Source organism: Perna viridis, chromosome 8 (assembly GCF_037379345.1).
Source record: "Perna viridis isolate PV_CMFRI_1.1 ecotype Kerala chromosome 8, ASM3737934v1, whole genome shotgun sequence".
Lineage (NCBI taxonomy): Eukaryota > Metazoa > Mollusca > Bivalvia > Mytilida > Mytilidae > Perna > Perna viridis.
Window position 1 is genome coordinate 42,420,021 of NC_142452.1, and position 69,761 is coordinate 42,489,781.

General features: G+C 34.0%; 4 protein-coding genes across 5 annotated transcripts; 3 read left to right on the forward strand and 1 right to left on the reverse strand.

The window, feature by feature from the left end:
• Positions 1 to 5,499: 5,499 nt before the first annotated feature.
• Positions 5,500 to 24,342, forward strand: LOC148610586 (uncharacterized). Of its 2 annotated transcripts, XM_088595760.1 has the most exons (12): positions 5,500 to 5,768; positions 6,144 to 6,265; positions 8,371 to 8,423; positions 9,747 to 9,810; positions 10,837 to 10,916; positions 14,491 to 14,547; positions 15,343 to 15,424; positions 15,926 to 16,050; positions 17,288 to 17,348; positions 19,490 to 19,726; positions 19,867 to 19,920; positions 20,476 to 24,342. In XM_088595760.1, the coding sequence occupies exons 1-12, from the start codon at positions 5,740 to 5,742 to the stop codon at positions 20,619 to 20,621; spliced, it is 1,110 nt and encodes a 369-aa protein (XP_088451886.1). In that variant the 5' UTR covers positions 5,500 to 5,739; the 3' UTR covers positions 20,622 to 24,342. The 2 variants fall into 2 exon arrangements, with proteins under 2 accessions (XP_088451886.1, XP_088451885.1); XM_088595759.1 differs by lacking the exon at positions 19,867 to 19,920.
• Positions 24,343 to 25,231: 889 nt separating this feature from the next.
• LOC148610587 (E3 ubiquitin-protein ligase TRIM56-like) lies at positions 25,232 to 31,187 on the reverse strand. The gene is made up of 3 exons (XM_088595761.1): positions 29,535 to 31,187; positions 27,668 to 27,742; positions 25,232 to 25,505 (listed from the first exon to the last, which is right to left on the reverse strand). The coding sequence occupies exon 1, from the start codon at positions 31,137 to 31,139 to the stop codon at positions 29,628 to 29,630; it is 1,512 nt and encodes a 503-aa protein (XP_088451887.1). The 5' UTR covers positions 31,140 to 31,187; the 3' UTR covers positions 25,232 to 25,505; positions 27,668 to 27,742; positions 29,535 to 29,627.
• Positions 31,188 to 38,681: 7,494 nt separating this feature from the next.
• On the forward strand, positions 38,682 to 39,622 carry LOC148610588 (heat shock protein beta-1-like). Its single transcript, XM_088595763.1, has one exon. It carries the CDS (start codon positions 38,728 to 38,730, stop codon positions 39,244 to 39,246), a length of 519 nt encoding a protein of 172 aa, XP_088451889.1. The 5' UTR covers positions 38,682 to 38,727; the 3' UTR covers positions 39,247 to 39,622.
• Positions 39,623 to 44,036: 4,414 nt separating this feature from the next.
• LOC148610589 (uncharacterized) lies at positions 44,037 to 55,364 on the forward strand. Its single transcript, XM_088595764.1, has 12 exons — positions 44,037 to 44,183; positions 45,923 to 46,038; positions 46,803 to 46,935; positions 48,763 to 48,892; positions 50,520 to 50,735; positions 51,390 to 51,508; positions 51,790 to 51,922; positions 52,390 to 52,445; positions 52,740 to 52,942; positions 53,392 to 53,562; positions 53,845 to 53,982; positions 55,079 to 55,364. The coding sequence occupies exons 1-12, from the start codon at positions 44,101 to 44,103 to the stop codon at positions 55,240 to 55,242; spliced, it is 1,662 nt and encodes a 553-aa protein (XP_088451890.1). The 5' UTR covers positions 44,037 to 44,100; the 3' UTR covers positions 55,243 to 55,364.
• Positions 55,365 to 69,761: the final 14,397 nt, after the last annotated feature.

The following is a 69,761-nucleotide window of genomic DNA, read 5'->3' on the forward strand; positions in this document are numbered from 1 at the left end:
GTTTCGAGGTAGTTAGCTCGCATCTATTACAGGAGGCCGTGAGTTCGATCCCCAGCCAAGGAGTGGTGTACTTATGCGTTGAAGAGTTTGAGATGAAGTTCTAATACATTGTGTTGACTTATCATGTTTCTTTTTTTTCTACATTTTTTGGCATTTCACATGCAGGTAAAAAATAACTCATCTGTTTCTTTTTTTTTTTTGCTGTTGCTACAATCACACTCGACCTTAGTTGTCTTACTTATATAAAGTTTTGGATTCAAGAAATTAGGATAGTTCAATTTGCATAAAATTAGTCTTGATTTTAATCTTCAATGAGCTTATAGTTTCAGGTACTAACATGTTTTGGCGTTACAAATTGTAATACTTCTTAATTAATACATCCAACTGACATTCAAACAAGTTAATTTTGACTAGTATTGAAATAAACTGACACTCAAATACTCTATAAGATAGTTCGTTTTACTACCAAACAAGGCGCATTCAATCTGACTGCAAACAAGGCGCATTCAATCTGACTGCAAACAAGTTCCCATAACCCGTTCATAAATACTGATTTAGATATATCTTATTGAACCCTACATTTTGATCGTTATTGAAATAATGTCTAATAATACAGAATCTATCATTTAGTCATCTAGCGAAGAAGTATTTGTTTTACAATGAGCATGAACTGTATCATTACAGATTAATAGGTTCTTACACGAGTCTCTATTTAAGATCTTGAATTTCTTCCATGAGTGCGCTCCACTTGTCAAAAGATGAAATTTATTACACTCGTGCAAGAAATCCCAGATCTTCAATAGAGTTGGTCTTCCCTTTATTGATGACCACTACCTAATAAACTGCCTCTGGTAGTTATTTAACTGGACAAATGACCAGCAGAATGAACTTTCTATCATTTCATGGAAAACTACATGTTGGATAAAAAGATTAAATCTTTATGCCAATCGTTCAACCAAAGCATTGCCTTTAAATCGAGAGGAGATCAACTGTATCCCCAAAGTTAACTATCTTACTCGCTGTAAATCTGACTGAGACCTGAAAGTGACTGATATGTTAATCAATGCTCTTTTTTTAATGACAGAGTATTCTAAATTCAACTGAACTTTTCTGGATAAGCTTGTTTCATTTCCTTGGGAATTTTGAAAGAGTGTAATGTGACATTCAGTTCAAAGTAAAGTACTCGGTCTTGAAAGTATTATATACTTGTACGATATAAGATTCATCGTGGTTTTAATTTGGTTGTGATGTTTTTATTTGGAAAAATCCTTGCTGGTTGTAAAGCAAACGTTACTGGCATATATCATGGAGAGTGCCAATTTCCTGTGCGAAGGCATATTTTCCGTGACCAAAACTACTTGCACCTCGCCAATGCTCAGAATTAAACCTTGACTTTTTTTTATGTATAACGGCAGTTGGAATTGCAATCAAAATTCATTTTGTTCTTGCTTGCTTTAAAATTTCGAAAAAAAAATATCATTAGGGTCTTGCTCGAGGAGGAAAGAGTTTTAAATAGAAACATATCTGTTTTGGTTTATATTATTGGGTTTGTTTTGATTGAAGTAGATATCCCTTTTAGTAAGAACTTTTGAAAACACAGTGCATTGTGAAACGCCAAGGGAGCGTGCTAGTTTCGTTTTAAAGTTTAGTTGCGCTTTTCATGACATATTGCTATACCTGACCTTTTCATTTGAATGAGTCGTAATCAGCTTAGCGTTTTGAATTAATATAGTTACTTTTAGTTCTATTTCCGAGAATTAATAATGAGCTGAAACGTGATTGTCAATGGAGGATCCAGAGGGGGTGCAGATGATTGGCATCCCCTTTTTATTGGTAAATTTGTCATTTTCATATGTAAAATGGACAAAAAATCGCATATAATGTCCTAGCACCCCCTTTTTGAGGAACCTCGGCTGGCACCCCTTCTTTTCAAAGTGTCTGGATCCGACCCTGTGATGCTCCTGAAGCGCGTTTTAGATGGATACATGCTATTACATGTAAAAATGTATAACCAAGATGGGTGGTCCTTTTTATATTAAAGCCGTCCTTAATAAATGCTCTTTTAATCATGCAAATCTGCATCAATGCAATGTTTAATGATGTTTCCTTAATGTAGTAAGTTATACAGACGTTTGTTTTGCCTACTTGGGCGCTGCGCATGCCTTTGCTGGCTGTATTGTTTTACAGTTTTCATGTTAAATGTATGTTCGTCATACATGTATAACAATGTGTGTCATCTAAACTTGTATCCTGCTATGTACTACAGTCTATTGAAACACGTAGTACTATAATAAAGAACCGTCAAACGTTAGTATAACGTGTATAACAATGTGTGTCATCTAAACTTGTATCCTGCTATGTACTACAGTCTATTGAAACACGTAGTACTATAATAAAGAACCGTCAAACGTTAGTTCCACGTATGATACCTAGGATAAAAGAGAAAAAAAGGTCTTCGTATATAGTAAAGAAGAGTAATAGTAATAATACCGCCGATATTCACTAACGGCACATGCAGCATGTTCGACATGGTCATGGATGCTAACACTGCCGCAATATGTCATACATGCTTCATGTCCGAAATAAGCAATCGCGGATTAAATTATCAAACCGAAAGGCTTTAGGTCTCAGTATCGTATTAATTTTCCCATAGACTTCTATAGTGAAGTGCATATTTTTAGGATTTTTAAAAAAATATGTAAATTGATTCAATAAAACTTTCACTTATGTAGCATTTCTAAGGACATGTGAAAAAATAATTTCCCTTAAAGAAAATAGGGTGAGTCCACGAAGATTGGACAGAAAAGTAGTCTTGAACTATAAATAGCCATTTTCCCTACTTTCACTTTCGTTTTGCACTCACCAAACCAACCTTTTCAGTGGAACATTTTTATGATATTATGTTAGATTTTCTTTTAAAAAAGTTCTTCATCTTACAGTGTGATGTTTGCTCTATTTTGTAAGTCAAAGTTCATGTCTTTTGACAAAACATTAGTTTGTAGAGAGGCAAAAAGAAAATGCACTATATTTTTATGGCATCCATGTTTTGACGTACACCCGCTCAGGGATATGCAATACGATACTGGTACCTTTAAGTCATACCAATATGAAGAACATTGAATTTCGGTTATCGCCCTTTTGACGCTAATTAACCTTGCTAGTTGAAAATAATAAAAGAGACTTACCAATTGGGCATCAAACACACTTAGATTCCATTCATTCAACACACATGTAACAGCAGAAAAGCGTCAAATCACAAGAAATAATCCAGTTCAAATTGAATATTACGAATGCAATTCCAAGAGGAAAAATTTCAACATACTCAATAAAGGATATCAATTTTAGAACGTATTATGAATAAAAATACGAAATAATGCAATAAAATACAGTAATAAAACGTCTTTTCCGTTACCATGGAAACTTTCCAGTAATTAGGAAGCGGTTGACAAAAGATTTATATGGATAAATTAGGGATCGTATACCGTTCCAGTGAGACCATTAGAAATCCATCTTGCATTATTTAAGCGAAGTGATGATTTTATTTATTCCAAAACATATCAATCAAGGCGATTAATGCCAAAGGCAGTATGGATCGATAAAGCCGGGTTCATTGGATACTTTTCAGTTCTAATTATGGGTTATATGAGGAGAAAATAGTTTTAGTCGCATTCATAATTGTCTGGTTCTGTTCCGACACTTATACTTAGACGTAATCAGAAGACAGGAAGCGTAAAATTCGATTCTACGACCGTGTCATTTCTCGGAGGACCAATGTTTCAAGTGCACATACGAGTGATTTATCAGTTGTACAATGTAAATATTGTGCCATGATTGTATATAAATAGCTCAGAATATGGGAACTTTTTAGTAGACTGAAGCAAACCAATGGACGTCGGTGGCGGAGCCTAGCCTTCGGGATACCCGACCGAAGAAATCGGTCAGAGTATGTCCTACTAACGGCTATAGGCTCCGGACTATACTCCCAGACCCCACGTAGGTTCGAGAGCGTTTTCTCACTCTTACATTTTGAGAGTACGTATACCTTACAAACAGAATTCCGTATATAAGGGGCGGTCGTGCGAAATTCTCAAGCCGGACCGTAAAAAAACCAATCATATTCATAACGTTCTCGAGTTATAAAAAGTAGACCACTTGCATTGTTGGTACACGTCTAGTAAGAAATGCATGATCCACAAGATGTGGTTCCTTATTTTACAGAAGCACATGCCAGTGGCTGAGTACCCAAATTTTATTATTATTATACCAGTCGAAGCTAGTCGTCAATACCGCCCACGCTTTTAAGATATAACTGACATCACCATCATCGCGTGTACATTCATAACTATGAATAGACTGTAAACCCCGGACTTACCACCCCCTCCCCCCCCCCGGGCATATAACACCTTTCCCTATTGCTATACTTGCAAAAATATGGAAAGATTTTTAGGATGTCAGTCATATCAAGTAAATGGTCAATTCGTGTTATAAAATATTTTATTTTTTGTTTGTTTTCCGTTCGTGTTTCAACTTTGTTTTTTTTTATTTGTGGTCCCATCCAAAATGATCTTATTGTCGAGCTTCTATTGTTTGTGAAATTCTGTGTGTATTTGCAAAAAGATATGTTTTTTTTTTTTAATTGTAGGGGGTGTCCTGCATATAACATGATTTCCAAACGAAAAATTACTAGAACACCAACAAATTAAACCAGTCCCCCCCCCCCAAAAAAAATAATAATAATAATGAAACGCTGAAAAGATGAATGTTCAATTGTTAATTTGAAGCTCTAGCTTTCCGAATTCAAGAAAATAAAAATTATCTCCTAGGCGCATAGGTAAAGGATATATCTACCCTTGCAAAAATATATACACTGTTTATACATTTCCCCAAATATACTTTTTCAAGAACATTGCCGATCTGTTCTCGAGTGATATTAGCTGAAATAAATCGATTTAGGTGTATCTCAGCCAGTAATTCAATGAAAAGCTCTAATCGTGGGAAATTTTCACTGGTTTTATAGATGTGTATTGAATGAGTAATCTCGTAATCAGATTTTGAAATAAAGGCTTTACGAATTATCTGATCTATAATTAGTGAGGCTTATTTAAATGATTATTGTTTTAAACATATACCACCTGAATCATACTATGATTCGCATTTTTGTCTTTTTTAAAATACAAAGACCTTTTTTATTTCATTATTTGAGTTGGCACGCATTCATATATGCCCTTATTCATATTCAAATTATTTAAAGTCCCGCCTGATTTTCTATTTATTGAGTCTTTATCCCGCTTTTTCTTTTTTTGCATACAATTAAAATTGAAGGAGTAAATAAATTAATCGTATCCGAAACAGAAATAGTGAAATTCAAACAAGGTAATTAATATGTATCATTTAAAAATTAAAAAAAATGGTATGATTTTTTTCTGAATCATAATTAGATTTTCAATTTGGCGGGAAATTCTAGTTATCTCCCCAAATTAAGCTCCGCCCACAGACAGGTGCGTGAAATGGTAAATAAACAACCCGCCAAATGACTTCAGACCAAACGATGTCTTGGAATTGTTTATAATGCCCTTATAACGGTGTGGAATACTATTAAAATGATAGTTTTTAAAGTGACTTCTCAAATATTGCAAATGTACAGAGTTCGAATTTGAAATTGTTGTGTACTCAATTTGTCATCATACGGCGGTTGTTTTCAAATTTGAAATTGATATCTGTGACTGTGGAAAAACAAGGATGGAAAAGGCATCTCGAGCAATAAGAAGGTAAGTACATACGTACATCCGTATTATCATCCATATTCAACAAATATTCTTTTTAAAAACTTTTAGAAAAATATTAACAACAAAAAAATGCACTGTCGAACAAAACAAAGCATCAAAGGGGAGATAACTACAATTCCAGCATCAACTGCAAACACATATGATAAAAATTCGATGCCCTAGAATTGTGTAATTATTTTAATATTTTCTTAAAACAGATTGTTTGCAGGCTCCCTCGGTAAATAAAAACTTGACTTTTTACATCTTAAATTACATTGTACCAACATAAAGTATCTAGTTCATTACAAGACTGAACTGCACTTGCAATAATAACGAGAATACATTGTGTATTGTAAATGCAAAATGATTTCGTTTCAGAAGTGGAACCAAGTTACTTTCTAGCTTAGGTGATGGGACTAACTCTGATATGAATGTAATGATATCTGAAGTGAAGAATCTTAGAAATTCAATAAAATCCGAAGTCAATGCAGAGACCTCTGGTGAGTACAACATACAATGTTCAAATAATGTACATGTTTGTATTGTTATACAATGTACATGTACTTTTATATTTCAGTACCCTTGTTTAAGGGGTTTAATAAGCAAAGCCAATAACTCTTTGATGGGGTGTATATGTACATGTACAAATGTATACATTTTATTGGAATCACTTTGTCCATCAGCTTTTCATTCCATCTGTCATTCCTTTTATCCATCTATCCAAATTCCATCGTAATTTTCAACCCTGATGGGTAGATTTGATTTCAAATTTGGTGTGTGACTTTATGTACCATTTTTCTCAGCAACTATAGATCAGAGCCATTAGATATTTGGTATGCAACTGCAGTATGGGGTCCCATATTATATTATGCAATTTCACACTTCTACTTTCTGTTTACTGAATTAATATATTTTTCTATGGCAACTCAGCCATTTCTGTCCTTGACCTATTTTCTATCTTACAGATTTTGTACATGTACAATTATGCATGTACTTGTACAAATGTATAATATTTAAAATGCATTTCATATAAAGTGAGGAAATGACTTCTATTCATAAATGTACAACAAATGTACATGTACAAAATGTTTGTGTATATTTGTACATGTACATGTACTAATATTTAATATTACATTGTTGTCATTGCCATTTGGTAAAATTCATAAAAACTTCTTTTATTTTCTTGTTAGATGTACTTTTACATGTACAATGTTTATATGCAATGTACATGTACAAAATACTCAGTACTCCAACCAAAAATCCAGAATACCAGATACATTGTACAAAAATGTAAACAATATTTGTTCTCAGGAAAATTACAAGGTTTAAGATTAAATGATTTAAACTCATTATTTGAATTGTAATGTACAGAATGGAAGAAGATTTTAAAGAGCCCTATGGATACACATTAAAATATGATTATAGATTTAACTGTACCTTGCCGTTATCCAAAGTTTACCATTTTATGACCCATTTTCTTTGACACTTTTCTTTGTACATGTACATTTCATACAGTTTACACATGTGCAATGTACATGTCATTTCACTGCAGTGAAACCTGTGTAAACTTAATCCTGAATCAGCTGGTACTCTGTTTTAGAATCAAAACAGATATCCTTTGAAATAAATTTAAGTCAGTTTCTGTCAATTTTACTCTGTTTAATTAGAACACCTGCCTATACCCAAACAAAACTTTCTCTGCAAAAGGGCCAATTTGGCTTTTATACAATTTATTTTCCTGAAGACCCATTTACATGTTTACAGTAGTGGGGAGAGAATTTTTTCAAATGTGCCATTGTCAGCGTTTATTACAAGTATTCAAGATGTTTAAATAGGTCATTTATTAACTTTAAAACTTAGAAATTCTAAGTAAAATCCTGTTACTTTAATTGGTCATTTTCAGCTTCAGCAGGCATATGGCCCCTGCCTTTCTTTATTACTGCATGTTATAGCAGTTTTTAATGTACTACCCCTTTTAGTGAAGAATTGAGGGAACTAAATGAACATATTTGTACTTGTACTGTACAAGTGTACATGTACATGTATATAACATAGATGAACATGTACATTTTGTGTTAATACACATACATGCACAAGTATTTTTTATAGATACTAGTCATGTTTTTGGAATACTTAAGTGTCAGTCTTTGTAAGAATCAGGCAGTGGGTGAAACATGGTATGATAAAACTCATCATTTTGATAGTTTAATTTGACTATTTGCACAATCAGAATCTAGGAAAAAAAACAAGATTTTCCATATCATGTTGCTGCATTGAGATATACGTTGTAATTTCATTGAAATGCACTGTAAATGAACATTGAAAGGGCAGATAACTCTGTCAAAAACCTAATTTTTCTATCATTCTATTGAAAAGTTTCTGAGCAAAGCCAGTGATGCAGAGATCAAATAAAGGAATTTTCGGAAAGAGAAAGTATCCTTGAGTGATATTTTATTGTCAGATCGGTGGTGTTTTCACATGCATGTTTCTGATTTTTCCCATTTTGCCTGATCCTTACAAAAACATCTACTTAATAAGAAGCACATGAACAAGACATGTACATGTACATACATTGTAGATGTCTTTCAACTTTTACTTGTTGTAGCCTCTCAAGATTTAATGAGATGGTCAGCTAATGAAGAAAATAGAGCCATACAGGTAATATTACTTACAAGTCACGACAATGCTTTTGCACCATTTAGTATTTCTTTCGGGTCAAAAAAACTTTCATTTGCACCAAAAAGAAATTATTTCATTTGCGCCAATCATAGGTGAATTGGATATAAAGTACATGTAGTGATACTTTTTACGGTGTACATGTATATCATTTCACTTTTTGTCAGCATTATCTCTGACCCTTGCTCACCACAGGTACATGTACATTTTGTAGGTGAATGTTGATTTTCAGCAGGGTACAAATGGAAGTCATTTACTGATAAAATGGTTAAAACACTAGAATTCCATTACAATATGAAACAGTCGATTACATGTACATGTACAAAAAATGTAAGTCTTCTTAAAATCATCATAAATATTTTATACATGTACATGTTTGTATATTATAAACCAGCAATCAATCAACAGATGATTCTACCGAAGACTGTAGTACTAGTATTACCATATGGCGGGTGTAAAATTTGGCAGTTTTGAGGCAAAAAAGTATATCAAAAATTTTGCTGATTCTAATTTTGGCTGATACTAAGTGGAGCACTAAGTACATGTACTTCAGCTCAGAGTAAATAATTTGCGGAATTTATTTTGGTGTTTTTAGACAGATCACTAAAGTATGCCAAAATTAGCACCCCACAAAAATTACCCACTGTACATCTGAGGCTAATAGTTTTGTATGAGTACAAACTGTTAAAACTATCTACATAAAACTTTTACCTAACGTTTACCTAGAAAATAGAAAAAATGAAGTAATTAGTCTTTGGGGCAAATGAAATAATGAATATTTTTTTTAAAATGGCCCAAAAACATGACACCGATCACTAAGTGTACATGTAATTGTGAATAAGTGCTATTATGTATCACTCCATGATTTTTATAAGCTCATCTTTTAATTAAGTTTTAATGTTACACAATTATCTACCAGTATTTATCTGCTGTACTGGTAGTATGATAAATCCAACATGCTTTTAGATGTTTTGATACATGTACATGTATGTTTATTTTGCTGCAAAATTTGTCTTTCTGTATTTTTTGTTTTTTTACCTGTCACTATCCCATTATGGGACTGTAAACATTGCAAAAATGAGAGTCAAGGTTGTATTATGTATTGACATGTAAGTACAGCTATTTTTTTTTAATTTGAAATACTGCTCCTAAAAAATAACAAAAAATATCAATACATGTATCAATAATCAGTTTTTCATTTTAGGGCAATGAAATCATTATATAAATGTACAAAATTGCACAAAATATACATTTGTACTACCGATTATGTACATTGTGTACTAAATTTTACATGTACTTTCACAGGATGTATGTAACCATGTATCAGAATTGCAGATACAGTGGACTGAAGTTCAGAGGGAATTTAATGGTAAGATGAAGATTTTAGTACTAGGTACATGTACATGTACATTGGTGTATTTTGGGTTATTTTTATATGATTACTTTTTTGCCAAGAATTATGTGGCTGTAGATGGCATTGAAAATCTACAAATGTAGCTTACCAAAATCTTTGAAAAATGTAAACCAGGTTTAGAAACAGTTGATGTTTGAATATGATGTACAAAATGTACATGTACATGCATATTGCAATTAGTGTTCAGGTATTACATGTATATGTACATGTATGACTTTCTTTTACCTTAAAAAATTGAAATGTAGGGAATACATGTACATGTATTATGGCATTTGTATTTGTGATGACCAAATCAAACTTTACAGTAAAATTTAATGTGTCTTTGAATATATACATGTATATAGAGTTTAGATCATTTTAAAACTTGGAAAATGCTACATAAATTTTCACTGAAATCAGAATTGTAAATTGTTGTGCATGCTTTACCAAAGTAGATTTAGTGTAAGTCTTTGTAAGAATCGGGCAAAATGGGAAAAATCAGAAACATGCATGTCAAAACATCACTGATCTGACAATCAAATATCACTCAGGGATACTTTCTCTTTCCAAAAATACCTTTATTTGATCTCTGCATCACTGGCTTTGCTCAGAAATTTTTCAATAGAATGATAGAAAAATTAGGTTTTTGACAGAGTTATCTGCCCTTGAAATGCTCATTTAAAGTACATTTCAATGAAATTATAACTTAATATACCAAAATGATATGGAAAATATTGTCTTTTTTCTTTGATCCTGATGGTGCAGATAATCAAATTACACTATCATTGCCTCATTCTTACAGGGACTGACACTTAAAATTACCATTTCAGTGATTTTGATTAGAAGAGGGCATGCCCTATTTATCAAATTAGAGTTATAGAAATTTGTTTTTGTAAAAAATGGGTAAAAATAAATTTCATGGCAGTGACATTTTTAGTAATTTAGTATACGTGTTCCTTATTTGTGCACATACATGTACATGTACTCTTGTTTGTGTTACAGATCATTTGAAGGACTACATGAAAATGCTAGACTTAGTAGTAGAAGGAGAGAAACATGTCAAAGAGGCCAAAAATAATTTGGTAAGATTCTTATTGGTCTTGGAGGGCACAGAATTATATGGAGCAAAATTAAAATGGGGCCAAATTTGTTACTTACTACACCCCCTACTTTAGGTAACAGCACTAAAATTGAAATCATTCAAAATTATTGATAGTACAATGTATAATTTTATAAAGTACATATTATGAAAAAAAATACTGCATTTTATCAAAAATAACATTTAAAATGGTAGTGTTTACAAGGGGAGATAATTTGTATAGAATGTTTTGTGAAAAATTAAAATTTTGACTATACATGTACATGTATAACAACCCCCTTTGTTGTCCATCCCTCTATTTGACATTCTGTCCAGATTTTTTCACAATTATCTTTGCGGTCAGTGGATGGATTGATTTCTAATATGGTACATGTACATGGCAATTTTTAATATCTAATTTCAATTAGGTACATGACTGGGAGTATACATGTACAAATGCTCCTACTTTGTCAATGAGTAATCAAGGGAACCAAGGTTATAGTGGTAATCAAAAGAATGAAATCCAGGGACAAAGACCAGACATGGGAAGCAGACATACACAATAAAGAACATAGAGTAACTAAAATTGTACTTACAAAGTAACAAAAGCAAATGAGCAACTCTGACTCCACTAAAAACTGGGAGCATGGACCAGTCCGGGGTAGAAGAAAGAGGAAAGGAAAACTATGACATGTTGAACTGATCGGTTTTTGTGGCAATATGTGCAACTTTATATTAATCTTAAGGAGGTAGACCTAGGATAAAGGAAAAAACTCTTGAAATCAGTGTTATGTTTGTATCATATTCAATTTCACCAAAGTCTATCAAGCTTTCATTTGAAATAGAATGAAATCAATCCAAGTTACTTTGATGCTTAGATTGATGTAAAATGCTGAATACAAACGTTCCAATGACCTGTAAGAGTTGTGTCCTTTTCCTTAGGTCTACCTCCTTAAAAGCTTCATAATCATGCATACCAATTATTGAAATTTGAAGAGTGTGGAAAGGACAGTTTTCTCTAATTTATGGATCAAAATATTTCTTTTCTGTAAAATTAATATGTGTATCATGGGGAGAGGGGAATTACCCCTTTCCAAATTTTAAATGTTTGACATTATATTTAGATGGCTTTTGACAGCCGCCCGCTCTTTTTCCAATTTATTTTGTAGTTTTTAAATAAGCATGTACTGATGTTTTATTCAAGAAACTGTAAGAGAAATCTTTAAATTAGACTTATTCCCTTAAACTATCTGAAAATAATGGTAGTACCAAATAAAAATTATCTTAATCTATTAATTTACAACAAAATACTTGAAATCCAAGTCTATTTTTCTACTGTATTTGTTATCAAAACAAAAACTTTAAACCACACCAGTACCAATTAGCCTTTTTGTGTTTTGACATCCTACAGCTTATGAAAAGACATCACAAAAGAGTGCCCAGTTTGATAGAATTTAAGTAGTAGTCTTTGTAAGAGTCATGCAAATTCTGTAATATGTGATACCTCTTAAAAAAGGCTACACATTAATATTTTTGTTATTAAGTTGCTTTGTAGGTCTTTATGATGAAATGTATAAATTATTCATTCCAATCTGTTTGTTGTTGGGAGATAATCCGCATTGAAAATTAGGAAGTTTCTATAATTGTGTTTTAGTGTCTCTTTCGGAGTTGTCTCCCTTAATTTTGAATTCTACAGTACATTCTGTATAATTCTATCTCCTAAGAACAAGAGTTTTATGTAAAGCCACATGTTAATTTTTAATTACTACATGTATATCATTTTAAACGAAATATCAAAAATAAAAATATGTAAGCTTTCCAACTATGAATCACATTTTGCATGATTCTTATGTGGAGTGATACTTTAAAACCCATTTCCTCTCAGATACAGAATGTATAGGTATTTAAACCCATTTGCTAGCGGATATTGTTATCAATCGAATATCCGGCTGTTTAATGTTTTTCTGGTACAATGTATTCAACAATTGATATTTTTGTTTTGTTCTGCCCCAATAATTAAGTTTGAATATCTTGTGACTTTGTACATAGAAAATGTATACAAAACAAAAAATCTTGAATTCTGATAAAAATTGTAATTTGTTTCATGTCTTCCATTTTTTGTTTTTGATGAAAAACAATAAATTTTGAAAGAGTTCAGTCTTATTTGGGTTTTTTATTATCCATATCTTTTCTACCCTTTTTTAAAGATTTTAACAGGGATTTTAGAAATTCTTTTCATTTGCTTATTTTGAATTACATGTACATGTATAATGTATAAATATCTTTGCTATGTAAGGGTATAAAAATGAAATTTGAAGTTTGCACCTTCAAAATATATTGGAGTGTGTGTTAATAGGGGATTTTATAATATCATAAAAAAGCAATAAGGGATGAATACTTCACTCCAAGGCGAATGTTTAAAAACTAAAAATAAAAAAAAACCTTAAGTTTTTGATATTTCAGTTTTGCAAAAAAATAGTTTACTGATGTATATGTATATATATTGTGCTAGAATTAGGAAAAGATTTTCAAGTGTAAAGAAATATTTCATGATCAATTGCCAAATGCATATATGATTTAAATTTACTGAAAAAAGAAAAGTATTTTGGAATTTCTTGCATTAATGCAAGTATTTGTTTAGACCAAATGTATGATACTATATATTAATGCACAAATGTCACATGTTAATGACTTTGTGCTAAATAAGTAGAGTTTATGTCAGAGTGCCAATCCTATCAAATTGTTGCAATTTGGACTTTCCCAATTAACCCAAGGGCCATTTAATTTAATCTTAATCTTTTTACTCTAATTAATTAAAATAAAATGTTACATTTAGACTTATTCAATAGCGATAAAAATAGGATATTTAAACAATGCACATTTGAATTGGGAAATTTTCAAAACATTGGCATGATTTTTTTTCTTCACTATTATAATTATGTCAATAGGGAAAAGTCAAGGTATTTCTAAACTAGGTTTCAAAATATTGTGAAATACCACATACATTGTACTAAAATAAATCTGACCAAAATTTTAAAGGAATGTGATATACATTGTACAAGTACATATATCTGCTGACTTTTCAAATCATAGTAAATAAAACTGTAGAGCAGATTTTTCAACATTTTTTTGCTATTGCATTTTAGAGAAAAAAAATCTTTTGAAAGTGCATGTGTACATGGTATTTATATAAGTGCAGTTAAATAAATTGAATGAAAAATTATTAGATGCTTGATAAGAATCCTGCTATGTCCGAAGATTTTAAAAAAGGTGGGGGGTCTCAAAGTTTACTCTAAGACTTAACAGGTATATAGAAAGAAATTTCTGCAGAAGTGCTAAAACACAATATTGGCTTGACAAAAGTTTACAACCCATGTCGCCAATATAGCCTGCAAAAAATGTAATGAAAACATGTGTTTTTTCACCTATTTCCAGCTTGGGTGACAACAACTTCATGTTTAAAGACAGTTGAAGTTGGCACACAGATTTCTTGTTAGTTTCAGAATAGTGTGACTAAGATTGACAAATACTTTTGATTAAAAATTGAACTACAATTTCTTTATCATTTGTCATTGCAGGAAAATTGTGAACAGAAAGAAAAAGAATGCCAGAAAAAGCTGAAGAAAACCTGCAAGGTCTGATGAACTACATGTATATTTTGTGTATTATTCTGTGATGTAAACTTTTTATATAGACAAAATTTTCAGACAAAAAATCATAATAAGAAACCCTTTTTGTGTAAAATGTGTCAACCAGATTTGTGATAAATACACTGTAGGTACATTATGTGTAGGTAAAACTACTTATATTAAGTACATGTATGTACATTTTGCATATGTACATGTAAGTATGCAGCTGTTTGAAGTAATACATGTAGTTTTTCTAACACTTACATTTTTGCAAAAAGTTTATCTAAAATATACAAAATAAGCAAATCTGAAAAAAATATAATGACTTGTAATAAAATGCAGTATATGTGTATGTGGTATTTACACCCCCACATAGGTCTTGGTATTTAGGGGATAGAATGAAGACTGATAAAATGCAGTGTATGTGTATGTGGTATTTACACCTTCCACCCCCCCACCATAGATCTTGGTATTTAAGGGATATAATGAAGACTGATATGAGGTGTATGTGTACCCAGTATATGGTATTTAGTATAATTTACATCCCCTCTTCACCCACAGATCTTGGTATTTAGGGGATAGAATGAAGACTGGTTGGCTTGGAATAGGAAAATGTGTTATGGAGAGGTGACATGCCTACTGGCCTGCAGGCTTTTGGTTTGTTAATCTTTGTCATTCTGAAATGCATGAAATAACTGCCATGGGATATTAAACCATCAATCAATTGATCTAGGAGAATGCAAACTGAAGAGTTAAACTTGGACTGGAATGCTAGTTAAAATTTTTGCTTTGTTATTACAGAGAGGTTCTGTAGAAGAGAGGATGGAATTGGAGAACAAATTGACGAAGTCACAGAGGTCAAAAGATGTGGCTTTACTTGAAGGTAATAAGTCTTGTGCAAAGTCCTTTAATGAAAAAAAATGTATGATATTGCTTTCATACTGAGAAAAAAATGGTCCTATGGACAACATTCAAAATACATTTGTACATGTACATGTATTTTGTCCTGTTCTGTCTTTTTTTAAGGGATGCAGGTAATATTTTTCATTATTCAGAGCACTTAAACATCATTGATTAAATTAAAAAAAAAAACATTCTCTGACCTTATTAAAAATATCAAAAATGAAAGGGTTTGTTACATTGTATGTTAAATTGCACAGATAAAGCATAACGGTCTAATTCATAGCAAATTTTATTTCACTTTGGATGCTGCATCATCATTTCATAAAAAAAACTAATGCCATCACCTAATTAACTAAAATAGAAATTTTAATTCTTGTTGGGTGCACATTTACCTTCAGTTTTAAATGAACAGTGAGGTTTCAGAAACATTGAAAGTAATCCTGCAGAACAATACCTTTGTACCTTTGTATTTTTTCTCCAGTTTGTGAAAAGTTGAGAGAGAATGAAGCTGTGAAGATGATCAGATTAAAGGAAGGGCTGACCAAGCTTTCTGAGGCTTACATGACCATGGGAAAGAAATGTTTTATATTATTTGAAGCTCAGAGGGTAAGGATGTCATGTAGTTCAATAATTAGGACATAGTTTTTGTCTGGCAATTAGTTAAGAAAACATTGATGAAATATGGTGGGCTAAAAAAGATTTTTTCCGTCCCTACAAGTCCTACTGCAATTCTACATGTACATGTACATGTATAGTATTTGAGTCAACTGCAGGAATTGTATTGCTGATTGCTATTTGAATTGAACTGGTACCCTTTTTAATAACTGTGACGAAAAAGAACTCCCATTTGTTCAGTGATAATTAAGTGAGACACTTTGGTATACTGCAGGGCAGAATTCTACCTGAAAAGCTACAGTGCACCCTTGATATATCACCACTTTTGGGACCAGGCCAAATTTTTGTGATATGCAAAAATGGCGATAGATCGAGGAAATATTTATATAGAAACTATCGTTATTTTGGAAAAGTGTGGCATTGGTGAGGGACCACCATGATAAAGGGGTGGTATAACAAGAATGCACGATATTTAAATTGCACAGAAACCTACTAGATTTGTTTTGAAAGTGGTACAAGTTCATGTTGAATTGCAATAATAAGCTACTCATAAATAGTGTTGTAAATGTTTATACATTGGTAAATTTAAGGCAGCTAGCTTTTATGTATATGCAACTTAGGCAAATATTTATGTCATGCATTTACAATAAGAAACACATCTATATAATGTTGTAACAATAATTTCTGACGTCTATATGTCATTATATATTTTTTTGTTCACCTTATACTGATAAACTGTAAAGTTTAAAGTTAATAAAGAATTAAATTATGTAGGAAGTGCATCAGATAATCTGAATAATATGGTATATTAATTTGTACCGATTTTTATGAAACATATTACAAAGCAGATCAGACATCATTTTCTTAATTTTAAAACAGAATTCCCCATATTCATATCTAAATTTTATTGTGCTGTTTCTTAATATATAATATGTTTACATGTATACTTCCAATCTCATCACTTTCCACTATTTTATTGGCTTCTTAAAAATCATGTCTGGTTAATGCTACTTTTAAAGTAATTTCACAATCTAATTCATGTGTGAGTTTTATGAGGTTGCTCAGATTTACTTAGTTTCTAGTTAGAAAGGAAATTACCTATTAATTTTTATGACGGAAATATCTAATTTGGGAATTCAATAATCTACCAACTAACGTTTTTATACTAAACAATGAAAATTGGTACCCGCAAACAAAAGTACTTTTACTGTTACTGATATCTTTTCAGGATGTGGCAAATCTGATTCCTGATGTACATGGTCTGCCTTTAGAAGAGATTAAGTATACAGGTATGCACATACCCCAAGTTAAGTAAGGAGGGAGACCTAGGATGAGGGACATAACTCTTGAAATCAGTGATATGTTAGTATCATATTCATTTCACCAAAACCTATCAAGCTTTCATTTGAAACAGAATGAAGTCAGTCCAAGTTCAGACCCATCGAAACCTGCCGGACCGTCGGACCTGTCCGGTAAAATTGTCCCGGGTCCAGTAAATACACGTTGCTTGTCAGCCCGGGTGTCCGATGTTTTTTTCTTACGTTAAAGAAGATTTTCTCAAAACTGAAGTGGTTTTTGTGAATAATAAAACTAGAACGTTTTAATAATTACGTGAATTAGTCTACAGTCTAGCGAGATAGTATAATAATATATAACTTCCGGTTCATTCGCTACACATCATTTCGTCCTTTGTTATATCGTCCCTTCTTTTTTCTCGCGTGTCGATAAATTGTTCAGAGTTTTTTCGGTCAGACAAATTGTCGTTCGGTCAGACAAGTCATCACCTTGTGTCTGACGGAATGTCAGATGTGCTTAAAAAAATTTCGATGGGTCTGCAAGTTACTGTGATGCTTACATGAGATTGATGTAAAATGCTGAATACAAACGTTCCAACGATTTGTGAGAGTTGTGTTTTCATTGATTTCAAGAGTTATGTCCCTTACTCTAGGTTTTGTTTGTTTGTTTGTTGGGGTTTAACGTCCGAGCAGCAATATTTCAGCTATATTCAGACGATGAACATGATATGGATGATAAAATGAACATGAAATGATGAAATGAAAAAGGGATGGGACACAAGGACAATGGGGTCGACAAATTTTGATTGCCACTGGAAATAGGGAGAGGTGGGTAGGGTCGGGCATTTTAACCTCCTGTGGCGGAGCCCTATGGTTCCTACTCCGGAAGAATACCACTGAAGGGTTCTTTAACGTGCGAGAAACATGGCATCTTTCCCAACACGGTGCACCACTTTGGTTTGCAGTCAGGTTTTCTGTATTATAGCCTGACAACCCCAGCATGTAACACACCAGGGGTACCCCATTCCACTACCTGGAGCACACATCCCAGTTGCTCTGTGGGCAAAGCGCCCTAGCCCCCGGCTAGGGTTCTGAGCACTATTTAGTCGCCTTTTACGACAAGCTTAGCGCTGCTGCAGGCCTATTCTTTTAACACCCGGACTTGCACGGGGCCCTTACTCTAGGTCTGCCTTCTTAAAACACAACGATTTTTTCAATGGTAGATGATGTTTAGTTGTAATACAAGGGTGAAAAATGCATTAAGACTAATAAGGAGAGACTTGACAGGAATTCTTGTTAAGACAGGTTCCTAGTTTATTGAGTTCTGGTGTACCTAAGAACTGTGAAGAGTTCATTGAGTACTGGTGTACCTAAGAATTGTGAAGAGGTTGATAAGTCCATACTTCTTGTGACCCTGCCACACGAAGTGGAGAGTTATTATGTGATACCTGCATAAAAGTTGCATGTCCGTCTGTCTGGTCCCTTGTTGGTTTCCAGAGAATAACTTGAGAACAATGAATTCTTTTAAAACTCCACCTTGTTGTTTAATACCATAAAAACAGGGTAAGTTTAATGATTTTCAGCAAAATGAAAAATGCAGTTTTCAAGTTAGGCCAATTTGAACATTTTGCCATCCCCCTTCTTTCACCATTAAAGGGCAAGGTATCAATTTATATATTCCATTAATACCTTATTTTTGTCAACTTTCTTATATATTGGTATTAACACCAAAAAATTATGTGTCTACTTCCTGCTACCCTACCTACTCTAGTTTTGTGTGCCTACCCTTAACATTTTATAGCCATTTTGGCGCTGTTAAAGTTTAGAATGTTTTTACCATTGACTCAATGTGAAATATTTTTGAAAAGTAAAATAATTTTCCAACAAACATGTACCTACCCTATTTTTTTCTTGCTGGTAGCAGGAAACAAGTGTAATTTTTTTTGGCCTAAATGCATACAATATTTCCATTTAATGATTTTAGAAGCACTCAGAGTAATGAAGGTGGTTGGGAAAGAAGAGAAAAAATGAATAGTTACTTGTATATAGTTACCTGTATTGGAAAACAAATGCTGTGAAATACATGTATTTTCAAAAGATTTCAGGTAAAATAATGATCTCATATTTTATTCAAGGTGCTAACCAATCCCAAGTGTTTGTACAGAAAGCTAAGGAGAAGATTCAGAACTGTAGAATCAAGCCATTGAAGAGAGCTCAAAGTCCACACAGAACAAGAGAGCATAGGCAGACCTCATATCACACACCAAACCATTCACCAAATCAGACACCTACCAAATCCATGTATTATACACCTAAACAGTCCCCCAGTGAAGCATCACTAACTGATTCCCCTAGCAAATCATCTATGTCAGGTAAGCTCTTTGATATATTTCAATCCGTTAATTATACCCCCGAACAGTCCCCCAGTAAAGCATCACTGATTCCCCTAGCAAATCATATATGTCACGTAAGCTCTCTGATATATTTCAATCCATTAATTTTACCCCCGAACAGTCCCCCAGTAAAGCATCACTAACTGATTCCCCTAGCAAATCATCTATGTCAGGTAAGCTGTCTGATATATTTCAAAACACTATCCTTTAATAGAAGGAAAAAGCACCAGTAATATTGACTAGCTTGTTGCAGTTCATGGTCATACCAATTACTTCATTTTTTTAGTATATTTTCTGCCTTTCATTAAATGTACATTTATAGGAGAAATTGTGAGAGCTGGCAGCTTCACTAACTGACTATAAAACCGACCATTACAAGGATAACATGGCTTCCTCCTATTTGTTGGTATTATACACATATTGCCTGCATGTTAGGTTGATATGCGAGGTTTTCACATGAAAAAAGAACTGTCTGTTTGATGGGATATAGAATTTCTATAAATAGCAAGTTAACCAATAAAAGTTAGGCCGAAAAGTTTTCATTCTCGGGTTTTACATGAAAAAAATGATTATACACATAGTCATATAGCACAAAGGCTTTGTTTGATGGGTAAATTTTTATAAAGCTATATTTTTTTATCTGATGGAACACTTTTATTACCAACAATGCTCAATTATTTAGATGGATGTTTACAATTTCACATGTAACCTCTTGTTTATGATTCCAGAAACAGATAATGAACCACCACCATACCACACTGTGTATCCAAGTATCTATCCCAGTCTGCACTTCTTCAGTAACCATAGCTACCACCAAGACCAATCAGATCATAGTAATTCTTCATCTCCTGAAACAAGTGTCTGCAGAAAGTAAACAAATCAGGGTTCATTTCACCATGGTGCTACATGTATATTTCTTTGTTCTTGAAAGCACATACTCTTTTAAGGCCAAGATGAAAAATATATTTGTATCTAATACATACAGCTGACTCTTCTGAAATAACCAGATCGAAATCTCTTTATTTTATTGCCAACAAATTTGTAAAAGGACATAGTGATTATAATTACTGTCTGTCTGTAAATATCACCTTTTCATAAACATATTTAAGTCAACATTCTTCAACAGACTAACTGGGACCAAACTTGGTTATCTAGAACTTCTTTGATATTCAAAGTCAAAGGTCAAGGCCCTTTTTCAAATAAAAATGTCAATTAATCTTATCAATTTTACATTCTTAATTTGTATTTCACACTTCATGTGAAACAATAGGATTTTGAAGGTTGGTCCTATTTATAGCAATCAGCTAATGTTATGATGTAACAAAGGTTGCTTTTGATGAAATCCAATGTTAGCTGTTAAGTAGCTGTCTTTGTAAGAATCATGCAAAATCTGAAAAAAGTGATACACCCCTAAAAAGGCTACATATTTTTATTTTTGTAATCAAGTTGTTTTATGGGTCTATATTACGAAATTTGTAATTATTCATTCAAATCTGCCTGCTCTTAGGAGATAATCAACATTGAATATCCAATAGATTCTATTGTATTTGAGTGGCATTCACAGAGTTATCTCCCTTAATTTAGAATTATACAGTGCATTCTATACATTTTTTATCTCCTATGAGCACATGTTATATGAAAAACCAAATGTTAATTTTTGTTTACTAAAGCATTTTAAACAAAATATTTTCATGCACATTTTTGTTGCAGTTTTGTCAAGGTGACAATTTTTCATTTAAAAGCATGCTTTTTGATATTGTTTAATTATATTAATTATAATTCGTTTTGTACAACGTGTCTAGATGATACAATTTATGTGTAGTTACACTGTAACTCTAGAATCAGATATTATTTATTTAACCCAGTTGTGTGTTGAAGATGACACACACTTTTTATTTGCATGTGTATTTCTCTATTCTTTCTTTGTGAAGAAGTCTGATAAAAATTAGACCTTCTTTAAACCTTTTTTCAGAAACTGTATGTTGATCCTAACAATACTCAATTTTATTTTCTGTTCAGATGACTATTTCAGGAACCTGGGTTTTAAATGATACCGGTAGTAACTCCACAATCATGTTAGCCTAAATCTAATGGGCTGATAGGAAAGGTCATTTCAACAGAAGGTTGAGTGAAGTGTTGTAAGATCCTGCATCCAAGGACTGAATTAAACAATTAATAGGTCTTGTTAAAACCATGTCTACTGTAAACCAACTAATTTTTGCAATGATTTATAATACCCCCTCTGCAATGTGGAGGTGTAAAGTGATGGCAGTGTCTGTCCTTCCTTCCATTACACTGGGGACCCATCTCTTATCCCTTACTCCTTCTACACCACTAAATGGAATTAAATGAAACTTTCACAGATTCTTTATTACATGTTCCCATTATGTACCTCCTATTTTAGATTTTGATCCGAATCAGTTTTGGGGTTTCACATATTAAAACATGGACTTTGTCATTTGTGAATATGGGGACATCAGAGGACCCATCTTTTATCTGTTACTCCTCCTATACCACGGAATGGAATTGAATGAAACTCACAGAATCTTTATTACATGTTCCCATTGTGCATCTCCTATTTCAGTTCAAATCAATGTGGCAGTTAAAAGTTGTATGTTATCAAATGGGGGAGTGGGGGTATCTAGTTTTTCCTAGTCTCTTTCGCACAGAATGTATATTTGAAAGAATGTTAGATGCAAAATTAGATTGAATTCCTTTATCTGTTACTCCTCCTATACCACTGAATGGAATTGAATGAAACTCACAGAATCTTTATTACATGTTCCCATTGTGCATCTCCTATTTCAGTTCAAATCAATGTGGCAGTTAAAAGTTGTATGTTATCAAATGGGGGAGTGGGGGTATCTAGTTTTTCCTAGTCTCTTCCGCACAGAATGTATATTTGAAAGAATGTTAGATGCAAAATTAGATTGAATTCCTTAATCACGAGATAAGTGATTCTGCAGAAATTAACTGGTTTATGGTATTGTGTTTTATGATGTTATTTTGTCTTAGATGTAGGTGTCTTTTAGAGTAAGACATGTGTTTTGTTTAGATGGACATTTGTCTTTAAGAGCAAGACATGTGTCTGTAGAAGACATGTTTCTGGTTGAGTAAAACATGCCTTGTAGGGTAAGACATGTGTCTTATGGAGTTAGACATGAGTCTTGTAGGGTAAGACATGATTCTTGAAGATTGAGACTTCAAAATTGTTTAGAGTGCACATATTTTTTTTGCTTGCATGTATGTTTCTGTCAACACTTTCAGTATTATTTTAATTTTGTAGTTTTCCTTTAAACTTATTATCGATAACATGTAAACTTACATGTTGATACATTTTTTTATGATTATTTATTTTTCTTTTAGATGTGAGTACACACCTCACTAGCTTATGTATTCCCAAATGCTTTTTTGCTATAGACAATTGTACTTTTTTGTATTCTTCAATTGATGATATAAATCATTCCAAAGCCTTTCAGGAGGTAGACCTAGGCTAAGGGGCTTAACTCTTACAAATTATTTGAACATTTGTGTAAAACATTTTACATCAATCTCATATAAACATGAAAGTAATTTGGATTGATTTCATTCAGTTTCAAATGGAAGCTTGATAGGCATTAGGGAAATTGAATATGATACAAACATTTCACTGATTTCAAGAGTTATGTCCCTTAGCCTAGGTCTACCTCAAGTATACCCCTTCCAAGGAAGTTGCAGAAGTTGCAATGTTTTTGACTCTACTGTCTGTCAGTGTGTACACCTGTCAGCATGCTCTTGACAATTTGATAGTGCCCTCATTTTTTGACACATTTCCTTCAAACTTAAATTAAGTTTTGGTAACCCAAAAAATTTGGATAGGAATGATATGTAAAAAAATTCTTTTTAGGGGCCATTCTAATGGTCTGAATGTCTAATATGAAAGTATATGCTGTATATGATCATTTCATTTGAAAGGTATTACATGTGTATTGCACACAACTTGAAATTTTGCATTACTCTTACAAGTACAATCTCACTGAAATTCTTTAACTAGTGAGTACTAATTGATAGAATCCATTTCCCCATACTGTTTTTCTTCAAAAGTAATTTACTAATACATGCATTGAAAAAAATTGTTTAGTTTTAAGGAATCAATTAGTTTTTATTAGAAATGTTGAAATGTCCCTTTAAAAAAAATCATCAAGTTTTTTATTACTGTTCTGAATTTTTATCAATGCCAATAATTATCTTTTAACTACCTCAAGGTTGAGAACAATAATATTTCAAGAAAAAATATTTATTAAGTCTAGAAATGATTTAGAACTTAATATGAAATTTGATTTGTTAAAACAATTTATATTCAGCAAAAGATTTGTTTGTTTCACACTAGCCAGAAAAAGGGAAATAATCATTTCCTAATAAGCCTAGATTGATAGAGTGACCTCCCTTTTAATGTAGTAGCAAATTTAGTTGTTCTTTTCATGCTAGTCATTTTTGTTTTTCTCTTTTCTTGATGTAAATAATTTCTAAGAATATCTTTTATATGAACTTTAAGTAGACAGTTTTTTTTTGATAGATTTATCCTCTTACCTTCTTATTAAATACTTCTTTTAAAATGTTTGTTATTTATTTCTGCCAGACATTTTTATATCTTATTTATTCCAATAAGACACGCCATTTGACTTTTTGTAGGAGATAAAAAAAATACTTTGATTTTTTTTTTTTGGATGCAGTGATAGGGTGAGGACTGGTTGACTCGAAGTTGAATTAAATGTAATTGTAATGATATGGCTACCCACTGGCTGTTGCTCCTGTGATCTGTTTCTCCTTTGAGCTAATATTTGGGGATGTGTTTGTGTAATATTTTTTACTTTTTAACCCGGCTGCAATTTTTACACCTGTCCCAAGTCAAGAATTTTTGGCCTATATGTTTTGTTTCATTTTCACTTTCAGTTTACTTTTTATGTTGCTGGAGTAAATACAGGCAACTATTTCACTGTACCTGTATAAAATGTTGTTTTAGGGACAGGTGCAGTCTGCTCTGTGGTGTGAGGGTTTCCTTCTTCTAGAGTGGGTGCAATGTTAATATCTTTTGTGGTAAAATTAGCGAGAAATTAAAGTTTCAACCTAAAACCACCTAAATCTACCCCTGACAATCCATGCTTTGCAAATTGTAGGAGGGTGGGCACGCCCAACACACCCCGCCTGAAACCGTCCGTGTTCGGCTTACCAAGGTCCTAAATTCAATTTAAAAAGTGCATGTCTGGGTTATGGCAGTTCTCGGATTTTTCAGGGTCCGGTTTAGACAGGTTTTACTGTATAACATAGTACAATACCGCACATGTCTTAGAATATTACGAACAGGTAAGTTCTGAGAGGGAAAAAGGTATTTGTTTTGCATTAAACTATTCAGAGGGAAAAAATCATTTCTCTGTCCTTTCTTCCTCGTTCTAAACAAGGATACCACCACGTACCCTACCAACAAATAACGAACAAGACTTTAGCCCAAGTGTTCAACTGAGCAATAAAATAAATATTTGCCCAATTACATGTTTATTGATAGACATTGAGATGGCATTAAAAACCCTTGGAAAACAAATGCAGGGCAACATAGAACAGATTTTTGATCTGAACAAAAACAATGGATATTATGATGATTTCAAACTCGACTTGGATGTAACCATGGTCTGCTGAGTTACAAACTTCTCATCATTCTCCATCATGGATATTGTCAGTGATTTTGAAACAGATGGCGAATAGGCAAAGACAGCAGAGCTCGCTGAAATGGAAGAAAATTTCGGTAAGAGCAAATTAATCAAATGATTTTTCAGTGTAATTTTGTGCCTCCCTTTAGAATATTAGCTGCTACATGTATTTAGAAAGGCAAAGCAAAACTATGTTATTCTATGGTAAAAATTAGAAACTATTTCCCTATCAAAGAAATATTTGTTTTTAAAATTTTGAGTTGAATGCCATGTGAAAGCTTTACATTAATGCATTTGGCATTTTCCAAAGTGCATTCCATTCCTAAAATGGTTTTTCAAATGACTCGCACAAGTTGTTCGCTCTCCTGTTCAGAGGTACATGTATATTCGCTATTTCAGAACTTTTACTCCTCTGCCACAGTACGTCGAAAATTGCTTGGGATGTATAATGAGTAGCGTCCATGCCATATGAGTATTTGACAAGAGTTCGTTAGCTAGCGGAGTGATACATGTAGTAAATCAGGAAGCAGTTATCTTGTCTGTAGTAGAGATTAGGCATTGTATGACGTCGCTTACAAGCGCACTTCAACCACGCGTGTAGTTATTGATGGAGCGTTGAGTGTCTCTATCATTTTGTTAATTATTTTTGTTTGTTTTTGTTTAATTATTTACTTGACTCTGTCTATATGCAGTTAAGTTTGTACTTTGATTACATCACAGCATATAAAAAGCCCATACTTAAGATTTGATTTTTGAAAGTAACCACATAATCCTGACGAATTAAATCGCTGTGTTTCAGAATCAGACATTAAGTAGCTGTCTTTGTAAGAATCATGCAAAATCTGAAAAATGTGATACACCCAATATTATTCATTCAAATATGCCTGCTCTTAGGAGATAATCAACATTGAAAATCAGTAGATTCTATTGTATTTGAGCGTCATTTACAGAGTTATCTTCCTTAATTTTGAACTCTACAGTGCATTCTATACAATTTTTATCTCCTAAGAGCACGCGTTATATGACAAACCACATGTTAATTTCTGTTTACTATGGCATTTCAAACAAAATATAAAAAATAAGAATATGTAGGCTTTTTACCCATGAATCACATTTTGCATGATTCTTAGCTGGAATACTACTTAATACTGACGATATTTATAAGAAACAACAGTAAGACTAAATTAGTGCTCCACGGGTGGATCAAGGGTTTAAGGTTGGGGGAGGGCATAAATTTGTTTGTTTGTGGGGGTTTATCGCCCGAGCAGCAATATTTCAGCTGTATTCAGGCGATGAACATGAAGTGGATGATAAAATGAACATGAAATGATGATGAAACGAAAAACGGGATGGGACACAAGGATAATGGGGGTCGAGAAATTTTTGATTGCCACTTGAAATAGGGAGAGGTAGGTAGGGTCGGGCAAATTAGCCTCCTGTGGCGGAGCCCTATGGTTCCTTCTCCGGGAGAATACCACAGTAGGGGTTCTTTAACGTGCGAGGAACGTGGCATCTTTCCAAACACGGTGCACCACTATGGTTTGCGGTCAGGTTTTCCGTATTATAGCCTGACAACCCCAGCATGTAACACACCAGGGGTATCCCATTCCACCACCTGGGGCACACAACCCATGTGCTCTATGGGCAGAGCGCCCTACCCCCGGCTAGGGTTCTGAGCACTATTGAGTTGCCTTTTACGACAAACTTAGCGCTGCTGCAGGCCTATTCTTTTGACACCCGGACCTGCACGGGTCGGGAGGGCGTAAATAGAATTAAATCAAATTGGTGGGGTGGGTCAAGATTTCATGTCAAAACATAGTTTCGAATTTTAATGGGCGACGTCCCCTCCTCCCTCTCTGGATCCACCACTGCTCCATCTTGGCATATAAAGCAGCAAACAAAAATCATGACTATACGACAAGATTTTATTAATTCAAAGACATTTTACAAAAAGCAGTTCGTGATTAAACGATTTTAAGAAAAGTACTAGTTTTATTGTTATTGCAATGCTAGAAATGAAGAGTTGCAGAAATTGAAGTAGCAGACGATCAATTTATGTCAATACAATTTTTCATTCTATGACTTGTTTGGTGCTTAAATTTGTTCCTGTTTTGCTTGTTATTTTCGTTTTTAATATAAAAAAAAATAATCTTTCAAGTTGAAGTAAAAGGTAGAACACAACTTGCTTGAAAGAAATTGAGAGAAATTAGTTACGAATGGACATTCTATAACCCACCTAGCGATTCGTCATTGCAATGCATTACTCTGTCTCATCAACAAAAACAAACAAAAACTCTTGACAGCTTCATATCTACAAAAGAATTTATGTTTGACAATAGGCATTCCATCATAAATTACTGTAATTAAGACGATGTTGAATGCTTAGTCATGCTTGCCAGAAACCTGTAGAATCCGTACAAAGAAGTTAAAATTGCTACATTGCTATTACCATGATTATATAACCGCTGGAATATTACAGAAAAATGTTTTCTCGTTGAGAACATCAATGCCGGGAAGTTTTTAAAAGAATTAATTCTGGGTTGATGGTAAACAGTATTATCTATATCCACCTACATGAAGTGTCGAATCAGAAAATTCTATTAAGAGTATCAATTTTTTATACAATGGAACAAAATGAAATCTTCTTGACCACAGAAATGAGTCAATCGGAACACCTCAGCCTTTCTAGTTCACCGTTGAACGACAGAAATATTCTCCTGCTTTCTAGTTACACAAATGAAAAACCTCGGAGGCACTAGTCAGATGGATCTGTCCGGAATTTGACCGATCCTATTCTAAAATTATATTTAAACTGGTCGAATTTTTTACCATTGTATTTTTTAGCTCCTCGCTTCGCTCCAAAATTCTTGGAAGAGTTATTGTTCTTTATTTCTAGTGATATCCAACTAAAATTTTTAGCGCCACTTGGGGGATATAACTACTTTGATTCGCGTATGACTACAATTCTGGCAATTTTTTTCAAAAAGAAATTCTCCTTTTTGCATCCGAGGTTATTTTTTAGTGTAGCGGAAACGGCCGAGTAGTTCCGATTGAGGCTGCATGTCCAACACCTTTTGGCAAAAGAAAGGGCTAATTTTAGGGCTGATTGGCCAAAATCAGGAATTTTACGACACAAAAGTAACTAACACTGATCTTTCTTTCATGTCTTTTGTGAATTATAGACAGAAGAACATGTGATTACCTGCGATGAGGAAAACGTTTATAGACAATTAGGATGCACTCTCTTAATTACAAAACAAGAAGTCATTGAAACAAAAACTGCACGAATAATTTTCGAAACTCCCAAGACAGCAGTAAAGTAACATAAAAATTGAAGAATCACTTGAAAAATAATTTTTTTTCTCGAAATTCCATTTGAATTTCAAGTGTTTTAAGGAATTTTGGCTAAACTGACAACAAATAAGGAATTTTCAGGCCGCTAGGCAGCCTGATATTTGACCCGGGAACCTTGCAAAACTCGACATTTTAATACTGAACGCTTCTTTCTAAAACAATAGATACAAATAGAAGACTTAACCAATAAACCTAACATCTTAATGTTACGTCCATGTTCTTGTATTTACTATGCTTTTAACACAAAACTAGAAATAAAAAATAAATCCAGAGAGAAGGTTCGATGGGTTGGAAACTCCATTTAGTTGGAAGTTTGTTCATTTTGTGCGAAAAAGTTGGGAAGGGAGGTGATAGCCAGGAATCTCCCATTTTACTAATTTCTGAATCAGACCCCCAATTATAACTTCTTGATAAGTTAGCAAGTATAAGCAAGTGAGTTTATTGTATAGACTTGTGTTTATCATAATGCAGTAGATTCAATGATACAATTAGATAATAATCCTCGCACATGCAAACGACCCGATATACCTATACATCATCTTGTTGAATTATTTTCAAGTTTACTTGAAATACACGTTCAAGACTGTCAACAAAATAAATGATTTCTATTAAACATCTAATGGAACATAAATACAGCTAGATAAATGTCGTCTATCAAAGTATATTATCAACAATTTTAGATCACTTAAAGTATCTTTATAGAAAAATGAAAATATAGAAAGTTCTACGTAAAGAGTGGCAAATCATACCTAGCAAATAATATACATGTATAGTCTACATCCTCTCCCAAACATAGTATAATGGCAATTTAACAGGTTAGTCACAACACACTCGAAAAGACATTAAACGTCAGCTATATTGTTTACGGTTCTAACGTTGTGCAAACGCCTTTCTTTGCGTTTCCTTTTTTCTTCTCTTTTCTTCCTATTTGATTCACTCTTTGTCATCTTTCGCATGACGTTGATTCCATGAAATTGTCTAGAACCATCGTCGACGTCGTCGCATTCAGAGGAAAGTTGATCTAATGGGTTATTTTCAATAAATTTACTGCCATCTCTATCTGTATCAGCTATCACGGTATCATCTTTTCTCTGTTCCAGACTACTTTTTGCCATTGATACAAAGTACTCGCTCAGTTTATCTACACTCTCAGACAGTTCACGTTTTGTACTATCTTTCCAGTTCATGAATGAAGATTTCTTTATTTCATAACATCTTCCCTTTTCATGTTTAATTTCCATGATAGGTTTCGATAGAGAAATTTCAAAATTAATGCTCATGTCGTCTTCAGATGATAATGCCTTCAAGTCTGTCTTGTATCGTTCGAAGGAATTTTGCGTCTTGAGAAGGTTGATGAAGTTGGAACGGGCACCTATCTTTTGCAAGGCGATTGCTAGTTTTTCCTTTACCTCTGCGTTACTATCATGTAATGCTTTCACAACTGTTATTTGCTTCTTTATCGGTTGCATCATAGATTCACAAACAGCAGAGAAGTCAACTTTTATTTGTGACTTCAAATCTTCTAATTTCTTTATCACTCTATTAATGTCTCCTTCTACAGTCGAAAGCATATTCGATGCCTTTTCTTCTAGTTCAGTTTTCTGTGTTTCTCGCTTCTCTATTATCTTTAATAGCAATTCGCTAATGCGTCGAAGACTGTCACCGATAAATTGAACCTGTGACCCCTCTGCAAATGCTGACGTCAGCACGTCTAACGTCGCTTTGTGTGAACAGTTAGGGTGGTTATATACAAGACAAGAAACACAACAAAGCTGAGAATGTTCAAAACAAAATGCCTCATAAAATCTGTCCTTATGAATTGTACAGGGCTCTAAGTTAACTTCTCTCTGCACTAGCCCTTCTTTACATTCTGGAAGAAACAGTATTCCTGACAAATCAGAAACCTGGTGTTGGTCTGCATCTTTCATACGCTTATGAAAGTTTTTCAAGCAGAAATCGCACAAAAGTTCAGAACAATTGCTGCACCAGTGCGAAGCTTTCACGTCATCTCCAAAACGATCACAAGGATCACAACTGTATGTAATCTTGTTTTTGGAACCGTTACTTTTCATCATAGTCGAAATGATTTGATTTTTAGGAAATTCTGAGACCCATCGTCCAAGAGAAGTTTTAGGTTTTGGCACGGGAAAGCTCTCCCTACACACGGGACAACAAAAAGTCGAATCACCCGTCTCTGCACTCACAACTGTACTTTCAATGTATGTCTTCAAACAGGTTTCACAATACGTGTGTTTACATGGAATATACCTCGGACTCTTAAGTTCTTCCAAACATATCGGGCAGTCAAATATAGTCGCAGGTTTTGCTACATTTTCGCTTGTTGATGTTGCCATTTTTTGCTACTTTCACTTTTGGTGAGACAAGGGAAATAACTTGAAATTGTATTCTATCGGTACATCCTGAATCAATGATATAAAATTATAATGTAACCATAGGCAGATCAAAAAAGGGTAAGGAGCCCAGTCCCCATACGCCCAAATATTTTGGTTTTCTGTATATGAAAATACTTGACCCTCCTATTTTCGGATTTTCTGGAAACCCCAGTCAATATCCTAGGGCTACGCGGCCTTACGGCTAGTTGTCTTGCGTATTTATTTGAAGTGTCTAACGGAAGATTTCAGATCCAGGATACCTACCACTGCTGGTAAAACATTATACAAGTTAAATGTAATCGAGTAAGAAGTAATTAAAAAAAACCTGCTGACTTTTGCATTTAAGTGCCCTTCCGAGTGAAGAGTTTTTCTTGGGGATTTATCTTGCCCTAGATCATACGTGTATTTAAGAATTGGCTATGAGAAAAGTAGCTGAATAATAGTACTGAATAAGGGCGTGTCAATATTTTTTATCCGTTGAGATATTACAAAACTGTTTTAACCGATGAGATTACAGTATTTATCTCAAATTAATTTATGTACATTTAAGCTGCTACATTTATTATGTGTCAAATGGAGAATTGCCGAAAAAAAATGTAAAATTGTATAAAAAAGGGAAGTCCGCTTTTCCTGAATAACTTCATCGCATCGTTTTATATTTATCTTCTCTCGTCGGGTTTCTAGTTCTTCGTTACGCAAACCCCTTCCTTCCAAAGCGCTGCCGCTTATCGCAAATGCAATTCATCTTCGAGTCCACAAAAATGGACACGGAGTACAAAAACCAATCCAGAGGAAAAATGGTGAGTGTTTTCCGAGTAAGCCTCACACCATTTCCTTGTTTAAAGATTTCTCATAAGCAAATGATTCGAATATTGAAATAAGTCTTGTGAATAAAGAGAATTTCTAGTTCAAAGTAACAAATTTCATTTTTTCCATCTTTCTTTGTCGTTGGGTTCTGAACATATGTCCATACATTACTCTACAGGAAGACATGGATTTCATATGTTTCTGTTGTGATGAAACGAATATATAATGACTTTGAAATTAAAGTTGAACATTGCATGTCCGAATACTTCAAAATTCATTGCATGAATGTATGAATACATTTAAGCTGTATATGCCCAAACTAAATACTTCAATAATTTTCATATCATTTGCATAATGTATCTCGTTCGTGTAAAAAGAATTAATTATAGACCCTTTTGTGGTAAGTTGATGAGCATGCTCAGTAGACTTCCACGAGGTAGGGCTTGGGCAGAACAAAAGAATTTTCCTGGCGGAAATGAATATTGAGCATGCCCTGTGCATGCTTATCTACTATCCATCAGTTAGCACAAAAGGGTCTATTCAGTCTATTTTATTATGGACACCCTCTGCTTATCTCTTTACCAGTATTGCCTTCTAAACTGTCAAAAAAGTCAAAAAGTCTGTAATTCAGTTGAGTGAATATTTTTATAGTGAGAAGGATAACAGTGATTTATAACTATCCTGTATATACACAAACCTGCGACCAAATACTCCAGTAGAATGAACATAGTTTACACAGTTACACATATAATTCGTCTTTTCGTTGTTAAATTGTGTGCAGTGTGGAAAAAAATGAGCAAAATAATATCATTTAAACATCCATTTAGAAATTACTGGATTGGACCCCTTCCTCTTAAAAAATCTGCATGGATCCGCCATTGTCGTACATTTCATTTACACGGTAAAAATCTACTTACCGATGGTATGTACCATCCCCATAGTGAATAGATTGGCTAAAAGAGTTCACATGTTAAGCAAAACTAGAATTATTGGTAAAAACACCGCTTTCGCCCGAAAGGTCTTAATGATAAAAGCATTTTTTAAATAGAAATCTCCACACGCATTTAAATAGACTATATGTATGCAACACATGTAGGCAAGTTTAATATCTTGATATTCCAAAAAAAAATAAAACAACACCAAAATACTTACACATGTATTACACATTTAGGATATTCGTCGAAAATTAATCGAAAATCATTTCAAATTTGAATTAGATGTTTCGTTAAATCTCGTTTCATACACCAATAATTTTGCATATACAGTTAAGTGAAAGTGCGAATTAAATATGCAATACATATACATATTGACAGATATGTCAAAATTTACAAACTTAAGGAACAGTCAGACCGCGAAGGTTTCCCGAGGTAATCCTACTCTTTCGAATGGGGTAAAAAATATATTGATATTTTCGGCAATGTTCATGTATTGTTTCTATTCCGCAACCACATTTTCTAAATAAAACATGCGAATTTGTCTAAAATAATTGATTTTTTTTCAATCTTTTGAGCGCGGCGGTCGGCGAGTGCAACTTCATACTTGTTACCTGTTTCCTGTTCTCTAAACTCCACAAGAATCCAAACAAACAACGTTTCATAGCTGAATCTGCAAAATGTACCACCAAACCTCTTTCAAAACTTTTAACTTCTATTCTCACAACTGTCAAAGAGGGTCTGCAGTTCTACCACATTTGTTACTCCCGTAGTGGTATTAATTTTCAATGTGGATCCTGAAAAGTATACCGTTTGGCTAGATCCTTTAATCTCAGTTTCCGCTATAAAGATGACGTATTATCTTTAAACAATCCTTATTTTAGGGATTTGAATAATCGCATCTACCACAAAGAACTTGAGATGAAGGATACTACAGACCCTGTGAAGTCAGCCTCATATCTTGACCTACACTTAGAAATCGATAGCAAAGGGAAACTATTGACCAAACTTTACGACAAACGTGATGACTTTTCAGAATTGTCAACTTTCCTTTCATCTGTGGCAACGTCCCTTCAGCACCTGCTTTATGGAATGTTCATATCGCAACTCATACGTTATGCCAGAGCTTGCCGAAATCACGCAGAATTTTTGTATCGCGCTAGAATTCTAACAAATAGGTTTCTGGAAAATGGTTATGTTGCTACAAGATTGAAATCATCACTACAGAAGTTTTATGGTCGTCATCATAAACTCGTGGATCGATATGGTGTATCCATCTGCCCCATGAAAACTGGTTTATTCAACGCGTCATAGTTTTCCTTTCCTACTTTGTCTACCCAGGACTTGACTTTTTATGGGCAGCTCGGCGGGTGTTTCTAGAAAAGCAGAGGACGCTTACTCTACCGATTCACCTGGTCCATGCTCCCAGTTTTTAGTGGAGTCCGAGTTGCTTATTTGCTTTTGTTACTTTGTATGTATGATTTTAGTTACTTAATGTTGTGGCATGTCTGGTCTTTATCCCTGGATTACATTCTTTTGATTACCGCATAACCTTGGTTTCCTTGATTATTCTTTGACATTGATGATAACTGAAAAGGTAACCGGGAGACGATATTGTGCATGTAGTGGAGGGATTAAGCTTGAAGTTATTCGACACCCTTTAATTGTATAACAGAAAGCTTAGCTGCAGGATAAAAACAAATTGTATGCATTTAAACATTTAATTACAGGTCTATGATCAAGTTACAATTGAAAAACTGAAAAGCATAAATGATCGACATGATTTGCGTCTGATTTTGTTTCTGAAAAAACAAAAGAATGTTTTAAGTAATTAATGAGAATCTTTGAATTCTTATTTACTGTAGAATACATCAAATAAAGACTAATTAGTCAATATAATTAAACTTGAACTGTAAATTATGGTCCACGACTTTTTGTGTTAAGTATAAAAAATTATTGTTAAGCCGCAGTTTCATGTTAATAAATAATTTTAAAAATCTTATTTTTTCCTCGGTTTTCTATTAAAGAGTGTAAACTGGCAGCTTTAAAAAGGTGCTTATTATATCTGAATACATATACCTATAATTATAGCTGTATTTAGCAAAACATAATTATACGTTTGCACTTTCAAGTTCCGCAAAATTCAATCAATGTCGTTGACAGTTCTTTCCTCTTTTTTTCCACAATCTCTGTTTGTTCTTACTCTTTGACGACTTCCGTTCAATCGGTTCTAGTATTTCATCACTATCACCGCAAAATTCCTCGTTATATTGTCCGGTGTGTTCTTCGTAAGGTTCCAAGAAGTCGCTTTGTGTTTCGTCGTCTTGACAACAGGGAAAACCGAGTGTTTTATTGTCCTCTGATTCTTGGTCGGAAAGGTAGCTTCTACCGATGATCTCATTGTCCATAGTGTAAAATCCGAACTTTTCACCTTCCAAACTGTTCCGCCGTATTTCATCGTCTGCTGTATCCGTATCATCTAAGAAAACATTGTCACCACTCACTATTCCATCGTCGCATTTAATCATTGAGACAAAGTAGTTATTTAATACATTAAATTCCTTTGTGATATGTTGTTTTGAGATATCTTCCCAAATGTTCTTTAATGGAACTTTGCTTACATCAAAACAGTGACCCCTTCCTCTTACATATTCAATAAGGTCTGGTGCTAGAGAGATGGTAAGGTCAATCCCAATAGCTTCCTCTTGAGTTACCTTTTTAAATGTTGTTTGATAATTTTCGAAGGATTTCTGTGTCTTCAGAAGAGCAAACCATTGGAGACGCGCGTCTTTCTGTTGCTTGACAACTGCTAATTCCTCCCTTTCCTTAGTTATACAACCATGCAATGCTTCTAAATATGCTACATTTTGTTTAAAAGGCGTTGTGGCAGAATCGCACACCTCTGAAACCTTACGTTTTATATTTGACTTCATATCAATTAATCTGGTTATTGCCAAGTCAATGTCTTTTCTGCTTCCGAAACTTTTCGCGTAGCCTCCTTCTCGATCACAACTATCTGATTCTTCTCTATTTCAATCGTCCTTAAAAGCAACTCTCCGATGCGTGTAAGGTGGCCATAAGCAACGTTGACATGTCTGTCTACGGAAAATGCGTTTGTAACTTCGTCCAATGTTCGTATGTCAGAACAATTGCGGTGGTTGTAAACCAAACAGAAAACACAACAAAATTCAAAGTGGCTGAAGCAAAATGCCTCGTAATTTTTATTTTTGTGTTTTTGACAAGGTTCCAAGAAATCACTCTTTGTGCCTTCTTTGAAATCTTGAAAACTGAATGTTTCCGATATATCAATAATCGTATGACCATCTACATTTTTTACACGTTTGTGAAAGTTTTTTAGACAGTTGGAACAATAAAGTTCGGAACAGTCGCAACACCAATGTGAAGCTTTCACGTCGTCTTCAATGCGTTCACATGGGTCACAGTTGTATGTTACTTTGCTTTTAGACTTTTCATTCTTCATTAATGCCAGAATTATCTGATTTTTTGGAAGCGTCAATACCCATTTCTCTATCGAGGTTCTGTGATCTGGCAGTGAGAAAGATTTTCTGCAAACTGGACAACAAAAAGACATTCCACCCTTCATGCTAATTTTAAACGTTCCTCCAATATATGTTGTTAAACAGGTTTCACAATACGTGTGCTTACATTGAAGATATCTAGGTCCTTTTAGTTCCTCCAGGCATATAGGACAGTCAAGAATAGTCGTCTTCTTTGTCGAACTATTTCCTGATGAGGCCATAATGCATAATTCGAGAAAATTTACTTTCGCTTTTGTTTTGATTAAACGAAGGGAAGTAACCATATGCATTCATTATTTGCACAGGTATTTTTAAACGTGTGGTAAACATTTCCTGTCATATATTTCTACAATAAAAATTGTTGCATAAATGTATAAATGATAAGGTATCTGAAGAAAAACACTAATAATCCTTTACATGCACATTGAACAACAGTAAAGTCCTTACACATAGGGCAAGCCAAAGTGGACAAAATAAGTATTTTCTAATATTAAAAGATGATTTTTTAATATTACAAATTCATTTGCTAATATTACATATTAGATTTTTAATATCACAAAACTCTTTTTTAATATTAAAGAGTAATCAAGGGAACCAAGGTTATAGCGGTAATCAAAAGAATGAAATCCAGGGACAAAGACCAAACATGGAAAACAGACATACACAACAAAGATCATAAAGTAACTAAAATCATACATACAAAGTAACAAAAGCAAATGAGCAACTCGGACTCCACTAAAAACTGGGAGCATGGAACAGGTACCGGTAGGATAAGCGTCCTCTGCTTTTCTAGAAACACCCACCGAGTTGCTCATAAAAAGTCAAGTCCGGGGTAGACAAACGAGGAAAGAAAAACTATGACCCATTGAATAAATCAGTTTTCATGGTGCAGATGGATACACCATAACGATCCACGAGTTCATGATGACGACCATAAAACTTCTGTAGTGATGACTTCAATCTTGTAGCAACATAACCCTTTTCCAGAAGCCTATTTGTTAGAGTTCTAGCGCGATACAAAAAGACTGCGTAGTTTCGGCAAGCCCTGGCATAACGTATGAGTTGTGATATGAACACTCCATACGCAGGTGCTGAAGGGATGTTGCCACAGATGAAAGGAAAGTTGACAATTCTGAATGAAAAGTCCTCACGTTTGATTGTATTTCTAATATTAAAAAACGTTTTTTCAAGTAAGTGACAAGATGATTTTCTTTTCATAAAATTCACACATTTTAATTCAAAAGGACAATCAAACTGCCGAAAAATATGGGTTATGGCAGAATCCCATGGGATAAAAAAAAATCCCATGAATTTAAAATTGTAACTATAAGTTTATTTTATCAAATATTGTAAAATAAGATGCATTTAATCTCATGCGAATCTGCATTCAATGGTTACTCACATGACATGGTAGGTTGAAGAAAAAGTGGCGCAAGATTTGCAATTCAGTGTTTTGCAAATTTAAATTGTCTTGTGTTAGTGGTTAATTCTTTATGATGTCAGGAAGAACAGAACAGGGATATTTCTGTACCAAAAGTGGATGACTCAGAATATTTGTACAAAGTTCCCTAATAAAGCAACTAAATTATGAACAGATCAAAGAGTTATTTCTCTTTATTTTATATTTTGTGTCCTTTCAATGTAATTTATTTCATTCTTAATATTTCAGTAAATGACAAAATAACATTCATTTGTTTAGAAAACATGACTTTGTGACCTCAAATGTTCTGAGAAAACAAAATTTGGCATGTGTCATCCACTGCCTAGTCTTCCATGCACAGACTGCATAATCAAATAAGGTCTCTGAAGCAGATAAATAATGGTTCATATCATCCACATCCCTTTGGGGGTTATTCATACACACCTGTAAAAGAAACTTGCTTTGAGAAGAAATAAATTTGCAACTGTTTGCAAGCCCTATAGTAGTAGACTGAAAATCGTGGAGACAATTATTATACCCTTTAAGTCTGATTTTAAAATCCAAAATTTTCTTTTTGCTTTTGTGTTTTCGTTCTCTAACAAGAAGGGTACGATACCACGTAATGACAAACCCCCATACCAATATAATGACTTCTTAATTACAGACAATTCTAGAAGGCGTGTTTTACAGTCAGAAGGTAAATATAGCAACTATTTACTAGATTTGGATTTCACAGCGGATCTAATCACTTAGCTATCTGCTAAACGCTAATATACTTAAAGGCAACTCGTTCATATCTGAAACCACAACTGTAGAAGTTATTGAAGAATAAAGATAACATATATTTAAAAATGTCCGGAAGACTTGTTCCTGTTCACAGATATGACTGGGATTTTTTCGACAGACAAATGTCTCTTTTCCCATCTTTCAAGGATGACTTTGACAAGGACTTTTTCAGCGATTTCAAATCAACAAAAATTGAGGATGAAATTGCTCGTATGAAGAGGGAAATGTTTCAACTTACTTCTCCAGAACAAAGTTTAAAGGTCGACCAACCTTTCGTGGAGGATTTTACCGGAAACAAGAAAATGGCCTTACGTTTTGACTGTAGCAAGTTCAAACCCGAAGAAATTGAAGTAAAAACTGTTGATAGAAGTTTGACTGTTCACGCAAAACACGAAGAAAAGTCTCCAGGAAGATCTGTATACCGCGAATTCACGAAATCTTACACACTCCCACGTGACATCGATCCCTTATCCCTGAAGTCGAGTCTCACTAACGATGGTTTCTTGCAGGTAGAGGCTCCTGCACCAAAGACATGCATTGCAAGGAAGGAAATTTTCATTCCAATTGAAAAGATGTTGAAGTAACTTTAAAATAAACACTCTCTCTAGAAGTGATCTTTTCATAACATTCTGGAAACAACATTCGGCAAATAATCAACATATCGGGACTAACAATAATTTTATAAAATGAGAATCATCGAACTTCTCTTTAATCAGTTTGAGGACTTAAATTATTATTATGAGAACATCTCAGTCATTCTGACTAATGCTGTTCGAAGTTGTGAAGACAATAAATATGAATACTTTGTTATATATAGTGGATATTCAAAATCGACTTTTTTCTTTGTTGTTTTTTTTTTTTTTTTTTTTTGTTATTACTTAGATTTTGTAAAAATAGTAAGTAGATTATTTTTGTATCTTTTCTCAGTTCAGATCATTAAAATGTTTGTCATTTTCTGTGTATCTGGCTTTCTCGACATATGTGTTACTTGTTATACTTCCAAGATCCCCAGGAATGCTCCCTTTATCGTAATGTCTCCCCTGGTTCAAGATGTCTCCTAAATTTGTAAATGGTTCGTTTGTTTAATGCTTATCCTATCTATAAGTATGTGAGAATTAAAAGTGTTATACTTTTCTGAATTTACCCAATTGTTCATCCTGGGTATCATCGGCCTGCCTTTTTATTTTTTAAATTTGATTAAAATCAAATTAATGGTTATTACTTTAAGATTTGAATATGAATATGTACTTGAGCTGATCGATTTGTGAATTAACAGCAATAACAAAGAAATCGATTTCTTAAAAATATATTCTGTAAAAATTCTTCCTCGATGATTTCTTACTTCGAAATACTACTTCTTTCATGTACAGTTGTGTTTTTAATAATGCAATTCTAAGTTTCTCTTGACATTTAATGAGCAATTCGACCGAGTGTTTCTAGAAAACCTGAGGACGTTTACCCTACCGGTGCACCTGGTCCATGCTCCCAGTTTTAAGTTGAGCCCGGGTTGCTCATTTACTTACGCTCATTTGTATGTTTTATATTTGTTGGTTGTCTGTTTTGAAGTTTCGTATTTGATGTTTGTCTTTTGAATATGTTCGTTTGATTTCCGCTGGAATCTTGGTTACTATGACTACTCTTTGATCTGAATAAAGTTCAACAATCACTGAATAAAAGTAGTAAAAGCCTTACTGAAAGCACAACTCGAGTGCAAAAAGATATTCAAGTTGGCGTTAGAATTATAAAACCACCTTCAAAACCTCTTCATACTGGTATTTTAATAACCTGTTAACATCACAGCAAGAAAATAATCACCGAAAATAATCATCTCTGAGGAATTTTTGGCACGTGAATAATACATTTATCTTGTTATTATTGAACTGCTCTGTTGTGCATCAAACTAAAGGATAACATGCAGAACTAAATTATAACACGTATAATTTTATATTCGTTTGATATGTATTGTTAAAGATAAGTCTTGCGTCGTTTAAGATAGAATTACTTAATACTCTCCGAAACGATGCCAAGCAGGAATGCACTGTTGTTTGTTTTAAGACTAACATGATGAATTGTTTTGGCATGAATCCTTGTAATCAATAATGTTTCATCTTGAACAAGGTTATACATTTTAAGAAGTCTGAAGCTGTATTTTTCAATGACGTACGGTACACACGTATCATTTCTAAATAGAACCTGAGATAAGTTGATTATCATTAGAAAACAAGGAGCAATATTCTAAGCATAGACAGTGTAAGGTTCACTTAAAAAACCGACAGAATTAGAACAGTTCTCGGACAGTTCTACAGCCAGATTTATAACAGTTATCAAACCAGCTCTCCTGACAGTTTTGGCAGAGCCGGTTCTACTAGTAGTACTGTTCTCGTAGATCTGGCTCTGCTAGAACTGCCAAAAAAGCTGGCTCTAGTAGCAGAACTGTTCTCGTAGACCCGGTTCTGCTTGAATAACTCAGAAGAGCTGACTCAAGAACTGTTCTATGACACCTTTAGAACTGTCCTATAGAACCGGCTTAGTTACTAGCCAACAGGTTAGAACTGTCCTATAGAACCGGCTTAGTTACTAGCCGACAGGTTAGAACTGTCCTATAGAACCGGCTTAGTTACTAACCGACAGGTTAGAACTGATCTCATTTGTATAGCTACATGTCGAAATTACGAAAAAAAGTTTTGAAAAAAATGCGACATAGTAAGTCGTAATTTTGACATACGATATCGTAAAATCTATATCGAAATTTCGACATAACTATTATCTTTGGTAGTACTATATGGTTACGTCAACTCAGAGAATTTTGTCTCATTTCGTTGAAATAAAGCTGTCCACCAAAAAAGATTCAAGTGTTTTTTTTCCATAAAAAAGTACATATTTTTCTAATCGTTGGTGTGTGGAAGTTCAAGTAATTATAAGAAAATTAGGGATTATTGTCATAAAACCAGTAGCCAAGGTAACAAGGAGGAGGTGAAAAAAAATAAAAATAATTACATCCTTTTCGATTCATTTTCTCAGAATTTTAGTTCCTAAATTTCGTGCGAAATAAGGTATTTTGAAAATCAGCCAGCTGATACTGAAGAGAGATCCTAATACGGCAGGGGTCTGAACGTTCCGAATACCTTTTTTTTCTTAAATTTAAATTATACCTGTTTACCATTAGATTTATTACATCTGTCTAATAAGTATGTATAAATGCTTAACTACATTTAAACATCCACCAAATTTCAACTTTTAATTTTGAGTTATACAAAATTAGACCGAGTCAACTTCGTCACGTGTCCGAAACAGTGTACCTAAATGTAATAGTGGACCCTTAATTTCAACACAGGATGTCGTAGATATATTACGGAATAACGGCTTCCACATTTTCGACCCAAGTCATATAATATAAAAAGTTGTAAAGCGAGAGGTGTTCCCCTAAAAATGTTCTTAATGCCAGAAATTTTCCGAGTTTTTTGTATTCGCAACATTTATTGAAAAGAATAAGTAATTATTACGATGTTAAGCTAAAAAAATCAAATAAGACGGAGAAGTCATCGCGAATACGCCTAAGCCTCCCGTTTTGACATTTGCACGGTAGCGGGAGATTGTTGAATTTTCCATGAGATATCGGGAGGCTTTCGCCGAAAGCAGGTGATTAAACGCCAAAGTTCAACTGAAAACGGCACTCAGGTCGGCGTGTGTGTGACCAACTATGCACATTATTAATCTGCATGCCCAAAGTCGACAATTTTCGCCTGGGTTTCATAAAAAGTATATTTCAAATTGAGATTTTCCTAAAATCTCCAATTTCACTTGATTTGAATTGTCGAAATTAGAGACGAAGAAGGATTTGAGGAAAGTCTCATTTTGAGATTGTTTATTATTGAATCGAGCCCCGGCAGGTAATTTTGGAATATTTTCTTATGAGGCTTGTATTCATTCAAAAAGTAATCAACCACTTTATTACCATTTGGGGGAGGGGGGGTTCTTTTCACCTACGTCCTTGGGACTCATGTTTTATTTGGTAAAAATATTTAGACTGAAAAAAACATGAGCTTTTTATGTATTGAAAAAATGATCCAACTCTAGTCCCTTTTTGGTAATGGTTGGTTCATAATGGAGTAAACAGATGTTGTCGCGAACACTCCCTCCAAAAAAAAAAAAATAACAAAATTAAACAAAATACGTAGAATAAAACATGTATATGTACCTTGAGGTTGCATACGATTGTCTTCAGTTCATTTTATTGAAATTGTACATCTAAGATAACGACCAACCAAATTCAAAGAGTGCTGAACACCTTAGATTGAACAACATAGCAGCGACCTTCACAAAACGCGCTCGAATGTTACAGTTTATATGTAGTTCCGATAAATATCAGAAGTGATTAATGGATTTGTTGTTCTACATCCGCATTAATCACTATTAATTATGAAATTATGTCTGATGATGTTAGATTGGAATCTTGCTACATGATATACACTCACAGCCTTGTGTATTGGGTGAATTTGTTATGAAATGTACATGTATGCAATAACAAATACATGTACGTATCTTCTGTAAATCATTTTGTGAATAGCCAATGAAGTTGCTTAATTTACTGTTACGTATTGTCAATGAGTAAAATCTGGCTTTTTGAGTACATAAATAATTTTAATTTTGCAAATACAATAGAGTAAATGCTGAAGAGTTGTCATTAAAGGAGTAATGAAGGGAACCAAGGTTGTATTGGTAATCAAAAGAATGAAATCCAGGGACAAAGACCAAACATGGAAAACAGACATACACAACAAAGAACATAAAGTAACTAACATCATACACACAAAGTAACAAAAGCAAATGAGCAACTCGGACTCCACTAAAAACTGGGAGCATGGAACAGGTGCACCAGTAGGGTAAGCGTCCTCTGCTTTTCTAGAAACACCCGCCGAGCTGCTCATACAAAGTCAAGTACGGGGTAGACGAAAGAGGAAAAGAAAACTATGACACGTTGAACAAATCAGTTTTCATGGCGCAGATGGATACACCATAACGATCCATGAATTCATGATGACGACCATAAAAGTTTTGTAGAGATGACTTCAATCTTGTAGCAACATAACCTTGCTCCAGAAGCCTATTTGTCAGAATTCTAGCGCGATAAAAAGTCTGCGTACTGTAGTCTCGGCAAGCTCTGGCATAACGTATGAGTTGTGATATGAATCATACGCACTAAAAGCAATAGCAAAACAATACAAATCGTAAAGAAGCAAAATAAAAACAAAAACAAAAAACCAAAACAAAGGAAAGAAAAAACAAAACAAAACAAAATAATAAACTGAAAACAAATAAAAGTCTGTCCAACATCCGGTTGTCACAATGTATCGTTTATGCTGTACCGTGACGTTTGACGTCGTCAAGTTGCTAACAAACGTTGCTATTGGATACGTCACTTCTCGACCGATCCCGACATGAACAAGGGCTCGGAAAGAGCTGAAGCCTTACCCTATCTAAGAAATGAGGAGGCAATCAAGAGATGCAAGCAAACACTGAGGTATATTAAAACGAACTTAGCAATTCTTAGTCTTTATGTACAAGTTAACGCGGGCGGCTTAGCATATCTCACGTTTTCGATAGATCAACTTGGCTGGAGTTGGCCTAAATGATTTCCGAAAATAGAGTAAAATTATTCGAAAGTCTGACAGTTTTTAAACGTATACTTACAGAAAGGTATGGAGCAAACACGTAAGACAATTCTTGCATTTTTTCTCTAGAGGCTCACTGTAGTTTCTAGCAATCTTTATTTTCGCCATCTAACTGCTGAAGACGGAAAGATAGAGAATTTTTAAATAATGAAAAATTGAATAAGTAAACTTTTATTTCGCGTTTCAAAAGCAGTGACAATTATACCATCGAAAATAAAATGCATGCTATTAAAAAAAAAGAAACATCGTTTATAAGACATTTCAACGGAAGATCCTTTAAGAGAGGGTATTCACCAACCAAGTAGTCAGACTTGTCCGACCCAGAATTATGTCAGATTTTATTTATCATATTATTATGATACTACAAAGTTTAAAAGGAATGAAACTCCGAGGATTCATTCCTTGTATTACACATAGTAGAAACTTTCAATGATAGATATCGGCTTCCTATTTCGATAGTTTTGGTATTGATTGTTTCTTGTATACAATTTATATTGTAATTTTGATCTTCCTACATATTTAATGCTTATGCATATTAGCAATGAAGATTATTAGTAATTTTTTTTGTAAATTAAGTTATCGGCTTTGACGGGTAGATTACTGCAGCAATGCTAATGTCTCACTAATCACTTCTAACATTTCCATCACTTTACATGTTAAAAAAGTAATTTTTAAAGTTTCGCTGTGAATTCCAAGGACAAATGACGTCTTAAAGTTGCATACCATTGCGAAGCCTGGAAAATAAGGCTTCCAAAATCACTATGCTAATGGTACGATGATTGTAGAAATTCTTCACAAAATTACTTGAATAAATAATACTGAAAATCTACATTTTTACCTTTTCTGCTAACTGACAGCGTGGAGGCAAATTACTCGCACATGTAAACAATATTTATACACTTTTGTAGTTAATTTCATATATTATTTTAAAGTACACATTCTCTGCTTTAATTTGACTACTTTTAATCATAATACACACAAATAATGCACTTACAATGCATATGTTCAGTGTGTTTTTGGCACTATATAGGAGGTGGCCATTTGACACGGAAGTGGTTAGTGAGACCTAAAGGTTGTATAAAAAGCTTTTCATCCGACTTGCCTTCGGATCGGAAATAGTAACGGATGGATAATATCTAACGAAACTTCCGCTTTGGTTGTCGTTTGTCTCAAGTGCAGAGTGGCTGTGGGTTCGATTCCCGGTCACCATGGTAACACCAAATATAATTTGGCAGTTACTGTTTATTTGAAAAAGGAGATACAGTGACTACTTTCTAGCTTTATGTCCGGAAAGGATGACATGCTTGAATGGACCGTTGCTTCTGTTAGCTTACACAATAAAAAATAAGATCCGGCTCAGCGTGCCGGATTAGTACAAAGCAGTCTGTTTAATTGATCAAACGTTCCAGTTCCGAAATGCATGAAATGCATGGCATAAAGCGTTAAACCACAATCAATCAATCGATCGATCGATCAATCAACCGATCAAACCATTCAGCTTCGATGAGAAAATATTTTTTCCAGAATTATGCATAATTATGAATATATTTTGCAATTTCTAGTCTACGTTTTCGTAATTTGTTTGTAGATTTCAAGAAGAACTTAACCTTGTGGTATGGGAAAGGGCAAGAATCGAACTCGTTTACATTCGAAATCTGAGAGAGTGGATAGCAACAATCAGAACCAAATTAAAAGCACATCTAGGTATGTGTACAGTGCGGTTCATGTGAATCATGGAAAAGTCACGCGGTGCACTGGGAAAGATGTTTTAGTAACTACAACAAACATGTTTATTTGTTGTATTATTTTCAAAATACATCATCATGAAAAACAAATTATTTTTTTTCAAGTGTTGCGCACCAACATTTAAAACTCGTGAAAAATTTGTGTTATATAATATATGAAATATAAGTTAGTCAACTCTACACATGAATGCTTTTCATTTCTTTGTTTAGTCGTTATCCCTGGATTATGTTTTTTTTAATACCCTTCGAATCCTGGTTCCCTTGATTCGCCCCAATATTGTTTCTTATCTTATATAAAAGTCATATGTGTTTCATACGATTTTTGAAGAAAAAAAAGAATATTTCACGTGGTTTTATATTGCAAAATCACATATTAATTAAATACCGGTTCTAAACAAAAGTTTCCTTAATTTTAAATTTTAACAAATAAGATATGTTGCAATTTCGAATGCATTGTGTACTATGTATATACTGATTTTCATTTGTTCGTAGTCGAGTTTTCCTAGGGGATACAGAGATTTTAAAAAGAGGGGATCCCTTTTGCCCAAATTTGCATGAAATTAACATAGAACGGTTGCAAGCCACCACCCCCTTCCGCGATCGCCACTGATTTCACTCATAAATATGTCAAAATTAGTTGTCAAATCTGCAGCCATTCAAGTAAATAAATCAAATTAATCAAGTAAGACATATCATGTGTTTAGAAAATTCTAAAAATTCCAGATCAACCGAAAGATAGCACGGATGATATCGTCATTGCTAATCTGGTAAGAGAAGCTGACTGTACAGCAGAGATACACCAGAATATACACAACTTGATTATGTCCCCTGAAGGACCGTATAGTTCTCTTCAGAGGTAATGTATGCATCGGTAGGCGTGGATCCAGAGATTTGGGAAAACAATGGGTCAATGCTATTATTTGCTCATTTTTGCCGAAAAGTAATTTCGTGGATCGTTACGGTGTACCCATCTGCACCACGAAAACTGATTTGTTCAACGTGTCATAGTTTTCCGTCTCTCTTTCTCTACCTCGGACTTCATTTTTATGAGTAACTCGGTGGGTGTTTCTAGAAAAGCAGAGGACGCTTACTCTACTGGTGCACCTGGTTCATGGGAGTGGAGTATGAGTTGCTCATTTACTTTTGATACTTTGTATGTATGATTTTAGTTACTTTATGTACTTTATCGTGTGTTTGTTTTCCATGCCTTGACTTTGTCCCTGGATTACATTCTGTTGATTTCTGCTAGACTCTTTGTTCCCTTAATTACTCTTTTACAAAATTCACATAACTTTCGCGCAAGAAGGGGTCCAAACCCAGGCAGTATCCCCTGGACCCGCCATTGATCGTGTAGAGTTGAGAGAGTAAAAGGGCGACTGTTAAGTGGGGTATCAGCAGAACTGAGTAGGCCATGAACAATATGTTTAAGGTTATATTAAAGAAAATATAGGTTAGGTAGGCAGGTCAATTAGATAATTTTATCAATTTTTAAAAATTATTTTATATAGCAACTTAGGGAGGTTTTCTTGACTTTAATAGTGCTTAATTGAAAACAAACTTAGTTCAGCGGCATTTCATAAAAAAATACCAATGAATGTGCTAGGGTAGGTAGGGTAACCTTAAACAGGCAAGTAACGCTGGCCTTAAGGCCGTTGGCGGACAGAACAGTCTTCAATGCAATTAAAATTGTAGACGGATCCAAGGGAGGAAGAAGTCTGTCCCCACTTTATGCTCTTGAATTATATATATATAGAAAATCACTAGAAATCACTAAAACGGACCAGACCAGCCGATGGACCCCTTATAAGAAGGTGGGTTGTATGTATGACGAGTTTAATCGATATTGCCGCAACAGAATTGTAGATCTATAGTACATGTACAAGTCTAAAGGATTTTTTTTATGTTGCAAGTTTTAAAAATAAATCGTATATTTTATTCACAATTAGATTTACATAAGGAGGTAGACCTAGGGTAAGGGACACAACTCTTAGAAATCTTTGGAGCGTTTGTATTCGCAACTTTATATCAATCTTATGTAAGCATCAAAGTAACTCGGACTGATTTCATTCTGTTTCAAAGGAAAGCTTGAAAGTCTTTGGTGAAATTGAATATGATACAAACATATCACTGATTGAAAGAGGTATTTCCCTTACCCTAGGTCTATCTCCTTAAAGTGATTCCATATTAATTTTGAATTAAATATCATGCGGTATAAAGATTTGAAAATTTAAAGATTTAAGTGTCAGTCAGCAACAATTATTCAGTGGGTGAAACATAGATGAATTTGACAATCTTACTTGACAATTTGTACTATTAGACTCCAGTTATCGCATATAATTTTGGTAGAATGAGTTATAATTTCATTGAAAAGCACTGCAAATTATTAGTAACATTTCAAGGGCAGATAACTTGTAGTAAAAAACAAAATTTTCTAGCATACTTACTAGTATGAAAAATTCCAAACAACACAGAGGTCAATTTGCAGTCATTGTAAAAAGAGAACAGTTCTATTAGTGAAATTACATGGTTAGATCTGTGGATTATCGATATACATATTTAATATCATTCAAATTTTACCTGATTTTTAGAAAGGTTTCTACCTAATCAATTCGGAGTATGTGACGTCACACCTGGGGCTCAGTTGTTTTAAATTTCCATGTTTTTTTTTAAATTTGTGTTTTAGGGGAATAGGATTGAACAAAATAAATCCGAGGAATCCTGAAGAGAAGCTTCTCTCGGATATAGAGAAACAGTTCCACATAAACAATAAGAAGAGATTAGCAATGGAATTAGACCTCCACAAGAGGAGAGTAGTAAGTGATACTAACTTAACTAGCAGTTAAAGCACTAGTCTTTATAAAATTCAGATGTTACCCATAGTAGCGGTAACAACGGACCACATTTCTAAGTTCTCCGTTGTACTTTTATGAAGGAGTAATCAAGGGAATCAAGGTTATAGAAGTAATCAAAAGAACGTAATCCAGGGACGAAGACCAGACATGGAAAACCGACATACACAACAAAGAACATAAAGTAACTAAAAGCATACATATAAAGTAAATGAGCAACTCGGACCGATAGGGTAAGCGTCCTGAAAACCATACATTCATTTCTCACTGATGTACATGAAATCAACACAATCCTGAATTTTAAACACAATCTAGTGTATTTTATAAGTGCAATAACTGACTAGTAATGTGGTTATTTAGTAAAAATGAATTCGGTAGGTTTTTGACATGCATGAACTATCTGTTGTCTGATTTTAATAGCAAGTTGTACAATTTTGTTCTTTTTTATTAATAATTTTCTACATTTCATTCAAGAAAATAACACATGGCACGCAATTTCGATACAGCTTTTTCGTTTCGTAACCACTAAGTTATCAGTATTTGGCCAATCGAGAAACGGAATTGCGATCAGGTGACTTGCGTTTCATAGAAGAGCGTCTTTAGGGTCAAAGGTTATAAAGCGAAAATATATCGATTGCGTCGAAAAAAAGGTAAAATTTGATCGAATTAAACACTGACTAATGATGCATTTCGCGTGGTTTCATCTATTGTCGAGTCCATTGTTATTTTCCGGGGAAAAGGTCGAGTGATGTTCCGATTATTCTCGAATTTTATTAATTATGCTTCTAAGTGGTATTGTTCTATACTTGTCATATATTTGAATTGAATTTATCTGTGTTCAATTTTGTACTTATGAAAAAACACGTACTTAAGTAGCACACCAGCTAAGGATCATGCAAAATGTGATTCATGGGTAAAAAGCCTACACATTTTTATTTTTGATATTTTGTTTGAAATGTCATAGTAAACAGAAATAAACGTGGTTTTTCATATAACCCGTGCTCTTAGATAAAAATTATAAAGAATGCACTGTAGATTTCAAAATTAAGGGAGATAACTCTGTAAATGGCGCTCAAATACAATAGAATCTACCGTATTTTCAATGTCGATTATCTCCTAAGAGCAGGCAGCTTTGAATGAATAATTACACATTTCATTGTATAGACCCATGAAAAAAATTTAATTACAAAATTAAAAATATGTAGCCTTTTTTGGGGTGTATCGCATTTTTCAGATTTGCATGATTCTTACAAAGACAGCTACTTAAAATCTGATATGTGACGCCCATTGGTGTGTACCGTTTACTCACAGGTGCTCGTTTTACATGTATATATCGGGGCCCTGATAATGAGTCAATTGCAACGAGCCCCTGTGGTTTACTCTGACTTGTCACCTCTGCAGTCTCGGACATGGGAGGACACAAAGTAGTAAACCAAATTGTGAGCAATGCTCACTAGATTGATACCCCGCTCCACAATCGATAACATGATCCTTTTAATCTCCAAAGTGAGTTTGATCAAAATCTAAATGACAATTTAAAAATCCATTTTTGATGGACATAAAACCAAGCAGCCATTTTGTTTCTTTTCAGAATATCGAGAAGATGAAATCTTGTACAATCGAAATTGAAGAACAGCTGTCGAAGAGAAGCCGCATTGCAACTAATCGTCGTAATTCTCGATCCAACAAGAAAACAGAGCATCTTAATAATAGATTATCTATGTTTAGAAAACAGATTGGAGCTGAGAAGGATGTTGTTCTGCGAAAAGAGGAACAATTGATGGAATTTTTGAAAGGGACAAAAGAGGTATCACTTTATTTGTTCTTTTTTTATTTTATAATCTCAGTTTTTTTGGCTTAAGGAGGTAGACCTAGGGTAAGGGACACAACTCTTTAGAATCATTGGAACGTTTGTATTCAGGCTCTTTATATTAATCTCATGTAAGCATCAAAGTAACTTGGTCTGATTTCATTCTGTTTCAAATGAAAGCTTGAAAGACTTTAGTGAAATTGAATGTGATACAAACATATCACTGACTTCATGAGTTATGTCCCTTACCCTAGGTCTATCTCCTTAAATTGACTTGGGTTGGACATAAAAAAATATGAAAAATACATAAAAAAACACGGTATATGATTTAACCTAGCGTGTTTTCCATGGACAGGAATTGAAGAAAAAGAGCACACACTGACTGATCAAAAGAGGGTGCACACTGTCAGCTGCAGTGATTTTTTTTTCATTTCAACCAATTTCCCGGAAACGGAAGGACGCACACTGGGCCTGGACCCGGCTTTGATTTTGTATTTTCGAGATGAATTCATTTTAGCAATTAAACATTTTACTGAAGGGACTTTTACAGATTATAGAACGTATTAGCTAATAGAAAGGCTATAAACTAGTAGATATGTTTTACTATTTTAAATCACATTTTTCAATGTGAAAGTGTTTCCACATATTCAGGTCATGCAAAATCTATACAACGATTTGACGGATCACCAAAAGCTACGGTTGGCTCTGATATATGAACAGCTAGAAAACTTTTCCGTGACATTTAGAGGTGTGGACCAAGGTCTTCATAAGTAAGTATTGTTAACGGGGAAATTTTCGTGCCAACTAGAACTCGCAATCTTTTGTAAAATGATATTGATGAAATTCACAGTATTTTCCATACTTATGATGAGTAGTAAGATAGAATTTGGAACCTCAGTAATATCATTTTTGAAATATAAATACTATTAGTTGATTTCATGAACACGTCATTCTACAGAAAGATGGTACAACAGTTCTTAAATATATTTACGTAAGCGGAAGAATATTGATAAGTCTTTTTGGCAAAGTAACATTCAAAGATGTTTTTCAGGAGAAAGTCAGAAATAAGAGAGATGTCAATAGCATTTAATTCGATCAATATTGATGAAATCATGGAACGCTTTAAGAAGCATGTTGAAACCAGGGCAACATCTAGAAAGATCGGAAGGGTTTTTGATTTACAGGTATAGATGCTATGCAAAAGTTTCTCATAAAAATATTGTTTTTGTCAGTTATATCCCACCGCTGCCACCAAATCATGGACTGAAATTATCGTTAAAGGCATACTTTATTGGGTAAATTAACCTCACTCTGACACCTACATGTCAAGAAATAAAATCAAAATTTACAGTTATCAATAAAGACTTTAATTTATCGTTATATTGCATGACATAACTTCAAAAATGATTTTTTTATTGTTTCCCTGCCTATGTGCTTTTTTGTCTCATTAGAGTTTATTCTGTGCTATTTTCAAAATCATCTAAAATGTTTAAGGAACTTACCTAAATGAAATATATTTAGTTATGAAAAGATAAGTAGCCATTAAAGAAAAGTATAGAAAACACCTATCTAAAATTATGAGTGCTATTTCTACAATATTTAATCGTCAGTTATTAAACGATCGCAATATTTTGTGTTATTCTACATACAGGATATTTTCAGTCCAATAAGAATGAGTCAAAAGGGCAAGAATGATGTATGTCATAGGTTCGTATAATGTACACTTATAATGCTTTTAATTCATTACATAAAACTAAAAAGTGTAAAAGTGGAAACAGCATTAGTAACTGTTAATGGTTCTTATGATTATTTCTCAAACTTTTTCAGATTGATTTGAATTTAGCAAAGAGTTGGTTTTCGGAAACCTCTAAAAACATGTGATTATCAAAATGTTTTCCTAACTATGCATGGAATACTTATATTAAGGTTTCGAATAAACTCTCTATTTTCACGATAATTTTAAATACTACTAAATTATTACATTAATCGCTTCTTTTGTAGCACGTCAACACTTCCCACTGAGAGTAACGATTATCGGGATCCCACCCCTGCCACCAAGTCAGCCATAGTTATGGGTCGGTTCCAGTATGGGAATGCGGATAACAGTGAGAGTGACAATTTGCTAGTAGACACCTTCTGTGCATCTTCTTCTGAGTCTCTCAGGAGACAAAGGATGAATCCACCACTGCTATCAGATAGCTCAGGTATGCTCACAATATGATATAAAAAAAATCCTTTGATCAAGTGCAGATCCATGTAAGAATCAGGCAAACCTTACCGTAATCGTAATACATTGGAAATGTTTTGCAGATTTTTTCATTGCTGAAAAGCAAAATACACTTTTCGGTGCTGATCTGGAGGGGTTTGGTTAGTGATATTTTTCATTAGAAGAATTGCACCATAGATTACCACCCCCCCCCCCCCACCCAAACCAATTTAATTTTCAATTAAGCCATGCAATCAAAAGTATCTCTCTTTTATTACCACGAAATCTCAAAATTATGGACATGTTATCAAATCAGAACAGGTAAATCTGAAAAGCTAATAAATATTAAACTTTTTGGTATAATGTATATCTATTCACGATGTGTGTGCATTTTTTTTGTGTGTGTTTCGTGTAGTACTATATTTTGACGCATTCTTTCATATACAGATTCCTCTCTTGGTTCGGGTATTGAGACCATAAATATACCATCAGAACCAGTTACAAACCTCAAGATGCCGCCACCATTCCCAACTAAAGGATTCTGTACTGGTGAAAGTGGTGGCCGTAATTCCCCAAGCAAAAAGGAGAAACATGTTGAGTTTGCAGACCAAGTTGAAGGTAATTTTCATTCAATTGGCACTCGAGTAATCGCTTAAGTTTGACCAGCATGCCTTTTCCTAACTTATGACATAAGAATTGTGACATTGTGATTGTCATTCCATCAAGGGAAGACACTTTCTCTCCTGAACATTATTATTGTATGCGCTGTAAATGGATTTCAGTTGTCAAGTGTTTTGGTTAACGAAGTATTATCTACAGGTAATTAAAAGATCAAACCGATTAAAATCTGCTAGTGACATTTCTATTAGTAATTTTGTTGTCTTTACGTTTTTTTTACAGATACAGCCCGCTGGTCTAGCACATGTCAGTACAACAGCCCTAGTGATGAGGATGACGTTAGCATGACCAGAAATATCAGAGTTGTTGCTATGCACGATTTTGTTGCACGAAAAAGGGATCAAATATCATTCCGAAAAGGTACGAGTTGTCGTTGCTATGAATGAAAAACCTAAAAATTGTGATTGATGGGGCTGTTTAGATTTTCAGAAAAAAAGCAATTTATAGCATATACACATCATTTATATATAACATAATATATAATTGTTACAAATATATGGAATTTTGTAAAAAAAAAACAACAAAAAACAAACGAATTTTGTGAAAAAAAACACAACAAAACAAAACAAAAACAAACTATTTAGTCCCTCTTAACCTTAACTTAGTACATATATGATTCGAATCGATTTTGTAAGTAATTTTTAATTTCGAAGAATTTTCATTGTTCTGTTGCCAAGGATTTTATTACTTTCGTTGTCGGGGTCTTTCAGGTCTTACTTTAAGGTGTGTTTACACTTGTTGAGGACCTATCGGTGATATCTGATATTGCTTTTTTGTATTTTAATTGGGTACTACGCTAGTACATGTGTTTCGTTCCGCCATATTAGTTTCTTTTTCAATTGCTAAAAACACAGCAATTTTCTACCTTAACAATCGAGACTAAATCAACAATTTTTATACACGTTGTTGTATACCTTCATCAAAATTTTCTTCACGTAAGAGTTAGAGCCATCGAGCTTTAATAACAGTCCTTAGCACTTGCTGCTTACGGACTGCGTACAACTCTTTCTATTATAAGCACTCTCCCAAACTTGTTGCCTCCGTTTTAGTTATTAATGAATATGTCCATGGAGACCCAGACAGTGAGGGCACATGCCAAATTTTATTAAAAAAAACGTCCATAAGAGTTCACAAACTCAGGTTTTTTTTAAAGAAAAACTGAATGTCAGTTTGTAATTTTCTGAAATGGCAAGAATAAAATAATTTATATTAAAGCAATACAAAATTTAAAATAACGAGAATTAACTCTGTGATCTGTTCATAATTGAGTTTATTTGTAATGGAACTTTGACCAAATATTTCATCCATTTTTCATTGAGAAAAATCCCTTTTCTCCCTTAAATCATTGGAACGAAACATTGGTTTGATAAAAAATTAATCTCTGCCGCCCATATCACAGGATCTGCCTGATTTCTACATGGACCGTCTCTTAAAATTACTTATTTTGGTTTGACAGGCCAGATCATTAAACAGAAGATCCCTGAAAATGAAGACGGTTTTGCTTATGGATGGGTTCGGGAGAACAGATTAACTCCTAAACAGTATGGTTGGTTCCCAGCGGGAATCGTCCAGCGTTACCAGCCTTTGGAAAGAAGTTCTTCCAGGGGAGAAATGATATAAGGAAGTACAACGTGGAACGTACTGTTTATGTTGAGAAGGATGTTGTTTGCGAAATATTGATTTGATTTATATATTCGAAACAGAGACTTTCATAATTTTTATGCAATAAATGTATACCTGTTGATTAGAATTTATTTATCAGAAATCATATTTGACCTGTCGAACTACTAGAAAGCATGTTCTGTTCGAATGATCAAGCTTCCTCGTCTTGAAGTGCTCGAAATATCTGCCATGGGGTGTTAAACTACAATTAATCAATCATTCAAATCAATCAAGAGCTGTACATTATTATTTTTTTTGTCGCGACAGATTAACCTGTTTACCTAAAAAATGACATGAACGCAATGGAGGCTTAACGGTGTCACTATTAATTTAAGCAATATTTAAAGACCATTCAAAATACGGGCTTCTACTATTGTCGTTTTTTGGGGGTGACTTTATTACTGATCTTATCCAAAAGAAGGATCACCGTTTAGCCGGATTTCTGCTATATAGATAACGTGCTATCATTTACAACCCTATTTTCGGGGATTTTATACATCACATCTACTCCAAAGAACTTGAATAAACTATGAAGTCAGCTACTCTTAGAGATTCATAGAAAAAGAAAAAAATCATGACCAAACTATCCCGCGCGCCAAGAACGCTTGAAGATTTAAAAATTGGACGGCAAAAGTTCCGCCCAAAATCTGGGCGTTCCTCGACACTCGCGATCATATTTGGGCTATTCATTCTTTCCCAATTAACTATCCTACTAGTACTGACTTTTTGATACATGGTGTTACTAGTTATCTGTCATTATTTGGAAAAGTCCAAATCCTCATTTTTCGAGGATCAAGTCCCACATACATTATCTACATGGTGAATTTGCTCATTAATTCAGGTAATCCCAGCAATAAACACACTGTGCCTACAAATCTTCTAAATTGTACCAACCAGTTCAAAGTCATCCCCTTAATATTTTGATCTAGAAGTTCTGACGATATGCCATTTAAGGAAGGTCGTACCTATTACACGTGAACTTCAAGCATTTATCCGATGCAGTCGGTATAGTTTCGCTTTTTACCCTTTGACCTTAAAGACACTTTTCCATAGAAACGCAAGTCACCTGATCGCAATTCTGTTTCCTGATTGGTTAAATATTGATAACTTAGTGGCATTCGAAAAAAAACTGTATCGAAATTTGCGTGCCAGGTGAATATTTCCTGAATGAAAATTATGTAAAAGAAAGAAACATATACTGCGTCGGCTAGATTTTTTAAAGATAATACTTGTTTTCAGTGTGTTTAAAGTCGTTGAAAACCTTTTGGTGATCTCTGAACATATATATATTTTTTTCTATATTTTTGGTTATGCGCTGGTGCATTTATTGCTTTTCATCGTATCCATTCTTTATTCTATTTATGAAATTTATACAGAATTACGTACTTTCAATGCGTACATAGCGTTTGATGATGTGAACCTTCATCTTTTAAGTAGCAGTCTTTACAAAAATCAGACAGGAGGTGATTCATGCATGTCAAAAACCCACCAAATTTACCTATATTTCTTATTTAGAATCAGATACAGACCACATATCAAGACCTGGTTTTTCATTTGGGGGTTGCGCTTTTGAGATAAAATTTATAAAGATTGTACATGAAATCAGCACTTTTCAAGAGTTATCGCTCTTGATTTTGTTTGATTTGGTTGGTTTAGTGGGAGATAAATGTACGATTTTCTCGATAGTGCAGATAAGAATACAAAAAAGACTATATTCCCTAAAAATATAGCATCTATAGATTGAAAAAAAAACATCGTTTGTTCCGGGTGGCTTTCTTTACACAATGAATCACTTCACTATCGGTAGCGTCTGAATTTTATATGGACTGATACTTAAGTATTCAAAAAGTTAATAACTGATTAAAAGCTTTTTTTTTCATTAAGAAAAAGAAACAAAAAACAAAACAAAACAAAACAAAAAAAAATAAATAAAACTAAACATGAAACAGTTTATGGTATACAGAAGCCTTAACCTCTTTCAAGGAAAATGTTCAGTATCGATGCAATGACAATTTTAAATAACAAATTGATGGTCCTATACTTTTCTTGAAAAAAGTCAGATACCTATTATTTCATAATTTTTTTTTCATAAATTGTAAAGGCCAGATTTCAAATTTAATCCTCCTCATTGCCGTCTGGCATGCGAGATGGCGTGAATAATCAAAAGTTAAACATGGGCAACCAGTCGTGTAATTTGGGTAACTAACAGTTGAGTTAATAATGGTTGCCGATTGGTCAAGTTCCTGGTTTGGCTGAAATGTAGATGGTATAATCCGCACAAGGCACGGGATGGCAGCTCTTAAATTAAGCATGTACGCCATGGAAAAGAAGAAAGAAATATGTTCTAAATTACTTTGAAAATACTTAAGGATATACGGAATCGACCGAAAATACATGACGCAGCAACATTTCGCAGGCTTTTTTTCACATTGCGCGTCCTCGGTATATGAGAGAAGTTATTTCACTGAGAAAAGCTTTGCGCTCAAAAATATATAGACGTAACATACGGTGTTCGTGTCATTTTTGGTAACGTCGAAATCGGCAAAAATTGACGCCTTTTTTGTATTGCGACGTATATCGTTCTATAATTGTTAAATTAAATAGAAGTGTGCTTATTTAATTTTTTGCATAAAATAACACAAACGACATGTTTTATTATTTAATTATCCGATTCGATTTTAATTTTTCGTACGTTTTGGTCAATTGATATGATCAGATTACATCGTGATATTGTTAATATTTTGGCATTTAAAATGATTTGAAGGAAATTTTATCCTACGAGAAAAATGTTAGGAATTATGAAAGCAAATTTCGTGATGCGCTAAAAAAAAAGTAAAACAACCTCACTAAAAAACAAAGCCAACAAACCTACAAGCAAAAAACGTCAGTAGCACCCCCCCCCCCCCCCAGAAATCATATTGTGAAAGCGTACAAAGTGAATATTTCCCATTTCTACATTCTCTAATGTAGATGTATGTTGATATTTCCGAATACGTGTACTCGTTTCGGAATTTTATAAGGCCTGTTGTTAAAACATAAAACATTGCTAAACATTTCGAGAAAACAAAACCTTGGCAAATCTCCCTCTTTGAGAAAATTTGAGAGCGAAATCTCCCGTTTTTATTGTACGACGAAAAAAACTTGCGGTTGTATAATGTTATGGCACAGTCGTCGTCCCGCGTCGTCGTCGTCGTTGTCTGGGGGACACTTCTTTTCCGTACGATAACTTTAGTTGTGGTTGATGAAGTGTTCTGAAATGTTGATATGATTTTGCCAACAACTAACAAGATTCAAATTTAATTTAGACTGTGTTGCCCCTTCCGCTTTAGAAAAAGGGTAAAAATACGTATTTTATTAAAACTCGTTTTTTTTTTCGATTTTAAAATAAAATTTTAAATATTCTATTTTTCATGTGTTCTACTGGTACCACGCTCTCCCAAAAAGAGATTGTGGAAAACCATAAATCTGCTATCCTCTTTTTGTCTCTCTACCAAAGACGACGATTGTGATTTACCGTCTATGTACTGGATTCCTAAACTCTACAACAATCCATACAAACAACATTTCATCGCTGGATCTGCAAAATGTACCACCAAACCTCTTTCAAAACTTTTAACTTTTATACTCACAACTGTCAAAGAGGGTCTGCAGTCCTACCACAACACTTGTTACTCCCGTAGTGGTATTAATTCAATGTGGATCCTGAAAAAATCCGAAAGATCTTTTGGAGACAATCAGTTCAAGACTATTATCTGAATATTATAGCATTAAAACCGATGATTTCTCAACACTGTATACTTCTATTTCCCATACTCAGTTAAAATTCCGACTTAGAACATTATACATCGTTGTTTTTCAAAAAAAAAAGATGGTACAGCTAGATACAAATATATAGTTCTTAGTACAGATTCCTCATACTTTGTAAGAAATAATTCCAAGTCATCTTCCAAATATACAGAGGAAAATGTATACAAAATGCTAGATTTTTTAATCGACAACATATTTGTCCAGTGTGGTGGACGTGTTTTTCAACAAACGGTCGGCATTCCAATGGGAACAAATTGTGCTCCTTCACTTGCTGACCTATTCCTTCACTCTTACTCTGGGGCTGAATTTTATAGCCGATCTGATCCGAAAAAAATAATATCGTTTGGCTAGATCTTTTAATCTCAGTTTCCGCTACATAGAGGGCGTATTATCTTTAAACAATCCTAATTTCGGGGATTTGATACATCGCATCTACCCCCAACGAACTTGAGATAAAGAATACGACAGACACTGTGAAGTCAGCCTCATATCTTGACCTACACTTAGAAATCGATTTTAAAGGAAAACTACTGACCTACTGACCAAACTTTACGACAAACGTGATGACTTTTCATTCAGAATTATCAACTTTTCTTTCATCTGTGGCAACATTCCTTCAGCACCTGGGTATGGAGTGTTCATATCACAACTTATACGTTATACCAGAGCTTGCCGAAACTACGCAGACTTTTTGTATCGCGCTAGAACTCTATCAAATAGGCTTCTGGAACAGGGTTATGTTGCTACAAGATTGAAGTCATCACTACAGAAGTTTTATGGTCGTTATCATGAACTCGTGGATCATTATGGTGTATCCATCTGCACCATGAAAACTGATTTATTCAACGGGTCATAGTTTTCCTTCCCTCGTTTGTCTACCCCGGACTTGACGTTTTATGGGCAACTCGGCTGGTGTTTCAAGAAAAGCAGAGGACGCTGCTTACCCTACCGGTGCACCTGGTCCATGCTCCCAGCTTTTAGTGGGGTCGAGTTGCTCATTTGCTTTTGTTACTTTGTATTTATGATTTTGGTTACTTTATGTTCTTTGTTGTGTATGTCTGTTTTCCATGTCTGGTCTTTGTCTCTGGATTACATTCTTTTGATTATCCTGTAACCTTGCGAATTGGTTCCCTTGATTACTCTTTTATTTTTAATTCAGCTTAACAAATGTACAGCAGATTTTGTGTGTTTTAGACAGTTTTCGAGTTATAGGGGGTCAAATTTGGGCAACGCCTAAAAACATTTTCATAACTTATTTTTGTCCGATTTCGAAACTTTTTATTTCATTGGATTCTTCATTGGAATCCTCATTAATAATCCTTCCTGCATTTTTCAATCCGATTTCGGATATCTCTTACGGTTTTCGAGTTATAAGGGGTCAAAAAGGCCACACCAGAATAAATCATTTCTTTGTTTTGTTTTTGGTCCGATTTGAAAAAAAAATCAAAAAATATTTTTGCAACATTTGTACATCTTATTATATCTTGTACTTAAAATCATTGTCAAGAGGTAATTAGACGATCATGAAATACGTTGATTTTACAATATTTCACTAGTGAATCTGCAAACGCGTGTCTACACATTTCCAAATACTTTGATGCAGGCACGCTGATCCCGATTTCACCAGGACATCATTGCATATGAACAGACAGGAGTGTTCGCAAGGGGGATGGGAGCTTTCTTTTTCCTGTTTTCTTTTCAACATTTCTTTCATTATTTATCAGATTCGCTAAAATTATAATTTTTTAATTCATTATGTCCACAGTCGTAATAATTTAATCTAGTATCGTAACTTTTCAATACTTTTTATTGTTTTTTAAATTGCCGTTCAAGGAGTTTTTACGTCGCAAAACAGAACGTTACTTTGGAAACGTCAAAAATGCACTTTGTAACATTTTTGTTAGACATATATATATATATATATATATATATATTTGAAGGTCTGAAAAGTTCCCAACGATGTTATAACTGTCAAATTTGCCATGCAAATTTTCAGTCGTTCCCTCCGCGGGACTCGAACTCGTACCGCTGTGACATCTATGGCAACACCGCCTGCATAAAGTTCAGCGCCCTAGACCACTCGGCCAGCTAGGCTATATAAAAATATATAAATTCCTTTCCAGTGCAGTAGCTTTTAAAGGTTTTGGTGTGCAGCATCTGGGTACAGGTCTTACATCTTTTATCTCCACATGGTCGACACTGTCCCGTTGTATTTTGTTTGGGCTGAGATGAAATCTCTGCTCTTACTAGGGCATCTCTTAGGCTCCTAGGTCTACGGAATTCCTGGACCGGGGCCCCTAAAAAGAGCTTGGAGAGCTTGGGATGTTTTTGAATGTCTTTTCAATTTGAATGCAGTAATTGCAAGGGTTTCCCAAAGGCTGGATGGTATGTAAGCACAAAAGGGACCCTTTTGTTCTTTTTCTTAGGTTTGTACTCGAGGAGATCTTTACGGCTGATTTTGTTAGCGCGTTCAAATCCTCGATCTATATCTGTTGATTCATAGCCACGCGATAACAAATGACCACGAGCCACGCGTGGCTATAAATCAACAGGTTTTTATAACGATTCATCACCCCGTAAGAGTGATTGTTGACTACTATTTAGACGATTAATTATATATATAACCCATTTGTTAAGCCAAAGAAAAAATGAAATGATAAAACCATAGAGGAGGACGAATACATTTTTAAGTATATGAAGAAATCAACTCAACTCCATTTGCCTTTTTGAACAATTCGTTCGAATTTTGCATGGTGTACGCGTGAATAAATAAAATATACAAATTTTAGATGTTGTGACATTTTGGTTAGACACAAACAAAATGCTGCGCTTAGATACATGTTCAACCAAGTACCATTACTTTTAGAATATACTATCTGCAGCATGTATACATGTAAAATTCAAAATTTCCGAGTTATTAGTTCACTCAAAGCTAACGAAAAAAGCTTTTGATAAAGACTGGGTAGCACGCAACGTGTAGAAAACGTAGGGAAGAAGACAACGCGACATCACAACATTCGTGCGTATTTATCTACTATCAGGCAATAAAACTAATTATTTTTAGAATAAAATTGACATTCTAAATATATATACAGTCCTTTAAGCGTGAATAGACTTTGGTTAAAATACGCTGTTATATTTTACAACCGTAAACAAGAAAGTAGCCAATGGCCAACGTCGAAAAAATTAAGATTTATGACATAATTAAAATACGGACAAAAAGGCTTTTAACAAAAAGACTGATTGAACATTTTATATATATTTTCACTGGGGTTATGTAATAAATTGTCAATATAGTTAAAAAAAAGAGTCCGGATTAAAAAAAAAGCTGTTCGCATAACTTAAAAAAATGTCTAACATTTTGTCTTGAAATCAGTTTCGTTTCATTTTTACAATGTCCACATCAAAGGGGGGACATTTGTGATATTGTTAAACGCTTTGATCTTATCATTACGTCATGAAAAATATGACTTCGTCAGCAGCACAAACTGCTCTTTCCAAAAAAGTAAGTTTATCAAATGACGTCAAGAAACAACTTAGATATATTGGTGAAATGGGAAGCAAGCATTTCTTAATGTTACCCGCCCACATATGAAAATGGTAGTTCTTGTGATCGAATAATGCTTTCCCTCCACAATTAACGGCATCTTTCAAAGATTTATGATTATAATCCTAAAACAACAACCATTTTCGAACATTTTAATATCTATATTGCCTTTGACAACTCCACATTCTAATAGCAATATTTCGGTTTTCGTAACAAGTCCCGGTTCCATCGAATGTGACACCAACAACGTACGCAACGTCATAGTGTTTTTACTTAAAGTCAAAGAGGACCTCTTAGACAAAAATCTTGATACTTGCAATATTTTTGTCCACCATTTGAAGATGAGTTGTAAATAGTTAGACCGTCACTCATAAATACAAATCCAAAGTTACGGGCTTCATCCTCAAAGACAAATTTACATAAAATTTCATTCTCAACATTAGATAACGCTTAGAGACGGCTATAGCTCCTTTTTTTCAACACGAAAAGCTATTGGTAACTTTTATGCAATCTTGTGAAGACATTACCAGCATGTGGTCGCAATTTATCTAAAATCAAATTTTGTGGCTTGTGACAAAATTTCAAGGGAAAATGGGGAAAATTTATAAACGAAAAAAAAGTTCATATCTATATAATGGTTAGGAGTTCGAATTTAACCTTTGACCTTAGAAACATTTTAGTCTAACAGTACGTTAACTTATAAAGCTAGGATTTTTTTTTTCAGTTTCGTATATTCAACAACAATAAATGCTCATATCTATGTTAAATATTATGAAAAAAATCCTATTTGATTAAAACTGTAAAAAGCATTATATATGATATAAAATAAATATGTTTTACTTTACCCTATTATAGGATACATCTGCTTCACATCATTTCTGTCGCATTATTGGTAACAAAAAATACGTACGAACAATGCGTCTTCAAGAGTTAAAAAAAAAACTTTTTGTAATATGTGATTTAATCATCAGTATTTAACTTACAAATATTTACAGTTAACCTCACATGTTATAGTCATTGTGTTTAATTTCACAAATTATTGCAACAGAACCCCGGTAATTGAACTGAAATCTCATTGAACATAAAATGGCCTGCGTCCGTAAAATCCATTCTTCCCCATCCAGACACAATCGCCTTTCTTCAGTTTCAGAACCACAAAGTTTGAGGTAGTATTCCACTCAGAACTAACGCTTGACCTTGCATAAGGAGATGTGACCTTGCATCATATGAGAATATTCGATTTTTTTTTCAATAAGAGTGATTTTCTCATGCTTATCTCGTCGAGCGGCTTTGCTGGCGTGATGAGATGAGCATGAGAAACTCCCGCGAGTTGACAAAATATTAAATAGTCTGTTTATCGCTGTTTTGCTGAAGTATAAGGTATTAGTTTCCCTTTTTCTTCCAGTTTCCTAATCTAAAATTGTAAGTTTTATAACGCTACAGAGTTTCCTTCCGGGACTATTTTTCATATTTACTTATGAAACACGTATTTGCGTGTTTTTGCTTGTATTAGATCTGGAAGTTTACATTAAAAGATAAATGATCGGTTAGCATTGATTTCATGTAATATTACACAGTTTCCGATTCAAACACAGGCATTCGTTACGACTGATTACATAAAAGTCATTTATATTATCAGGACACTGATATATATACAGGTATATAGCCATTGTCATTTGTTTAATCTTGTTCCCGATGATTGATTGATTGATTGATTTTCTTTATTTCCTCCAAAAGATGACGATTCATAAAACAAGAAAAAAAAATCACAAATATAATACAAAAATTACTTAACAAAATAGAAAACTACACACATAATTATATACACAAACTGATGCAATACTTTTTATACCATGTATATAATACTGTATTAAAAAAGAGTAGATAATACACAATTTTAGGTAGCATATATTGAGTATGATACACTTATATGTAATTGAATGTTAAATACTAGTATTGAATCTTAACTCAAAAATAACTTTCCTGAAGTTAGTGTACAATTTATTTATGTGACCTGCGACGCATATCATTAGCTGGTACCATATGTCAGAGTCTAGTTTATTAGCAAATTCGGTAATGCCACCAATGAATGTTATAAGAATGTCATCATCCTCTTGGTTAAATAATTTAACTGAATCGTGTACTGGAAGTAAGTCTACAATGCCGTAAAACATTGAGTTTCTATCATTCAAAAGCGATTCACAGTGAAGTATGAAATGTTTGACTATGTCGTCAGTAAATCGGTCACAAAGAGAGCATTGTCCACTTATAATAGCTAGCGACCCTAGATAAATTAATATCATAAGTTCATTGCGTTTGTAATGGTGCTTGGAACAATGTCTAATCAATCTGTGTTCTGTTAAAGAATGGTGAATTCTGAAATATCGCCAAAGGTCAGGTCGTTGTTGTACCAATAATTTCCATTTGTTTTCTTCATAAATAGTTATTGTTTGACTTACGACTTTTGACCACAGTCTCTTGTCCGGAATGAAAGCTTCTTCAATGAAGTGCTCAAGAAATGATGACATATCATATTTCAATAAAGTTCGAACGAGATCGTAAGTCAAAGATGATTTGTCAGGTTTGCCAGATATTACATTTGCAAGCCTTAGGTTAAATAACTGTTTATGAGTTGTCGTTACCGACGCTCTACACAACCGACAAAAGAATAACATTTTAAACCTGTCTATCAATCCCTCTATAGACCACAGTCCTAAGTTACTTACAGAAGAAGCACTTGGTGAACGTTTGTCAAAACACAATATAAAACGAGTAAAGTATCTTTGAGTTTGTTCCAACATAGATGTTTCAGTTTTGTTCAAATGACCCCAAAGTTCACATCCGTAAAGAGCTGTAGGTAAAACTACACGTTTCCATACAACGGTATTTGCCAACGGTGACATGCCATTCGAGTTTACACCTACGGTGTATAGTGAGTGCAAGTTGCGTTTCAGTTTTTTACAAGCATTGTCAGTTCTATCAAACGTTCGGGCATGACAATCTATGAGAGTTCCAGCATATGTGACTTTGTCTATCCTGTTAATAGTTTGATCACCAAATTGAAAATCTAAATTACTTTTCTGCAAATGTCTCTTAGAAGTAAACAGTCATATATTACTTTTCAAAGCATTGTATTTCAAACGCCATTTTTCGCATACTTGTGGACAATGTAAAGTGAGTCTTGCAGTCCCTTTTTAGATGAGCTTAATAATGTTGTGTCATCAGCTAATAATATACAAGGAATGTGTAAGTTTTTTTTATATAAATAACCCATTTTTCGATTCTACAAGAAGTTTAATTAATCCATCGATAAATAACGAAAAGAGCCAGGCAGACATAACACGACCTTGTCCAACTCCCTGACAGATTTTGAATGGTTGACTAGATATTGACTTGTATTGAACATTAGCACTTGCAGATTTGTACCATACATATATTAATCTCCACATCTTTCCAGATATTCCTAACTTCCAAAGTTTGTACAACAGGCCATCCTGCCAAATTCGGTCGAACGCTTTTTCGTTGTCTAAGAATGCAGAATATACCACAGAGTTTCGTTCCGTGTAAAATTCTTTTAACGTGTAAATTGCTGGTATAGAACCATGGTCTTTAACAAATCCAAATTGAAGAGGGTGCGGCATTGTCATGTTCTGCTGAGTTAGATACACTTGAATACAGTTTAAGATGATCTTTTCCTGAGGACTGAAGTAAGCGTAAGAGCTCGGAAATTGGTAGGTAATGTTCTGTCTTTATTATTTCCCTTGTACAGAGTTATTATAGTACCGTGACGAAACGAAGTCGGTATGCATTCAGAAGTCATAATCATGTTATACAGTTTACACAAGTGTTCTAATACTCGTTTTCCGCCATAAATAATATGTTCATTACAAACGTTGTCTGGGCCAGAGGCTTTCCCACACTTCAAAGTTTTTAACTGCACTTCAATTTCATCAACGGTAATTGACTTTTCTATCTCTTATATGCGTTCAGTCTTCATAGTAAAATACGACTGCACATTACTAGTTACTTCATTAAAGAAAGGTTTGTCAAAATCGTTATCATTTTCCTTTTGTTCTGAGTGTAAATCCCGAAAATAGTCATGCCATAAGTCACTTATAGAAATTTCGTCACAGGCGACTTTTCCATCATAGGATAGTTTACTGATTGACGACTTCGGTTTCTTAAATTGACGAACACGTTTGTAGAATTGTTCGATATCTACTTCGGCAGCATTATGTATTTCCTCGAATTTTTCTTCTCGCCACAATTTTTCGGCTAAACGTTTACGATTTCGGAATTCCCTTTCTTATCTTTGTAATTAAAATAGCTTAGATCAGTATGTGATCGCGGTCTATCTTCAGCTATCCATGCCCGCCGTGCCTGTCTTTGTCTAAAATGATAATCGTTTAGTTGACATTTTTTCCAGTACGGTTTTAAAAAACTTCGGTATTGACCTGTCAGGATACACATACTTGCATCTTTATGTAAGGAATTAGTAAACACTGTTGTATAAATTTCAACGTCATTTGTATCAACATCAACAGTTTCAGTGGAGAAATTAAGTAACTTACAAATTTCAGACTGGTAAAGTTTCCTTTCAAAATCGTCCGACTTCGACCATTTCAAAGCATGTCTATTGGATTTATACATTTCCACTGATGTACCAAGCAGGTCTATATTGACATGTACACTAACTGGAAAGTGATCTGATACAGAATAAGGACAATTAGAACATACTTTGTTTAAAACAATATCATTTGCAATATTATCTGGAATACAGATATAATCCAACAATGTTCTAGTAAAAAATCCTTAGATCTATATGTGTATAAAGGACCTACCCTACTTTGACAAAAAGGGGCCGGGCACAAATTTCGATCTCTTAAAAAGTCAGTTAAGTTAGAGACTTTGTTGACTGCCAGTGCTTCAGTAATATCAACATTAAAATCACCTCCCACTATTACTACATTGTCATCATTATAAATATCATAGATTCTACACAAGTCATCTAAATAGTTCAGGTATGTTTCTTTATCATGGTTTGTTGATGGAAGCAATACACATAAAACACAAATACTCATATAATGTTTTGAACTTAGTTTGACTCCACATATTCGATCGTTCATTGTATCTAATTTATGTATTTTAAAACCAAGTGATTTTCTAATAAGCAATGCTGTACCCCTAAAACCTTTTGAGTAACTATTGCTATTCATACCAATACTGTACACACAATCAAACCTATTATCAAACTTCTCTAAAAATGAGATATTTGATGCATTTAACCAGTGTTCAGTCAACATACATATGTCGCTGTTATCTAATACAGTTTGAAAATATGGCGCACCATACATCGCGCCTCTCATATTCCATACACACAATCGTAACATAAGTGAAAAATTAACAATAAAGCTGTATGTATAAAAAATACCAGTACAATGGTAATTGTGGAAGTGGTTTTTACCTGTACTCTCCCCATTGTGATTCTTTTTGTGTTTTGTTGTAAGGTACATAGTCTCTATAATATACACCTTTCGGCCAGAATGACTTGTTGTTCTCTATTTTAGATTTTGTCCCCGAGGGTATCATCAACCCAGTAATACAGTTTTTAAAATTAATGGTTTTAACAAGAGGAATGAAAGAAAAACTGGCTCGGACGTCGACCAGTATAAAAATTTCCGAACCTGACAGCAGATCGGACACTCTTTTGTCTTGTAAGTATGTGGTGTCCCCAGATGGGAATCTTAGCACACTCACACCTGGTATGGAAAGTGCCCCGACCAATTCAACTAAAAGTACCCAATCACACGTTCAGTCTGCAGACCATCTATTCCAGTACAAAAATTCTGACTATTTTAAAATTATCAAACCATGTTCCATCACTTTAAACGATATATTATTGACTACAACGATGACGAACCACATTGTACCATATCAAAATGTGGTATTAAAAATTGCAAAACATGCAACATTCTTATAACTGACCCTTACTTCTCCAGTTCCCTTACAAACAAAACCTTCCATACAAGAAGTCACGATGACTTAAGTTGTAAATCAACAAACTCAATATGTGGATTAGAATGCAACTTACGTGGTTTAATATATGTCGGAGAAACGCAAGAACGATTAAATAAAAAAATGTGTGGTCATCGTTCGGGAATTAACACCACCAAATTCCCGACAATTTATCAACACTTTAATCAACAAGATCATTCAATCCTCTCCATGAAAGTTCGTATTTTAGAAAAAAATTACCATCCTACGAAGTCCCGTTCTAAGTAAAAACTATCGTAGGGAAAGAGAGGAGTACTGGATACGCAGACTAGGTACTGCAATACCTAACGGATGCAATGACAACATCAAAAGTATAGGAAACCTTTCAAGCCAATATAACAATAACATAAATGCGATGAATTTATTTGACAAAAATCCAAGACGGGAAAGGAGTCATGGCCATCGCCACTATACGTCACCTAAGTTACATGATGTCTCCATAGATGGTCTCCTTCCTTTCATACAAAAACCTCTTGGACTTAATCACATTAGAACCAAACTTTATTCTATACCTCTCACTCTACTACACTCCATTTACAAAACAAGTCTTGACACTCCTGTTTCTGACCACACCTCATAATTATAGGGACTTGTTGCCATCATTTTGGATATTGGTTTCCACAGACTCTTTAAACCAGTTTGTGTGAAAAGTCAAGATGAAGAAAAACGATCATTTCTTCCACTACCGTTTGTCAACAAAGGTATAGATGCAATTAATTTGGCTAACATACTCCATCACAAAAACGTTACCAACAAAATTCCGCCATATTTCAAAGACAAATCCATACCAATTATTTCATATTCCTACAATTCACCCATCGCATCCAAAATTTTCAATTATAAAAGGCTATTGCAGAACCTCAAGATTGAGGACTTCAAGGCTAAACCTACTGACTGTTCTTGCAAAACCTCTCCATTCAAATATGGTCCTTCTGGTCACGTCGTTACGGGAGATTTAACCATTATCGAAAACGAATCTCTGCGTAATATCCTTTCTAAAGATCCCAAGTACCGTGAACCACGCTCCATAAATTGGAATTATAACTTATGGATGCCGTCGAGGACTATG

Bases quoted from the DNA above. Each gene is read 5' to 3' on its own strand.
- LOC148610589 (XM_088595764.1), top strand. From the start codon at position 44,101: ATGAACAAGGGCTCGGAAAGAGCTGAAGCCTTACCCTATCTAAGAAAT. The intron at 52,446-52,739 runs GTTCGTATAATG...CTTCTTTTGTAG, and splicing joins AAGAATGATGTATGTCATAG to CACGTCAACACTTCCCACTG. The intron at 52,943-53,391 runs GTATGCTCACAA...TTTCATATACAG, and splicing joins ACTGCTATCAGATAGCTCAG to ATTCCTCTCTTGGTTCGGGT.
- LOC148610587 (XM_088595761.1), bottom strand. From the start codon at position 31,139: ATGGCAACATCAACAAGCGAAAATGTAGCAAAACCTGCGACTATATTT.
- LOC148610588 (XM_088595763.1), top strand. From the start codon at position 38,728: ATGTCCGGAAGACTTGTTCCTGTTCACAGATATGACTGGGATTTTTTC.
- LOC148610586 (XM_088595760.1), top strand. From the start codon at position 5,740: ATGGAAAAGGCATCTCGAGCAATAAGAAG. The intron at 10,917-14,490 runs GTAAGATTCTTA...TTGTCATTGCAG, and splicing joins AAGAGGCCAAAAATAATTTG to GAAAATTGTGAACAGAAAGA. The intron at 19,727-19,866 runs GTAAGCTCTTTG...TTACCCCCGAAC, and splicing joins TAGCAAATCATCTATGTCAG to AGTCCCCCAGTAAAGCATCA.